We start from the raw sequence: 72,089 nt of genomic DNA on the forward strand, positions 1-72,089 counted from the left end.
CTTTTCAACGCCGGTATCACCTTTTTGAACAATTAATATATACAGGGTGAAAGAATTGAAAAAGAACTTTTTACATAAAAAAAAACAGTAAAAACACAAATTTTGGTAAACCGATTCTTCCGGTTCAAGACCTCGATATTATTCATCAAAAAAAGAACCTATATACCAAATTTGGTTGAAATCTGACATCTTGTTCAAAAGTTATCGTGCTATTAATCACATAGTCGCCATTTTGAATGCCCGCCATTTTTGTAAAAGGAACAAAAACTGAGATGGCCTCGTATCTAAATTTGAACCTTTATATGTGTAGTATATGTGGTCCAAATTATATGCTTCTACCATTAAATGCACAATAATTCTTATAATATTTGCATGAATCTGCCGCATATAGGTACATGTGAAGATACGTTTTGCGCTTAATAGATGGTAATTAACATAACTAAAAAGTTAAAAATATTCGCTAAAAAATATTTTTACGCTCTTTTTAATGGCCGTATTAACTATTTGAAAAATTAATACATACAGGGTGAAATAATTGAAAAAAAAAACAACATATTTTTATATAAAAACCAGGGATAACACAACTTCTGGTAAACCGATTCTTCCGGTTCAAGACCTCGATCTTATACATCAAAAAAGAACCTAGATACCAAATTTGGTTGAAATCGGACTTTTCGTTCAAAAGTTATCGTGCTATTAGTCACATATGTATTGTCGCCATTTTGAATGCCCGCCATTTTTGTAAAAGGAACAAAAACTGAGATATCTAAATTTGAACCTTTATATGTGTAGTATATGTGGTCCAAATTATATGCTTCTATCATTAAATGCACAATTCTTATAATATTTGCACGAATCTGCCGCACTAGATGATACTGCTTTCCTGGCCTCTCATGGTAATCCAATAACAGCATCAGAGAGACTGCAACTACATCTGAACAAAACAAATGAATGGCTTATACTCTGGAGAATTAGAGTAAACCCCTCAAACTCCATACCCATTACATTCACTCTAAGCAGAGGTACATTTCCACAATTTAACCTTGATGGACATCCTTTACCTCAAAAGGATGACGTAAAATATCTACAGTATTTCTCATGATCATTTTTCAGTGCGTAACAAATGATAGGAAAAATGGTAAGTCCGTGATAATACACATTTATGACATTTATTCTAACATGACATTTTAGTTAAATCTGACAGTTGTCACATTTTATTTTCAATTTGGAATAAAAACAAATCAAAAGTGTTTCTTGCATTTATAAAATGGTATTTTCTTTGATTTGTATAGTCTTATAAATTATACAGATTATATTTGTAATATTATTATCTAATTAAAAAAAATATTTTTTTATTATGGCGCCATCTATCGACAACTAGAATAACTAGAATAAATGTTATAAAAATGTCACCGACGAAATGTAATCACCGACATGCCTTTTTTTCTGTCACATACAATTTAATGCGTTAGAAAGAAATCGAAAAACTGTGACGCACTGAAAGATGATCATGAGAAATACTGTAGGTATTCACCTTGACAAAAGACTAACTTGGACCAAACATATATGCACGAAAAGACTTCAACTGGGAATTTTATACAGAAAATTTTACTGGATGTTGGGAAAAAACTCTCACCTATATCTCTCGATAACAAGCTGCTGATGTGTTTAATATTTTAAATTGTACCTAAATCCGCCACTGACTACAACCTGCATTAAACTCAACAAATTCCCAAAATATTATTTGATGAAATGCAGAAACACAATTGACTCCGAACAAAATGCTTCTGCATATATTTCTATTAACAATAATAATTAACCTTATTGAAAGTGATGGTGATACCAAACAAGCTATTGCATTTACCTCGAGGTTTTTGATACGCCGAAACGATTCCAATTTTTTGGAGTATGGGGGAAGCCGATATCATTTTAATACCGATTTTGAGGTAAAGTAGATACTTTTTATTTAGTACATTATTTGACGGTTTTTGCTGTAAATCTTAAAGAACCGTTTGGATTGACATGAAATTTGGCATACGCATAGCAAACATGTCAAAGAAAAAAAGTGATATTGTGTCGATGTATGCTTCTGCCCTGGGGGTGAGTTTCACCCCTTCTCGCAGGTGAAAATCATACGTTCAAAATAAGTCCGGAATTCGATAAACTGACTAATTCCAATCAACTTTTATTCTATACAATTTTTTCACTAAGCCAATACTTTTCGAGTTATTTGCGAGTGAATTATGTTCATTTTTCAACAAAACAAACACGTTTTTATACAATTTTTCGCAAATAACTCAAAAAGTAAGTATTTTATCGAAAAAACTATTCCTAGCAAAAATATAGCCAGTGAAAAAGTGAAAAAAATGGTGAACACATCAAGTATCTAGACCTAGTAGAAGCAGAGTTATAGCTAAAGAAAAATAGGTTCATATTTGCCAAATTTCAAATAAATATAATTCAACGTGAAATAACCAAAAAATGTAACACTTTTTGGAAAAAACTCATTACAACTTTTTTAAAGAGTTTAAAAAGTTTTATTTCTATTTTTATAAATAAAGATTCTAGCATCAAACGTAAGCAAGTTACGCCCAAAATACAGCTGGTCCCTTTTGATTTGGCAAAAAAATCGGGAAAATCACCCCGTAATTAACAACTTAAATAAAATTAATCGTTACCGCTTCATAAGTTGCTTTATTTATGTTGTGTTTACATGATCTGTAAGTTTCATCGATTCAACGTGCTTATTTTTGAAAAAAATTGGTATTAAAATAACATTTTTAAAATTTTTAATTTTGAAAACAATGTTTTCTTCAAAATAACTTAAAAATTATTAGAAATACCAAAAATCTTAAGGAGTAATAAAATGTACGTTTTACTTTTCTTGATATTTTGGATGTATTGTTTTCCTGTTAGACAAAAATTGGTTATGCTATGGCTGTTCAAAATTTGCATACACTCGGGATTAGTGACTCGTTCAAGCCATTTTAACTACAGCCTTTTCAAAAATAAGCACTTTGAACCGATGAAACTTAGAGATCGTATAAATAATAAATAAACAAAGTAACTTGTGAAGCTATAACGATTAATTTTATTTGGGATGCTAATTAGGGGGCGCTTTTCGCGATTCTTTTTACCAAAAAATAAAAGGGACCAACAATATTTTGATCGTAACTCACTTACTTTTAATGATATAAGTTTTTTTTAAAAACAAAAAGAAACCTTTTTTTAAACACTTCAAAAAATCTGTATAGAGTGTTTCCGAAAAGTGTTCCGTTTTTTGATTATTTCTCGAAGAAATATTCGATTTGGAATTTGACGAATAAGAACCTAGTTTTCATTAGCTACAACTTTGCTTCTACTAGGTCTATAGACTTCTTATATGCATCATTATTAGCTACAACTTTGCTTCTACTAGGTCTATAGACTTCTTATATGCATCATTATTAGCTACAACTTTGCTTCTACTAGGTCTATAGACTTCTTATATGCATCATTTTGTTCATGATTTTATAGGTTACAGTGGCGGCTCGTCAGGGTCGGCAGGGTCGGCAGTGCCGACCCACACATTTATGGACACATTATAGATTTTTTAAATATTTAATTTAATCGGAGTTGATTATATTCGTTTCTGTGAAATAAAAAATATATCTGTGAGATAATACAGACTAAATTTTATTCACTGTTTTTAAAAGACTTCGATCCCGATACGTTAGTTAAGTGATCCCTGCGCGCTGTGCGTAAGAGACTTTTCAAATGAATGATCCTATAGCCATGCACCCGCACCCGATTGCGATTGTGTGAATTCTTATTATAAAGCCCGGCACGGCATGCCGTCCCCAGATCGAGAATTTGCTATATAATAAGAAACTATGGAATATTAGCCGATAGACAACCAATTATACATTCTCCGTACTTATTTGAATGGCAAGTACGGCAGCGGGTACCTCTGCCGAGGCCGAGCGGTGATCTGCAAACGGCAGAAAGGCACGTACGTAGCCACGTATTGCCTTGCTAGCGCGCCCCGATAATTATGAAATAGGTAAGTAGTTTTACGTCGTTTAATTATTAATATTATTATTGATATTGTAATTCTTTTAATTTGTTAGGAATTACCATTTAGGGGACAGGATGTATCGAAGCATTCGTTAAATCAAGTTAATTATAGAGAACAAATAAAATTGTTTAACAAATACGATCTGGAATTTTCTAATTTATTTTCTGACTCGAAGAATATACCGGCGTACCTAAAACAGCACAGAATGAAATAATCAATTAGTAGTTACATTTTGATCCTTTTCGGTAGAAGTAGACGAAACTACTGATAGAGGTAACATGTCATTCACAAGTATCAATAATTGTTCTTCGATACGCGTTACGTCTAAATTTATGAGAGGTTGTTAGGTTTTCAGACGTGAATAGAAGCCATAAGACAGAATATATTTTTGGTGTTTTAATTTAAAGGATAGATTAAATTTTTTGATATCAAAAATAAATTGGCAAGGCAAATTTATGAAGGGGCTGTCTTGATGTCCAGTGAATTGTATGGTCTCCGGACAAAAGTTAAAACAATTGGGCCAGGCAAAACTATTATTTACTCACTGGTATAAGTCATTAACCTCTTTGACTATTCAACATTTAAAAGTTACGCCAAAGAATTTTCAAAATATCTATTAGACAAACAAGTTCATTAAAAATTATCCATCATTTTTTAATCAAATAAAATAAGAAAATGAATTAACAGTTTTATATTCTGATCCAAATATTTTCGGAAGGTGGGATAAGTTACAGACTATGTATAATTTTATATACCTACTGCAATTCATTAGGTACAACAAACTCTTCCCAAAATTAATAAATTATTGTGCTCAAATGTGGGCAAATTCTGTCTCAAATGAACGGGATTTCTCTTGTCTCAAAAGAGTCAAAACGTATTGTCGAAACACCATGAAACAGGAGAGAATATCAAACTTGTCTCAAATGTCGATAGAAAAAAACTTTTAAAATCTCTCCAAAACAATAATAAATTTTACAATTACATACAATATAACCCATTTTGCTACTTCGAAACAACATAGACTAGAGTTAATTTATAAACAGGTATAGTTTCTAAATTTATAGGAGAAAAAACAAAAAAAAAAGCAAAAAAAATAAAAAAAAAAAACAAAACCTAAAGATCTCCTATGAAATTGAAGCCTTTGGAGACAAAACCTTGCCGACCCTGTCCCTAAAGCCAAGAGCCGCCACTGATAGGTTATATTTTTATTAAGAATTTTTTTTTGACAAAATACTTGATTTTTGAGTTATTTGCGAAAAACCGTCTAAAAACGTGGTTATTTTGTTGAAAAATGAACATATTCACTCGCAAATAACTCGAAAAGTGTTGACTTGGTGAAGAAACTCTATAGAAGAAAAGTCGCTTAGAATTTCAATTCTGATCCAATATCCAATTCCGAACTTATTTTGGACATATATTTTTCACCCCCGAGAAGGGGTGAAACTCACCCTCGAGAAGGGGTGAAACTCACCCCCAGGGACATATCACACATCGGCACAATATCACTTTTTTTCTTTGACTTATTAGCTATGTGTATGCCAAATTTCATGTCAATTCAATTGGTTCTTTAAAATATAGAGGTTTTGCAATATTTTACCGTTAAAGTACGTAATTAGCTTTGTCCAGTACCAGTATTCTATTCCATTATTTTATGTTACTTTGTCCGTTTGTCTAAGATTTTGCTTCAAAGAAGGCTGAAACGAACTGTAGTACAATGACATCTTCTTTTCTCAGTTTCACTAGTATCGATTATTAAATCTATACCAACTAACCACAGACTTCCTCGCTAACCAGCGGATACAATTACCTTTAGACGATTGATAATTATTACCGACATGCATGCAAATGATTTAATTGCACACATATGCATAACATCTATAACTACTCAATAAAACTTGTCGAAATTATGCCACTGGCGTTTAGTTTCAATCAGAGATCCATGTGAACAGCCTGAGGCTACTCTTTTGCTTATCATATAACTGATAGGCATCTTGTTTTGAGTAGATAATGTCGAAACGTCTGGAAATTATCGGTGTTATTCATCAATCTTTCGGTTAATCATCTTGATTGGAGTATTATAAATCTAAATTATGTAGAGACATTTAAAACATACTAATAGTGGTAATTATAAGAACGTACTTTAATACTTTGTAGAAGGTATTTGCCATCTTTTTGTATGCAGTTTTTCTTCATCCACTGTGCTTGATTTTTTAACTTTCTTTATTTATTGCAATCAGTTATTATTATAACAATATAAACAATATGTTAGCATGACAGAGATAGAAAAAATGAATTACATCCATTGGTGAGCACTAGAGAGCGGAATATATGCAACACAACATTACCAAATAATGCGCATATATATGCATTACTTTTACTACAAATATGCAGGTATTTTTTCTAAATTTGTCTAAATATGCAAATGCATATTAAAAATACTCAAAAATAAAACAATATATTAAGTCGTAAGATCTTCAGAAAATGTTGTTCTGAAGCTATTTCCTTGTGGCATTTTTATAATTACGTATTTTTTATGGGAAATAAGCCACAATTTTACTAAAAAATGAATTTATTAACGTTTCGAAGCCCAAATCGGGTTTCGTTGTCAAAATACAAAATACTATTAAAATAAAACAAACATGTTGCTAAGTAAAAAAATTCTTCTAATAATTTATTTAATCTGACTCATTTATATTGGCAATTCAGACGTATATTATACATTTTAAAGTAGAAGACTTTAAAATGATATCGCCAATATTTATGAGTTGCGTTCCTGGGACGACTTTACTAAAAGATAGTTCATTCGATTACATGAAATCAATTGATTCTTGAGTTGGGATTCCCACCACAGAATCTCTCGAGGAACTCTATCATATGCTTTCTCAAGAACAATGAATACCATATGAGCGTTGGTTTCTTTATCCCTGTATTTTTCCATCAGTTGCCTTACAATGAAAATTGCATTTGTTGTTGATCTGCCCTGCATAAAGCCAAATTGATTATCGGATATTTCGGTTTCTTCACGTATCCGTCTATCAATTACTCTCTCCCATATTTTCATGGTGTGGCTAAGTAGTTTTATAGCCCTGTAGTTTGTGCATTGTTGTATATCTCCCTTGTTTTTGTAGAGAGGTACTAATATACTGCTTCTCCATTCGTCTGGCATTTGTCCAACTTCCATAATTCTATTAAATAGACCTGCTAGCTAAGTTATTCCTGTCTCTCCCAATGCTCTCCACACTTCCCCAGTAATATCATCTGGTCCGACTGCTTTTCCTTTCTTTATTTTTTGAAGCGCTTGAGCCACTTCCGCGTTTGTTATTCTGGTAACCATTGCTGTTACTGTCTCCGTTAACTCCACAGGCAGTCTGTCAAATTTTTCATTTAATAAACTGTCAAAATACTTTCTCCATCTCTTTTTGACATCCTTTTCGTGAATTAGTATTTTATTATTTTCATCTCGGATACATCTAATCTGATTAAAATCTCTTGCTTTCTTTGCTCTCTGTTTGGCTATTTTATATACAGGGTGTTTGGTAAAGAATGGGCCATAGCTTAACCTCAGGTTCCTGAGGTTAAAATAGGCCGATTAAGGCTAACTTACCTTAGTACAAAGTTTATAATAACCGAGATACAGGGTGTCAAAGTTAAACTTTTTTTTTATTTATTATTGAATATTTCCTGACAGGTATGAGATAACAACATGAAATTTGGTATGTGAAAGTTTTTTGGGTCGAGAAAACTAAATTCCCTACCAAAAATTATGTATTGCCCAAAGGGCTCCACATACGCCTTTCAGCACTCATTTATTACGTTCAATTTTTTTTATCCCTCATTCTGTATAATTTTGACATTAAAATTTTTATTCTCCTGTTAGTTTTACTTCTTAAAAGGTATACTTCTTTCATCTCCCTAAACTCAACCGTTTTCGAGATAAACGCATTTTAAATCTGTGATACACCATTCTTTTTAGCATAATATCATTGTAGTTACACCCGAAAAATAACTTAAAACCATAATAATTGTGCCAGTTCTCAAATTTATGTCATTGCATCGCAAATTCCATTTGAAGAAATTTGCGATACATTTTTGGATAATTTTTTGGTTTTAAGTTATTTTTCGGGTGTAACTACAATGACATTATACTAAAAATGACGGTGTATCGCAGATTTAAAATGCGTTTATCTCGAAAACGGTTGAGGTTAGGGAGATGAAAGAAGTATACCTTTTTTAAGTAAAACTAATAGGAGAATAAAAATTTTAATGTCAAAATTATACAGAGTGAGGAATAAAAAAATTGAACGTAATAAATGAGTGCTGAAAGGCGTATGTGGCACCCTCTGGGTAATACATAATATTTGGTAGGGAATTTAGTTTTCAGTTTTCTCGACCCAAAAAACCCCCACATACCAAATTTCATGTTGTTATCTCATACTTGTCAGGAAATATTCAATAATAAATAAAAAAAAAAGTTTACATTTGACACCCTGTATCTCGGTTATTATAAACTTTGTACTAAGGTAAGCTAGCTTAAATCGGCCTATTTTAACGTCAGGAAACTGAGGTTAAGCTATGGCCCATTTTTTACTTAACACCCTGTGTATTTGCTTCGCCTTCCCTGGTATCAAGTTGATCGTATAGGTTTGAATACGCTTCTGCTTTAGCTTTTGCTACTGCTACTTTCGCTTCCTTTTTGGCGACCATATAGTTTTGAAGATCTATATCCGATCTGGTCTCTTGCCACTTTTTATATAATTTTCCCTTCTCTTTTATTTTTTCTTGTACTTCATTTCACCACCACCAAGTCTCTGTACCTCAAACTTCTTTCCTGACGTTTTCCCAAGTATTTCAATAGCCGTCTCTCTAATAATATTGGCCATTTTTCTCCAAATTGTGTTAGGGCTTCCTTTCATGTTCCAACATATTTTTTCTACTATTCTTTCCCTGAACAGACCTTCCTTCTCATCTTTTAGCATCCACCACTTGATTTTTTGTGGTCCTCTCCGATATTTTTGTTTAGTTTCGCTTTTTACTTCGATGTCCAGAACAAGCAGCTTATGTTGTTGACTTACTGTCTCGCTAACTATTACCTTGCAGTCCTTGCATTTACGTATGTCTTCTTTCCTTATCATGAAGTAGTCTATTTGGGATTGATGTTGTCCACTTTTGTATGTAATAAGTTGAGTTTCTCTCTTTTTAAAGAATGTGTTAACAATCGCCATATCCAATGCTCCATAGTTCCAAAGCCTACTCCCCCATGTATTGTTTCATATCCTGTCTTGGCTTGGCCCACATGTGCATTGAAATCACGTCCTATTATAACTTTCTCCTCTGCTAGAATATCACTCAGTACGTCCCCTAATTGGTCACAGAAAGCTCTTCTTTCATTCTCACCCAGACCTGTTTGAGGAGCATACACACACACAACATTCAATACCTCTTTATCAATTACAAATTTCACTGACATCATTCTATCACTCGTTCTTACAACTTCTACTACGTTACCTTTCATTTCACTATCAGCAATTATACCAACTCCATTTCTAGTGTTACTACTCCCTACATACCACAATTTATATCCATCACCTAGTTCTTTCGCCCCTTGCCCTTTCCACCTAGTTTCTTGAATACAAGCAATTTGAACTCTTCTTCGTTTGAGCGCATCCACTAACTCCAGACTCTTACCTGTAAGACTACCAAGATTCCAAGATCCTACCCTGATTTTTCTAACCTGCAATGGTGTTCCCCCTGAGATAGTCCTCACCCGGAGATCCGAACGGAGGCTCATTTTACTTCCGGAACATTTTACCTCAGGAGATGCCATCACATTCTCGCATTCTCTATACCACATTTCGCTCGTATTTCCTCACTTCATACTCTGTCTCTTAGCGTTTGTTTTGTTATTTTTCGTAATTTCGTATTTCTGATGTTTCCAGCAGTCTTTGTGTTTTCGCCGTATCTGCTCTTGTATCCGCTGTATACGTCATTATCTGTCTTATTGTTGATTTATATATCCTGGTTTTCGTTTCCGTTGTGAGGTATTTGTTTCTCCAGATTGTGTTGTTGAGACATCCTACTGCTCTGTTCGCCATGTTCACTTGTGTTTGTACTTCTTCTTCCACTTTTCCGTAGCTTGACAGTTTTATTACCAAGTATTTTATTTCCATCACTTCTATTATTTTGTTATTTACGACCAATTTACATCGTCTCGGTTCCACTGATAAAACTATCGATTTAATTTTCTCTGTTGAAATCACCATGTTGTATATGAGAGCCGTGTCTTCGAATTCTTTAATTAATCTTTGTAGGTCATCTTCATTTTCGGCTGTTATTATGGCGTCGTCCGCGTAGCAGATTATCTTTATTTCCTTTTTTCCCATTCTATATCCTCTCCTTTTTTAACTTTCTTTATGATTTCATCCATTATCAGATTCAATATTAATGGGCTCAGCGAATCTCCTTGTCTAATGCCAGTTTCATACTTGATAGGTTGCGATAGTTTTAATTTTCGGTTAAGCAGTAATTTTCGGTTTATAAATCCCAGAGGGCAGTTCCCTCCTATTATCTACTTTTATGGCAGGTTTAAGTTGATTGACTCAGAGACCAATCCATTGAATATATTCCAGTTTGTCATTCTGCTGCTTAATATTAGCGGTCTGTTGATATAGTATACCTATGTGTTCATACTTATGTACATATGTGTCGTATATTTAGGTAACTAGAAGCGATGCCTTTTATGACACAGAAGTCAATGAGATCCGATATTTTACGTCTGTCAGTAAGCCAGTAAGTAGGTTGTCCTGTAGGTAGTGCTAAGCCTCTTTGAGGCGCCCCTCAAAGAGGCTTAGCACCTCTTTAATGTTGTCCACCTTGCAGCTTCGTCGTATATCTTCACTTCTAGCTCTCTCTATCGATTTTCTGAAAAGTTTTTCATCTCTGCTGTTTCTAGCATTCTTTTTGTCCACTCTATATCAGACCGTGATTCTGCCGCGTATGTCATTATTGGTCTGATGACTGTTTGGTAACTTCTGCCTTTCATTTCTTTCCAATATTTTTATTTTTCCAAATTGTTTCATTCAGATAACCTGCGGCTCTGTGTGCTTTATTCACTTGATCTTCCACTTCTGTTTTGATCTTTCCATTGCTAGAGAGTTTAATGCCTAGATATTTAAACTTCATGACTTGTTCTATTGTCTCACCCTCCAGCTCTAACTTACATCTTAGTAGATTTGCTGTTATAAGCATGGATTTGGTCTTTTTGGGGGAAATTAACATATTAAATTAACATGTTAAATTTTCCGGCGGTTATATTAAATTGGTGCAGTATACATTGTAAATCAACTTCACTTTGAGAAATGAGTGTTACATCGTGTGAATAGCAGATTTATAAAATTATTTTAAGTTGTTTTTCTCCTATTTGGTATCCTTCTTTAGTTCTTACTTTTTTATTATTTCATCCATGATCAGGTTGAACAATAGAAGACTCAGGAAATTGCCAGCTTTAATTGTGTTAGTTAGTCCTCCTACTTTTATTGTGTAATTCTCGTAGATATTTTCGATCTTTTTAATTATCCCTAGAGGTACCCCTCTTGCGTACAATAAATGGATAACGTCGTTTAATTTTACTGTGTGAAGTGCCTTTTTAATGTCCACGAAACATAAATATGCCGGTTTGTTGTATTCTAATGACTTCTCTTGAACCTGCCTCATTATATTCTATAGCGTCGGTGCATGATCTTCCCGACCTAAAACCTTGTTGCTCTTCTGCGGTTATAATTTTATTGAGTTTGGCATTACTTTGGTTGTTAATTTTAATGTTTTGTTTAATAAATTAGTTCCTCTGTAATTCTCCGAATTCGATTTGCCTCCCTTTTTGAAAAGAGGTATTAGGATTTAGGATGCTTGATCTCCATTCTTGTGGTATTCTGTTTTGTTCTATTATTTTTGGGATTAGTTTTAATAGTCGTCTAGTCAGATCTTGTCCCCCGTACTTTAGGAGTTCATTCTATATCCTGGTGATTTTTTATTTTTTAATTTCCAATGCTTCCTTTACCTCTGCTTCTTCAATGTTTAATAATTGAAGGGCTCGGGGCAATAAAGGACCTAAGCCACATTTTTTGAAATTTGAAGATTTTAGTAAAACGGGCCCTGTAACAATGGTCTCAAGCCACCAGCGAAGTTTTACGGCTATTGGGCAATAAATGTGTCTACCAGGCTATAATGACCTTGTTGCCGACTTGCAAAATCATGGAAAAATTTTAAGCAAGAACGTCATAAGCCACAGTAAAATCAACATGGCGACACATGATCGGAGAGTGTTGAAAGAAAAACAATTATTTTATAAGGAAAAATACAGTAGTTCTGGTTCGGATTTTGACTCAGACGATTCTGTAAAGGATCGAGAATATTCTCCGCATAAGAGTTCCAGTGAAAGTTATGAATCTTCTCCGAAAAAGGTAAGTAAACATTTTAGTGGCTTGAGACCTTCTTGCTGTAGGATATGTGGCTTGTGTCTTAATAAGTTATAATAGCATTAAATTTACTTTTTCAGTAAAACGTAGCCCCAAATAACCTGTTTTAATTTTTTTTATTGATAAAGAGCCAATAACACTAATATTCTATTTAAATTCGTTTGTCAATAACACGTTTTAAGACCAAAAAAGTATTTTATTTAGTAGGTGTCTTGGTCCCTTCTTGGTTCGATAGCGAACACCCAAAATTCATATTCATTAAACACGCCCTAAATGGAGCGTTTGATGAAGTAAATGTTGGTAAGAGGGTTGTAAAGTTTGGTGACAACAAAAAGCTTAAAAAATATACATATGGAGGACCAATAATACTGAACATCAAAAAAATTCGGGATATAAAGAAACTTTTACAATATATTCCTCTCACAAACCAGCAGTTTTATCTCAGTATTATTGGAATCAGTACAAGTAACATTGAACACGACTATAACCAAGTTGATGAAACAGAGGAAGTAGACAGGGATGATGAAACCGATTTTTTTTAATAAAAAATAATATTGTAGGTATATTCTTGATTTTAGAATGGTTCATTTTGTTATTTTCAAAAAGGTCATAAGCCACATTTATTTGTTTAATAAATTTTTTCTTAAAAGATGCAGTGTCATTTTGTATCTGTCTTTGAAAAAATATATTTAAGAATTTATTATGCATGTAAGGAATTAAGGTAAACATTATAAAATATAAAAATGTGATTTTAGGATTTTGTCAAAAACTTTAAACGTGATTTACTCACAACTTTTCAAATGAGGCTTAGGTCCCTTATTTCCCCGACCCCTTCAATTCTTCGTTTGTCGTCACTTCAGCTGTATACTATGTACTATTAAGTAAATTATGTTCTTTCTCAAATATTGTGTTCAAAATTTTTATTAAATTAAATGATTTTTAAGTGGATTATTATTATTATTATGTAAATATCCTTATTATTTATTATGATATATTCCTAATAAAGCTTTATAGTTATTTTAAAAAATCTAAAAATAACGTTATTAATTTTTTTAAAAGGTGGTTATGAATTGCAACTGCAAGGTCAACATGAAGCGGGGGCACGACTGTAAACAACGACAAAGGGGTGGGAGGGTATTCGAAAGTCCAAATTTTTTACGATGACAACTGCCCATAAACCCCGAATAGAATTTTTGATTCTTATATTTACATAATTTGATTATTAATTTACTTTTAATTAATTTACAATGCTTTTTAAATGCATTCATTTTTTTTTCGAATCCTGAGCTAATAAAGATTTTTGAAAAATGTAAACTCAGAATGAAAGACTACTACAAGGGTGAAAATAAACGAGAAAATTTAGTGTGCTTTTTAATTTCAAATAGCTCATTCAAAAGAAACTTTTTGTTTATTCTACGGTTTATTTTTCGGCCCTCGATAATAATGTAATCTTTCTTTCTGCGTTTAAATTTTTCAAAAATATTTATTAGTTTTCTTTTCTTCATCTTCTAGTGCTGACTCTACTATTGAAGGTTGGCTATACCCATTGCAAATTCGTCTCTATCTCCCGGCTTCTTCTTCTGAAAGGCGTCGGTGTGTTTAACCCGGTCCAGTCACGAATATTATTCAGCCAAGATATTTGTAGTGTACCACGACCCTTTTTCCTTTCGATTTTAATTAGTTTTCTCAGGATTCGAAACAAATGAATGCCTTTAAAAAGCATTGGAGCCAAAATTTTGCGCCTACTCCCTTAAAAAAACTAACCGTATGGGTAATAAAAAAATATGAAAAAAATATTTTTAAGAAACGCATTTCTTTAGTTACGAGTGACTAAAATTAAACATATAAAAAAATCAACTAAAAAGCAAAAAATAAAAAAAATTTAAAAATCTAACACATTCGTCAAAGAAAAGCGTGGCGCGTCTTCATCGAATAAACGGTTTTCGCACTACGCGTTTCTTTGACGAATGTGTTAGATTTTTTCAATTTTTTTATTTTTTGCTTTTTGGTTGATTTTTTTAAAAGCGTTTCTTTAAAATATTTTTTTCATATTTTTTATTTTTACTTTTTAGTCTTTAATACATTTTTCAAACATTAAAATATATCGTCAGGTTTATTAAAATATGTATAAAACATACGATGTACAAACATGAAAAGTAGTCGGAATCGGCAAAAAATTTGAAAATTTATTGTTTATTTATGAAGCATAACGTAAACAATTAACGTAAAAAGTAAAATTATGTATAGTTCATATAATTAGCTACAATCTGTAAAAGTTTCAAGTTTCTTCATTGTAAAAAACAAGAGAATTTAAGCATTTTCCGTTAAAATCGTTTTTTTATTTAAACAATTCATAAACAAAAAAAATTTTTATTGACTATTCGTGTATTGTTCCCGCGAATGCATATGTCTGCAATTTTTAGTCATTTGCATTGAAGAAAAGGCAGTCACATTAACGTCCAAAAATTTGATTCAAACGATTGAACTAAAGAAAAGCGTTTAATTAATTAATACGACTAAACGAATTCCAAATTGTAGCACAAAACGTCTCTACCGGTGGTTTTTCTAAGACTACGATAAAAACACGAATTTTTTGAATTCGAGTTATGGTTGAAATTTTGTTTCATATCGTAAAAAAGTCAGTCAAATTAACGTCTAAAAATTTGATGCAAACTATTGAAGTAAAGAAAAGCGGTTATAAAAACTAATTTTTTAGGGAAACTTTTTTGCTGCATATCAGTTTTGTAAATCACGCAACATGGATCTGGTAAGCATCGAAACGGAAGCAGAAAACGACAGGATTCAACAATATTTAATAGAAAAGGGTAAGTTGAATTATTAGTTGTAAATAATGTGTTAACAGCAATTAGTCGAGGAAATGTAGCATTTTGGCTCGCAATTTTTTCGTCCAGCATGGATTTACTTAAAATTTTCACAGAAGGTAGGGAATAGTCCAAGGATCATTTTCTATATCATGCCGCTGTACGCTAAAACCTTGGGGGTGGTTGCCACCCCATCTCGGGGGCGGGAATTTTTTATTACATTTTAACTATGTAAATCGATGTAAAAAGTGATTATAAGAAAAAAATGTTTGTTACATTTTCTTCGTGAAACTAATATTTTTCGAGTTATTCACGCTTGAAAGTAACATTTTTTCGATGAAAAAATCGACTTTTTTAAAGGGTTTTTTGAGAATACCTCGAAAAATATGCATTTAATCAAAAAAACTGTAGATATCAAAATTGTATCTTTTAGTAACACAAACCAAATTATTTTTCTGTAATATCGCTAAGATCAATACAAACCGAGATACGGCATGTTAAAATTAGCTTTTTTCGTCAAATGCGTAATTTGAAATATTCAAAGTAAAATAACGGAAAAACTTTGCATTTTTCGAGGAAAACTTAAATAATCTGTTTTCAAGTATGCAGTTAGGCTTTCCAAAAAAAAAATAATAAAAAGTTTCTAGTCTGAAAAGTAAGCGACTTATGATCAAAAAAAGGTCGGTACCTGCTTTTCTCTATGAAAAAATCAGTGAAAACAACCCCCTAACTACCCTCCTGATTAAAAATTGTTCTTCACCTTTCTGTAATTCCTTTTATATTTGTATTATCAATACACCCAAGAAGTTTGACCTATTTAAAAGGCCTAATTTTAGAAAAATTGGAGTTTGAAGGAAAATTAATTTTTTAATTTTTTGGAATTTCCCATTTTTCACCTTTTACTTCAAAATATCTCCGAAAATACTGGAGATACGAAAAAAATGATAGTTTACTAAATTGTAGCTTCTTTAATAACTAAAATTTCCTTGTACATAGATTCTCATTACAGTGAACAGTTAGCGAGATATATCTGTTTAAAACCTCTATTTACGAGCAAACACCCCCTTATTCGAGCCCTTTAAACCCACCCTAATTAAAAACTAAGGGATCTTACGGAATTTAGTTTACACAGTCTTATGACTCTTCAAAAACCCTACCAAGTCATTTTTGAAAAATCTTTTCACCGCCAAAAATGAAGGAGCTATGTTTATAAAACGATTTTTTTTTCGAAAAATTCGGATAGTCCGCTTATTAATAATTTTCAATGTATGTATAATACCACAAAACCGGTTCGTATACTGGAAAATGACTAAAAAACTTATTGTATTTGTATTTGTGCATATTTGTAAATTCGTATTTTTGTGTAAATAAATGTTTTTGTAATTCTTTAATTCTTTTTTTTCTGTATAGTCCTATTAAAATATCTACTTATAAAAACTGTAATGTTATTAAGGGTGGTTTTTAAGGGTTGAAATATTATATTATATCCTAAAGTATAAAACAATCATTATTTAACCAATCAAAACCAAATTTTACCCATATTAAAGTATACAATGTTTTTATATAATTTTTGACAATAAGGGGTTGTTTACACCCCTAAAGATAATCAACGCCCTTAAGCATGATATAGAATATGAAGTACAGGGTGAGATGATCCTAATCCCAAATTTTTATGTAAATCGATGCAAGCCGAAATTATTCTTTTAGGATAAGTAGATTTTTTATATATAGCTCCAACAAGGGTGGTTTTAAGGGTTGAAATATTATGATAGTATATCTTAAAGCATAAAACATTCATTATGTAACTAGTAAGAACCAAATGTTGACAATATTAAAGTTTAAAATGTTGTTTTATAATTTTTTACAACTAGGGGTAGTTTTCACCCTTACAAAACCAAAAGCGTACAACTGCTCAATATAGAAAATGAACTAGAGGGCGTAATGAGCCTAATCTCAAATTTTTGTACAAATCGATGATGGACGAAAAAATTGCGAGGTTTTGCCATTTTTCCAGCTTCATTTCCTCGACTAAATATGAATTTTAAAAAATCAAAGCAAAAAAGACGCGTGGTACTTAGGGAATGCCGACAGAGCTGACTACTTATGAGTTAACCAAACTTTATGTCTGCTTATTCGTGAATTATTGTTAATTCTTTTTATAACAACACCACACAAGTTCTTTAAAATTTAAAAAATGCTTCGATTTTTGAATATATGGCCCTTTCTATTTCTTTAAATAGATATGAAATATTTGTTTTTTCTTCCTTCCATGAGTTCCCAAAGGTCTTCTAAAATCCACGTTTTTCATTTTTTACTTTTCACATTCTTAAGTTCTTCTCATAGTACTCCAACAATAGTAGTTTCTGTAGTTTACCATGTATTTTCTATTTCTACATCTCCTGTTATGTTTGCTACTCTTTCTTTAATAGCTTCTTTTCACAAAGTATTTTAATGTCGACTGAATTGTAGTCTGACCCTTTATCCATGACTGGGTAGATTGGCACTCTGGATATTTGATTTAAATCTATGATTATTCAAAGATAGAACCAGAAGCTCTCTCTCTCTTCAATCCTGACCCCCCCTCCCGGAGGGAGTGTAGGGGTCGATGTGATATCGTGTATTGTCCGTCTCCAAAGATCTCTGTCTCTGGTCATTTCTTTTAACTCATGCATAGGTCTTTGGCATATTCCTGTAATTTTATCGATCCATCTTGTTGGGGATCTTCCTCGTTATCTTCGGCCTTCCACTTTTGTTTGTATAATGAGTCTTTCCATGTTTTCTGTGTTTGCTCTCATAACATGTCCAAAGTATTTTAATTGTTGGAGATGGACTTCACTGGAGAGTTGTTGGCTAACTTTTAGCTCTCTTAAAATTTAATTATTTGTCCTATGGTCGGTCCAAGGAATTCGTAGCATTCGTCTCCAACAGAACATTTTCAGTGGCGTCTATCTTTCTTCTTTTCGAATTTCTCAGGGTCCAAGATTCACATCCGTAGGTCAGTATTGGGAATATTAAGCAGTTTATCAACCTCATCTTTAACGCTCTTGAAATTTGACAGTCCTTCCATATTGTGGTCTTTTTTGCTGCGGCGACTTTTGCAAGATCACATCTACGTTTTATTTCTTCCTGTAGTGACCCTGTGTTTGTGATTAATGATCTCAGATATAAGTATGAGCTCACAATCTCAAAACGATCAATTGTGGTTATATGTGGATGATTGTTATGTTGTCTATCCACTATCATGATCTTTGTCTTTGATATGTTTAATTGCAGACCAAATATTTGACTTTCGTTTTCAACCAGTCGTATAAGATCAATCAGCTCTGCTTGAATATTTGCAAGAATGGCTGTGTCATCTGCGAAACGTAGGTTGTTTATTTTATGACCATTTATTGAGATGCCTTTTTCCCATCCTTCAAGTGCTCTTCTTATAATATGCTCCCCATATACATATACTGAATAATTGTGGAGATAGTAGACATCCCTACCTGACACCCCGTTCTGGATGACATTTGTTTGAAAGTGCGTCAAGCACTTTAACTGATCCAGTAGTGTGTTCGTACAGTTCAGTTATAAGCGAAATAAGGTGTTGGGGTACGCCTACTTCTTTTAGTATTCGCCATAAGTGTCTTCACTTGACCCTGTCGAACGCCTTACGATAATCTATAAAGCATATGTACAGTGGAATATTGAATTCCCTAGATTTTTCGATTATCTGTCTTATATTCAACAGGTGTTCTCGAGTACCTATACCTTTGGTAAATCCAGTTTGCTCTTGTGGAATTTCTCTTTGAAGAAATGTTTTTAGTCTCTTACTGATTATATGTAGCATTATTTTACTGACATGTGATATAAGAGAAATAGTTCTACAAGGTGCAACAAAAATACAGGTCGTAAATTAAATCACATATTCTGGGATCAAAAATAGTTCGATTGAACCTAATTTACCCAGGGCCGCGTTTAGGTCAAATGATGCCCTAAGCAATTCCCCTAGTAGCCGCCCTTCAAACATGTACCATTTTTGCGAAAAAAAAAATGCAAGCAGAATTTTTTATTTAAATAAGAATGTTAGGTTCTTCAAATAATGTTTGGAAATGTGTTAAAAATATTTTTTATTTTACATCGGGCGTAATGTTACATATTACTATTATAAGTGCACTTAGTATGTTTAAGGGTTTTGACCTGTGTCCAGTGCATGCGTTTTAAGGCATGATACGTAGAAATTGCCTGTTTGTGGGCGCGCCTACTCGTTCGATTTTAAATTAGAGATGCATTGAAAACATTACTCAAGTACTATGTGTTTATAGCTTTGTTTAACAATAAAAAAAAATTTTAGCAATGCAAATAATCAAAACAGGTATAATTTGATATGAACTTTCAAATGCGGTAAGCAGAATTGCTATTTTATTTTTTAATCAAAAGTTATTCGGGTTCAAAAATTGCAATTGTTCTATATTTTGAAAGTTCAACCGCATTTATCTCAAAAACTATGGATCATACGAAAAAACTTGTATTCATTGAAAAAACATTTTTTGCTTACAATGACCCAAAAAAATAGAAAAAAAGTTTGTTTTGCTAAGAATCGCTGTTATGTAATTCCTCAAGTTCTTTATTTATAACAATCTTATCGACATCCGGATCAACTGTTAACCAAAAAATTCGTGTTCTACGGGACAAAATACATAAAAAAAAACTTGGGTAAGTCCATCTGAATAAAGTACGCCGTTGTACCCGGGCCGAAAAAAAATTATTTTTTCAAAAATTGTTTAAAAAAATTAGACTGTTTATTATCTAATTAATAAATGTCTAGACAAATAGCATATTTGTAATGTACACAAAAGTACATAAAAATAAAAGAAGAAAGATCAAAATCCATTGAGTATATCCCAAGATATAGAAAATGATAGTAGTTTTAAGTTGCTTTTTTAGTTTTTAAACTCATGCATTTGTCGGCTCCCGCCAGGTAGCTGACAACTTTTTTAGTTATTGTTGACCTATAGGATGAAAACCTACATGTTTCCTGCCTAGAGTTCGCGTCCGTTTTTTAATTAAGAATTTAGTGCAATCAAAGCAGTAGCTCCTCCCCCTTCACTTACCATTACTAGTCACTAACTACATTTTTAAAAATTCGAGTAAAATATCACATTTTCGAATATGTAAAAAGATGTTTTCTACGGACAATATTTTTAAAGTTATTCTAAATGTTTTTAAACTAGGATTTTTTACTATATTAGATAAGTTTTTATTTTTTATTAATACATTTTGATAGTATCACTTTTCTACTTTCATTTGGCATACGCAGAATTGTCCTATCTTCATTATTCTCTGTCATTTATTATTGCAAAACAAAGGTCCCTGGGAAAAACAAATAGAATAACTTTTAAACTAATTAATGAATCGGTCTCAAATTTTGAGGGTTTGTTATGTACCCCAATACCCAACTTTGAGTGAAACACTACAGTTCTAAGTTAGTTTTAGTAAAAGTTATTAATAAATAACGATTTTCAGTTACTTTACAGTTTACGTCTTGATTTTCAAAAATTGTCATTTTGAAGGTTCTTCAATGTTCTAAAAAAATAAATTTTGTAATTTTATGTCAACTATTTAACTTTTTAATTGAGTATAAAAAATGGAAAAAATCGCATTGATTGCACTAAATTGTTAATAATTAAAAACGGACGCGAACTCTAGGCAGGAAACAGGTAGGTTTTTATCTTATAGGTCAACAGTCAACAATAAATAAAAAAGTAGTCAGCTACCTCGATATTTCAGTGTCCCGAACATGGTCTATTTGTTGCTTATTTCCCTGTAGTATATCTGTGGCGACGACACAAACCTTATCTACTTGTAATAATACAGTTTGAAAATAACAACTCTAACTCGATGTCCTACTGTAGAAAAGTCAAATCTTTAGTTTATGCAAAATGTGCAATATTGAAGTGTTCAATGGCCCACCGCCTTTGCCCAGCTGCCGGCGGCCTAATAATCCCTAAATGTACTACTTCCGTCCTTTTTGTTTGTTTTATTTTTGTTATGAATGCAATTTGTTTTATTCTATTTAGAAATGAATACCCACTTCTATTTCATTGATGGATGAACATACATACTTGTTATTCGATTTTAATTTTTATATACAAATATTTTTTTGTACAGTATTTTTGCCGCCCTCTCAGAATTTGCCGCCCTAGGCAACTGCCTATATTGCCTAATGGATAAAGCAGCTCTGAACTTACCTTAGTACAAATATGCACACAAAAAAAGTTACGGCCCTTTGAAGTTACAAAATGAAAATCGATTTTTCCGATATATCGAAAACTACCAGAGATTTTTTAATGAAAATGGTCATGTGGTATTATTATGGCAGGAACATCTTAAAAAAATTATAGTGAAATTTGTGCACCCCATAAAAATTTTATGGGGGTTTTGTTCCCTTCAACCCCCCCCCCCCCCCAAACTTTTAGAAACGTTCCAATAAAATTATTATTGTGGTACCATTAGTTAAACATAATATTTTTAAAACTTTTTTGCCTGTCTATGCCTGTACTTTTTCGATAAACCAGTTTTAATCGAGATGCGGCTTCTTTTTAATATGTTTATATACAATTTTTATGGGGGTTTTGTGCCTTTAAACCCCGCAAATGTTTGTGTACGTTCCAATTAAACTATTATTACGGTACCATTAGTTAAACACAGTGTTTTTAAAACTTTTCTGCCTCTTATTATTTTTCCGATAAGGTACCTTTTATCAAGATGTGGCTTTATTTCTAATATGGTTCAAAATATACCTTAAACTGTAATTTATAAAAAAAAATTCATATTATTACAAATACATCGGTATACAAATATGTGGTGGATTTGAAAAATATTCAAAATATCTCGATAAAAACTAGCTTTTCGAAAAAATACTAAGAGGTAAAAAAGTTTTAAAAACATTGTGTTTAACTAACGGTGCCACAATGATAATTTAATTGGAACGTACAAAAAAGTTTGGGGGGTTTAACCTTCGGATGACCAAGCGGGGGAAATTTTGACCCCAGCGTATGTTTTTCTTTAATAAATTCAAAAGTATTTTCAATTTTTAACTCATTATTTTTTTATTTGACTTTAATATCATTCTAGATATCCTCATATTTTGAAATAAAAAAAAATCCCTATATTTTACGAATAAAAAATATATTCTGAAGTTGATGTTTAGTAAAATACCGTCTATTATGTGTAATTCCAAGTAATTTTACGCTAATGACGTCGACTTTGCAAAGTAACAAGACACTTACTCAACATACACACTACACATGACACTAATACTCATGTTGTGACTGGCTGAATGACATAAAGTCCATGCCATAAAAATAAAAAAAACTTCATTTTTTTGTTAATTGTCGTTTTAGACATTTTTGACCTGGGGTCATTTTCCCCTCCTTGGTCATCCGTTTAACAAAAAAAGGTTGGTCATCGGAAGGTTAAGGGAACAAAAAATAAAAATTTTTGAGCATTTCTGCTGTTATTATATCTGGACCTGGTGCTTTATTATATTTGAGCTTACTGTAACCAGAAGCTAGTTATAGTCCAGGAACCGAAGCTTTTCACCTCGCAACTTTTACAGAATGGATCAATTTGCTTGAGAATTTGAGAATAAGTAGTGGATAGTCCAAGGATCAAAATCTATATGATGCCGAAAAGGCGCTTTTACCATGGGGGTGGTTGCCACCCCATTTCGGGGGTGGAAATTTTTTATTATACTTTGACCACAAAAGTTGGTAAAAACATTCATTCTAAGCAAAAACGTTCTATACATTTTTTTGATAAAATTAATAGTTTTCGATTTATTCGCTATCGAAAGTGTTAGTTTTATATCGAAAAAATCAATGTTTTTAATTATTTATTCTGCTAATAACTCCAAAAGTTTTCGTTTTATCAAAACAACTTTACTTAACAAAAATTTACCATTTGAAAAATAAACAAAACCGTTTGTCTTCATTTTCTTTAAGACCAATAGTAATAGAGCTATAATTTATTATATGTTAGCTCTTCTTCGTCAAATGCTAAATATTGGAGTTTCAAAGTCAAAAGACTTGAAAACTATGCATTTTTCGACGATAACTTGTTCAAACTAATTTAAAGTATTTAAAAATCTCTATCTTCAGAAATAAAACAAAGGTCTCTAGCTCAAAAATTAAGTGACTTATAATGAAAAGAATGTCAGTCCCTATTTTTTTTCAGCGAAAAAGTGATAGGGAGCAACTCCCTAATCACCACTCTAATTAAAATTCCTCATTGACCTTATTTGGTCTTCTTTATTTACGTATTATTAATAGGCTCTAGAAGTTTGACCGGCTTACAGTGATTAGTTTTTAAAAAAAATGGAGTTAAAAGCGAATAACGAAGTTTTGTAGTTTGGAAAAATAATGGCATTTTCTTCAGAATAGAAAGATTACAATCAGAGATACAAAAAAATGTTTAAATAAAAAATTATAGCTTATTCATTTCCCGAGAAAATGATTTGCAAAAATTATTTCTGTAGCAAAAATTGAGTGAGCTATTGACAATTAAAACTTGTAACAACATGCAAAAACCACCTTTACCAACCCTTTCAAAGTCACCTCTTTTTGCGACTGATTATTTTAAAAAGATTTAATATTAACAGGCTTAAAGAACATTCAAAAACCTACAAAATTCTTTTTTAGAAAACTTTCTAAGATAAAAAATAAAAAAGTTACGGTTAAAAAATCAATATATTTTTTTGAAAAAAAAAAAAGGAGAAATCCGTTTGGAAGCATAATAATGTAGTTAGCGGTGTTTTTAGTCATTGACCATATTTATTCTTCTTTGTTTATGTATTATTAATAGATTCTAGAAGTTTGACTGGCTTAGAATGGTTAGTTTTTATAAAACTGGAGTTAAAGCGAATACAAATGAGCCTACATAGAAAAACATTGATTTTTTTTATATAAAACTAACACTTTCGATAGCGAATAAATCGAAAACTATTAATTTTATCAAAAAAATGTATAGAACATTTTTTGCTTAGAATGAATGTTTTTATCAACTTTTGCAGTCAAAATATAATATAAAATTTCCACCCCCAAGGTGGGGTGACAACCAACCCCATAGTAAAAGCGCCTTTCGGCATCATAATATAGATTTTGATCCTTGGACTATCCACTACTTACTCTCAAATTTTCAAGCAAATCGATCCATTCTGTAAAAATTGCGAGGTTTTGTCCTATATTAAGCTTCATTACTTGGACTATTACGAAAAATTTAAAATATTTATATTTTTACGTTTAGAAAACTTTAAACACTTGCATATCATATACTTCATATATTATCTCTATCTTTGTTTTAGGACTTCCTTCGCCGTATTCTATACAATTCTGGACCTCAGCGGCAAACACACTCCAAGGAGGCAAATGGATGTGGTTGGCTACAGGCAAAGAAGTCAAATATTTTAATTGGGGTTTCGGTGAGCCTTTATTTGTGCCGAACTTCGAAAACTGCATTGTTGTGAGATTAGGTAAAGAACATGGAGTAACATGGCATGATCTTAATTGTTTGTTACCCGGCTACGCTATATGTGAATATCCCCTGTCTTGTACTTGTTCTTTGTCGAAGGTGTATTAAGCAATATTACTGGATTACACAGGATACATGGATTTTTTTAATAGTAAATTTAATAATTTTCATTTACGTTAAATATTTGTTTCATTTGTTAAATAAAGGAGAGAAAATTAAAATTATTCATAACACAGTAGTTTTATAGCTTCCATAATATTTCGTAACGCAACAGTTCGTAACAAAATTCAATTTTGACGTTACGAATAGTTATAGTTACGAACTGTCGATGTCACGAAGTGTCGCGACGTTACGAATTGACGACGTTACGAATTGTCCTTTACCATTTGTGCAGTTACTAAGTCGTGTTACGAGATGTCTTGTCACGAGTTTTGTACTAGATTTATAAGATTGATTTATACTCAGAAAGTTACTAAATATCTCTTCTTATTCTTAACGTGCCTTATCAAGTGCTCTTGGCCTTGGCGATTAGCACGGAAGAGTCTTGAGGTAGTCTGAACAGTTGTTCTACTATACGTATACTGGTCTATTCTTCGAAATCCCTCAAGCATAAGGCTCGTTTTCTAATAACTCCCTTGCGTCCAACAATTTTAGCCATCACAATCAATCGAAAAACATTATATTGTTTCCCCTGCATTATTATTATGTAGCCGTAAATGAACGGGAAATACGGCGATACCGTGTAATTTTCAGGGGCAACTCCGAATTGCATGAAAATTTGGATTTAGGTTCTACTTACCCTCCACTTCAAAGATGAAATTGTACAATTGGTAGCTTTTACTTGGGGGGTTACAGTCACCCCTTCTCGGGGGTGAAAAAACATACGTTTAAGTCCGGAAATGGATAGAATGACAGATTATAAGCAGCTTTCGTTCTATAGAGTTTTTTCAGTCAATACTTTTCGATTTATTTCCGATTGAAAATGTTTATTTTTTGACAAAAAAACTAATTTTTCAGACGGTTTTTCGCAAATAACTCAAAAAGTAAATATTTTATCAAAAAAAAATAGTTTTAGCAAAAATGTAGTTTAGAAAAAAATGAAAAGAGTTGTGTATTCGTGAAGTCTATAGATCCAGCAGAAACAAATTTGTAGCTCACGAAAAATACGTTTTTATATATCCAATTCCAAATCGAATATTTCATCGTGAAATAACCAAAAATAGAGCACTTTTCGGGAAAAACCCATTTAAACTTTTTTAAAGTGTTTCAAAAAAGCTTTATTTTAGTTGTTTATAAAAGTTTCTATCATTTAAAATAAGCGGGTTACGCTCAAAATAAAGCTGGCCAACTTTTTTTGATAAAAAAATTCCTGAAAATCTCCCCGTCTTTAGCACCCCAAATGAAATTAATCGTTACCGCTTTATAAACAATTTACTTTACTTATCTATTTTTCATACGATCCTGTCAGTTTCACCGGTTTAAAGTGCTTATTTTTGAAATAGTGCAGTCACTGAAGGTGGATATGAGCTATTACCTCCGATTTCGTTGAACCTCCATCGATTTGCATGAAAATTGGTGAGTGGTTAGAGAATATCTCAAGGAACAAAGGTGACATGGTGCCAACTTGCGCTTTTACCCTGTGGGTGGATGCCACCCCTACTCGGGGGGTGAAAATTATTTTATTAAAAATAACCCCACAATTCGATAGAGGGACAAATTATAAGCACAATTTGTTATATAAATTTATTAAAATAAATCAAAACTTTTTGAGTTATTAAAGATCAAACGTTTTAATTTTTTTGCGTGAGAAAAATGTATGTTTTTAACAGATTTTTCATAAATAACTCAAAAACTATAAGTTGTTGCAAAAAAGTTAGTATTATCAAAATTGAGGCTAATAAAAAATCAAATAAACTCCTTACTAGAAAAACCTTTCAATGTTAACTAAAAGTGAGTTATAGGTAATTGAGTGTATATTTCTTTCGTCGAGTACCCAAATCTAAGTATTCAAGTTTAAATACCGAGAAAATGGTGCATTTTAGAACATAAACTTATTAAATATTTGTCAGAGTTCACAGAAATATCTATCAAATAAGCCCTCGAACAAATTGATAGCATTAACATTTATGCACCAAAAATGTTTCAAAATGTATCTTTTAAATATTTTTCCAAAAAATGTTATTGTTTTTTTGTAAATAACTCCGTTAATTTTTAAGATATAAGGGTCACCTAAAAACTAATTAAAATTTGATTCCAAGAACTATTACAGAAACGTCAAAATTAGTCTTGTAAACCTCTTACTTCTTTAAAAATAAAAGGTTAAATGGCCCCGGTTACATGGTTCTCGCAGCAAAATTGAAATATTAAACGTTTATATCTCGGATATTTTTTACTGTACGGAAATAGTAAAATCGATAAAGTATTTGGAACAGAAAAAACTAAAATTTAGTTGTATATGATTTTTTACGAATATTGAGTATTTTTGGCGTTATTATCAAAAGAAGATGAAAAGTACGATCATTTTAAAAATTCTGATTTTTTAAATTATATCTTTTTTTTTTCAAAAATATGCATTCTAAACCGGTCAAAATTGTTGAAATCATTAACTATGTTAATCTAAAGAATTTTTTTTGAGGATTACTACAAATTTTAATTTTTGTGGAAATGGCGTATGTTTTATTTTCACTTTTTCCTAAAAAAATCGAAAGGGTTCTCTTATTTTCATCATAACTTGCTTAATTTTGATGCTATTAACTTCTACTGGAGCTCACAATTTACGACTTTTCCTATTACATATTACCATTATCTTTTGTAATAATTTGTAATACGCCGATGGAGCTTTGGTGACTGGTATCGAAGGAATGTCATATCGACATCCCAGAAGCACTATATTTAAATAATGATTAAAAGCAACTACGTGATATTGGTTTTAATGAACAATGAAAACAATAGCAAAACATAAAAAACAACAAGCATGTCCCAAACGTGCTCTATTGGGTTCAGATCTGGCGAAAAAGCTGACCAGTTCATTTTATTAATACCAACTTCCTCTAAATATTGCGTGACACACATTGCAGAGTGGGGTCGCGCATTATCTTGCATTAATAGAAAATTATCGCCGATATATTGAGAAAAGGGTACTACGTGATTCACTAAAATTTCCTCAATATACCGGTGTGCAGTCAACAAACCCACAATAAATACCAATTCAGTGTGCGATTCTAGGGATATTCCTGCCCATACCATCACCGAACCTCCTCCATGGCTAACGCGGGGACTGAAAGCGCACTCCGCAAATCTCTCCAGTTCGACGCCATACTCGTTCTCTCCCATCTGATGATTGAAGGCGGTATCTCGACTCATCCGTAAAAAGAACATTACTCCATTGTCCTAAATTCCAATGTAAATGTTCCCTGGCAAATTGTAGTCTAGCGACTCTGTGCCGTGGAAGTAATTTGGGTCCAATTGCTAGTCTGCAAACCTTGCAAACCAAATTCATGTAATCTTCGACAAACTTTAAATACACTTATATTATTATCTCGAATCTGTTGAAGCTGATTTCTTGTTTGCACCGCTGTTAAATGACGATCCCACAAAGCGTTGATTCGTATAAAACAATCATCTAAAGCGACAGTTTTGCGCTCCCTGCCACTTCCCTCTTTACGCTTGTTTGTTCCAGTTCGTATAAAACGTTCCACTACCCTTTCGATGGTAGAGCGATGAGTGCGTAGTACTCTAGCCACATATTCATAATTTCGCCCATCTTCAACCAGAGCAACGGCTTTCGCACAATTTTCGACACTAAGAACCATGATCAATCAAAGGTAAACAAAATGTAAGTGTCAATATGACATAATGATAGCAGTCACCAAAGCCACCTCGTCGTATTAAAAAATAACTCCAAAATAATCATAATTAAAAAAGTACTAAATTGTGGATGGCAAATTTATTTGGCTCTAAAAAATGAAACAAAGCATATTTTGACATGAAACAAAAACACAATGCTTAGGAGACATGGTTGCAACCGAAAAATAAGGTTTTAAGAAAATTCGCAAACGAAATTATTCCACGGGATGTTTCAAAATTAGGATAAAAAACCACCTGTCGATTACCCCCGTATAATATGTCAAATACAAAATTTTATTAAAAACTCACTATAACAAATTAAAATTTATAAATTTCTACACAGTGTGCTAAAAAATCATCAAAATAAGGCTAAAAATAAAAAAAAAACTGAAATACTTTGAATTTGACCAAAATTTTCTCCGTTGCGTTTTTTTTGCATCTGAGTGTATTTAAAAGAGCGTAAGTATTACCCTCTAGTATAAATCCATGTAATAGAAATAAAATATTTAATTATATACATAGCTATAGGTAGGTATAAACCTTGCTGTCATATAACTTCGTATTTCTGTTTTTTTTTTGTGTTTTGTTCTGTAGCATCCACTGCGAATGAATTATGTCTGAACGATGGCGGTCTCGTCTGCGTTTTTTCAACCGCACGATAACAATATATCATATATCGGTTTCGCAAGCCGACGCGACTCGGATTGGATACACTTTTTCGGTATATTATCAACGTTAAAAAAATTTATGGGCGACCTGAAGGGGTTTATTCGTGTTAGTCTGGCAGGCCGCTCGCTCAAGTGCTTCGTAATAAGACTCGATTCTGCGGGGTGCAATTAGAAAATGTGATTTATAAAAAGCTTTTTGGCTGTAGACTTTTTAATCTCTGCTTGTGGGCTATATTTTTTATGATTATGGTTTCTAACGTACCATTATCAAAAGAAGTTCGTGATAAATTTTAGGAAAAATTCTATCGATTTATTATTTACTATCAGGCATTTTAGGGTGTGTGGGTACAGTTACTATAATGTTTTCATTTATATTCTGCAATATGTATTATTGAAATACACTATTTGCCAAATAGTCCAGGCAGGGCCGGATTTAGGGTTTGAGCGCCCCGGGCAAAATAAAATTTGGCGCCCCTTCATACAAGAATATACAAATTTACTGCAAATATAAAAAAATAGCAAAAAAGGCAAAAAATCGAAATTTTACCATAAAGAACTATGTAAAAATATATTTATTTAAAAAATAGCACAATCGTTATTATTTATAACTTATCCAACATAGGGCATAGTATAACGAGCACATTTGAAGTTCAAGCGACGAAGGAGCGAGGTAAAGATAAATGCACATTGTCAACAAGCAGAAAAAAATGTGTACAAACCTTCTATCTACAATACCAAAAACCATGTTGATTGTGCGCAAGATATAGCTGCATCCCCAATAACTAAATTGAGGGAGTGGCATCCACTTAGCATAAAAGAGCACGAGGATATTCTTTGCAAACGCGAGCTTGTACACCTTTATTTTTTCTGTTCATGTTAGAGCCGTTGTCATATCCTTGGCCTTACAATCATCTATGTAAATTCAAATAAAATCATTCATTATTTTTTTTTATTATCTCATGGGTAAGTATATGACTCGATACCTAGAACGAAGCTATGGTTTTAGGTATCGAGTGACTAGGACAAACAATAGACTGCATACTAAAATCGGTACTGTGGGATAAGAACATCAGTATAAAAACAAAAAGAAGAATATATAACACCATGACAAGAAGTATTCTGACTAATGGGTGTGAAAATTGAAAAAAAAAATACGAAAACCAAATGCAAAATAAGAGCAACAGAAGCAACGAAGGAATGCCTAAGGAGAAGCTGTATAAGAGATAGAATAAATAACATAGAGATTAAGAAAAGAATGGTAATGAATTCAAGAGATAATAGACTAATAAGTAACAGATTGGAGCCCGATAGGAAAAAGGAAGAGAGGCAGACCCCGAAGATCTTTCAGAGATAAAATGGATGAAGCAATAGAAAAGAAATCTGCAGGAAGGGGACGGGCAAAACAGAAAGAACTGAAGAGAACGGTTGAGTGAAAGAATACAGTGAAAACTGTGGAAATCCTTATATACAGGGTGTTTCTAAATAAATGCGACAAACTTTAAGGGGTAATTCTATATGAAAAAATAATGACAGTTTGCTCTATAACAGTGGCGGATCCAGGGGAAGGCGATGGGGGCGATCGCCCCCCTCTCAACCCAAGTGATTTATTTTTTTTTTAATTATAATATAAAGATTGTTAATCAAGTGGATAAATATACATGTTTTAAAATTACAATATTATATTATATGAATTATGAATTACGTATAAATATATTTTATTAGTATGGGACTTGGCTAAAACGGGCCAGTGACGCCAGTGTATTTTATTGGAAATGAGTAATTTATAATCCTTATAAATTAAGAATTAAAAATGATCACAATAAGCATATTTAAAAAAATATGTAATCGTATATACTGTGAACGCATACTTAAGCATCTCCACGTATAATTATAAAATCGTTTGCAGATAACAGATTCGCCGAAAATCTCTCGAAAATTGCACGCCTAGCAAAAACTATATTAAGTCGCCGAAAATATAAATATGTTCACACGCCGATAGCTGACCACCGAAAAAGAATACCCTTATTAATTATTAGTAATTAGTGTATTTTGGGTATCGATGCAAGTAACATCTTTAATACTGATTCTTACAGATCTTAGTTTGTAAATTGTTAGCGTTGATTAATAGTATTTTGAGTTTCTTCTTCTTTTTTTATATTAATATAGTTTGTGATTTACGAAGAGTTTAAGATGTCAAATAAACGAAAGGAATCAGAAGCTTCTACCGAGAACTTAAAAAGTAAAATATTCAAATGTCGCAATATTACTGATTATTTCATTTATAGGAGATTCTGACCAATAGAAAGCTACAGAAAAAAAAATATTAAACTGATAATTTTTGGATAATTTCCCGTCGGCGTCGTCAAGTATATTACGTCAGATGCCCTTCGTTGCTATGAAAAAATACATTCAGTGACATTAATGACAATTAATGTTTTAAAAATTATAAAAGTGATGACTTTCAATCGTCAAATATTTATAACAACTGTGTGTTTAATTGAACTAATTTGTACTTACATAAATAAATTACAATAAAATTTTGGTTTTGAACAGTTTTATTCATGAAATAATCGCAAAAAATTGCACTCGATCTCTAAAATTAATATATAATTTTAGAGCTCTTGTGCAATTACTACTGATTATTTTTTAAAAAATCAACGTAATTTGGGTGATAATATTAATAGTAATTATGATAATAAATATGTACAAGGTACATCTTATCAGATAGATCATACTATGAGACCTACTGATCTTGGATCAAATTTAAGTTCTGAGAGCATTCAAAACAAGTCATGCGATTTTTCAGTGTGTCCGATGCAAATCAACGATGATGCAGTAAATACCAATTGTACTTTCGAAAGTTTTAGGAAAAAAGGTATGTCTGATATGCATGAAATATATGTCTTATATATTATATAAGTTATTTTATATCACGTTTGACAGAAGTGAGTATTTCTCCACGACTACGATGATAGATAGTCATTTATGTCGCGGGATGCAATCATCCACCTATAAAATTATGGTAATAAATTAAATTTTAAACTTCATAATATGGGAAAGTACATCATGTAACACCTCATTTAAAAGCTTTTGAGATACTGATTACAAAAATGTATAGGCAATACTTGTGCAAAATGTCGGTCCAATGCTTTTTAAATGAATTAATTTTTTATTATCCTGAGAAAACTAATAAGTATTTTTAAAAAATTTAAACGCAAAATGCAAGATTACACTATTACCGAGGGTTGAAAGTCCCTGAAAACTTCTATAATGGTTATTATAATAAGGTACAGGTGTGAAAAAAGAGAAAATTGAGTATGATTTTTAACACGTTGACGGACAGTGCGTCAAATGTATAAGCAAGTGTTGTGACACTATATGTGTTTTGCAAAGTAAAATAGGGGAAATGCAACGTTTATAGACGTTGTGTTACATTACATCAATGGAAATTAGACGTCTATAGACGTTCTGTCCGTCAGCGTATTAATTTCAAATATATCATTCAAAAGAAACTTTTTGTTTATTTTAATGGACTTTCGACCCTCGGTAATAATGTAATACTTTATTCTGCGTTTAAATTTTTTAAAGATACTCGTATTATTTTCTCAGGATTCGAAAAAAAAAATGAATGCGTTTAAAAAGCATTTGACCAAAATTTGGCGCATGTACGTATATACATTTTTGTGATCAGTACTTCAAACGATTTTAAATGAGGTATTACATGATGTACTTCCCCATTACGAAATAAAATTAAAACTATTTCGACATGAATTTTTTTGCCTTGAAAAAAGTAAAGTATTTTGATTTTTTGAAAATTACATTCGGTTAATTCATTATTACATTTTCGAAACTACTGTAAGTTGTAGTTGTACTTATAAAGTCTCATTTTGTAGGTTTTTTAAATTTTAATGATAATTCTCTACATATATTTATTTTTATTTCATCAACTTTATATATAGGGTGTCCCAACCCAAAAGTAGCGGAACCGTTGAATATTTCGCGAAATGAACATCGGATCGAAAAAATGAAAAATGTATGTTCAATAATTTTTAAAAATCTATCAAATGATACCAAACACGACCCCCTACTCGACCCCCTGGAAGTGGGATAGGGGTAACTTTAAAATTTTAATGGAGACGCCCAGTTTTAATTGCAGATTGGAATTCCTTACGTAAAAGCAAGCAACTTTTATTCGAGACATTTTTTCGAATTCTGGATAGATGGCGCTATAATCTGAAAAAACGATTTATCGTGATACCATAGATAAATAACTTATAGAAATTGTTTAATATCTATAGAAACACACTCTCAAATGAAAAATCAAAATACACAAGTTAAATATTTTTAAAAATCCTATTGAATCGAATGCCACCAAACACGACACGTCTCGAATAAAAGTTGCTTACTTTTACGTAAGGAATCCAAATCTTCAATAAAAACTGGGGGTTTCCATTTACGATTTTAAATTGAGTCCCACCCCACCTCCAGGGGTTGGAGTATGGGGTCGTATTTGGTGTCATACGATAGATTTTTAAAAATTACTGAACAGGTATTTTTCAGTTCTTCGATCCGATTTTCATTTTAGCCAATCGGTCCGCAAATGCTTCGTTTCCGAGATATGGGGTGAAGGAAGAATTTTGGTTTACCTGCCGCGATTAATCAAATTAACTGAGATTGAATGTAAGCGGTCGATGACAGTAACCGATTATTTATTTGAGTGAACTTAAAATTTATTTACGTTAATTATTAAAAATATTGCACAAAATTTACGTTATTATTAATTAAATTTATGTCAGAAAGTGAAATTCTGTAGTATTTTGCAATTATATTCATAAAACATAAATCGAAACTTTACAGATTTAGTAATTAGGTACCTACTTATTCAATATTGATTACTTGAACAACTATCGATTAAACATCGAAATCGGCCATCATGCAAAAGCATTCTGTCATCGGTCATCGTCATTACTGTCATACGAATTTTTTTTATTTAGAAATTCGCATCAACCCGAAGGTTATTAGCGAGAATCAATTTACAATATTAAAAATTATATATTTACAAAATTAATAGCTTTTAAATAGTTTAACATATTTATGAACGAACAATTTGCACCAAGTGCTTCCTCTAAGTTTGTTGGGAGACTGTAAATTCTTCTTGCTGTGGAGAAAATTGGACAGTCTACAATTATATGTTTCACCGAGAGTTTAACGTTACACTAATCACATTTCGGTTCGGGTTCTTTTGTTATTAAGAACTTGTGTGTGGCACTGGTATGACCTAACCTAAGACGGGTTATTGTCACTTGATCCCTTCTTTTGGTGGGGAAACATCTCCATGGTTTAATGTTCGGTTTAATATTCCAAAGATTGGACACTGAAAATTGCCACCGCTTTTGCCACTTACTTACACGCGATTTACACGGATACGCGATTTGATAACACTTGAAACATCACTAGTTGTCACATATTTCACGATAGTAGAGTCAGTTGAGTTGACGGCTTCACGCGCACACTTTTCTGCTTCTTCGTTACCTGTAATACCAATATGTGATGGGATCCAAATGAAGATTAGCTCCTTATTTCGATTTTGTATCTCAATCAGATTTTGTTTTATTTTTCCCAGAATGTGATTTTCTGGGTATATTTTTCCTATGGATTGTAATGAACTTAGTGAATCAGTCAAAATGATGTATTTCTGATCTGGTGAGGATATAATATATGCCAATGCCCCATATATGGCATATAATTCTGCATTGAAAATACTATAGTGTATTGGCAACTTATGTTTTTGGTACATATTAGAGGATATAACTGCTGCTCCCACGCCATCTGTTGATTTTGAAGCATCTGTATATATTTGAGAGAAATTTGTGTACTTTGATAATAAGTTTTGCAGATTTTGATGTATCTATGTATCTATCTATGGTTACTAGTATGTTTGTCCAATGAAGTTAAGGTAGTAATTATTTTAGGTACTCCCAAAGTCCATGGCGCAGCAGGTTCAAAACTAACGGGAAAGCAAGGAGGTAAGGTGATGTTAAAATATGAGAGATCAATTTTAATGCGGTGGTAGAAAGGTTTGTGTAAACGTGGTTTATTGGAGAAAAATGTTGATAATCGGTTAAGGTAATCATATTTGAAGGTGTGGTTGTTTGGATTTGCATTTGATTTAATTGCATAGGTTAACTTTAAGTACATTCTTCTGTAATAGAGTGATGGTTCAGCTGCTTCACAATACAGGCAGATCTGATTAGAATTCTGTAGAGAGATAGCATAGTTTGTCTATCTGCTCCCCAGTCTTTTTTGGCAATGATTTAATGATATTAAATAAGTCTTCCTTGGCATTCGATTGCCAGTTTCTTAATATGTTCTTTCCAATTTAGATGTTGGTCGAATGTTATTCCCAAAAATTTTACATTATTATTTCGAACTAGAGGATTGTTATATAGTGAGAGTGAAAGGTTATTAAGGTAGCTTTTCTTTGAGAATAATATAAGTTGTGTTTTTTTTTCTGTAGAAAATTGAAATCCACAAATTTGCGACCATTTCTCTAGTTGATGTAAAAACGTTTATAGCATATTAGTGATGTTTTCCATATTTTGACTTCTCGCATAGATAACAAGGTCGTCTGCATATAAGAGACCTTTCAGTGGTGAGTTCATATTGACTAGGCCATTTACATTCCACTGTATTAATTTATTAAACTCCATTTTAATTAGTTAAATTTATTTATTGATTCGTTTGTGAGGAGTCACCTTCTGTATCAGATACTAGGTCCTGTGGGATTTGCATCTGTAAGTGTTTTAAAAGCATTTTCCTTAATTTGGTATTTCGGTCTTTGTAGATCTGTCTTGAGTATAGGGATATATTTTGTTTAACATATCGATGAGAGCTGTAAAGTTGTGTGTATAATTTTCAACGATAATAAATGGATCGGGTGAATTCTTTATGTTTTCGAATAGGTCTGTTATCTGAACATAGCTTAGAATAAATGGTGGTGACTGCTGGTTTATGAATGCTTCTAGAGATTTTGTTTTATTTTGTTTTTTCTTTTTCTTAGGATTAAGTGATATCTCTGCTGGATTGGTAAACTCCGGTTAATTAGTGGTATCATTAGGAGGCGAGGAAGGACTTAAGGTATCGTCAATCGTTCTTTTTGAACTGTTTTGTAAAGATTCAATATTCATATATAAGATAGTTGATTCGCTCTCAGTTTGTTTAGTGTTCAGTTGATTTTTTGTAGTTGGGATATCTGTTGGAATTGAAGTAGATGCTGGAGTGATGGTTGATATTTCTGGAGGAGTAGGTATTGATATTTTTTCTGCTGTGGTTGGATCAATAGGATTTGGGTTTGGATTGATAGGTGCTGGAGTGTTGGTTGATATTTCTGGAGCAGTAAATGTTGGGATTTTTTTTGCTGTGGTTGGAGCGATAGGATTTGGATTCGAATTGATAGGATTTTTGCATTTAGTTACCGTATGCCCATTTTGTTTACAGTTGTAACATGTTAGGCTGCCATTTAATAAGAAGATTCTGTGTGAAGTATTATCGTAGTTGATTACAAAGGATTCTGGAATTGTGAGATCTGTTGGACTAATAAAGACTTGCCTTCTAAAGCTGAGTATATGACTAAATTCAGGTAACGGTGCACCAATTTTTAGAAAGGACATTCTAGATAGAACATATCTCTCGCTCGCTAACGCTCGCTCTGCTCATAATATCAGACTCATTCGATAAAGAGTAACTTTACTGACTTGGTACATAAATAACCATTATCTCGGGTTCTAGTTGATTGATTTTGCTCTTTTTAATTCATTTGTAATTTTTGCGCATATTAGAAAGGTGTAATGTTTTAATAATATTAAATAAAAAAAACAATGTGATTAGTTTAAACAGTTAAACAATATATTTTTCCCAAAAAAATTCTAATTTTAGATTCAGTTCTAATTAAACGTCTACTATATGATAAACCTTTAAGTCTTTATTTTTAAAATGAAACTAGTCTTTTTTTAATGATTGTAAACAAATTAGTGGGAATTGATAAATAATTCCCACTTTTTACCTAATGGTCCCAGACTAACTATCAATTTCTTTCAAATTTGTAGAAATATAGTCCACAGTACATCGTCATTTTTGGAAGATGATTACAAAAGTCTTAAAAATGGTCTTAACTGCTACCACTGCCACCACTTTCAGAAAAATTTCAAAATGCAGGTTGGACGCGTTTCCGCGTCCCGCATCGTTAAGATATTTACGTTGTCGGACTAACGAAACGCGGCTGTAAATTTGTCGGACAAGAGATCGACAATCTTTATTAATTAAATATAAGTACTTTAAATTGAAAATTAAGAGTTTTGTAATAACAAAATCGTAGAGTCCGACACTCGCAAGATATCACTCTAGCGGGGTAGTTCTGTTATTACAAAACTATTAACTTTCAATTTAAAGTACTTATATTTAATTAATAAAGGTTGTCGATCTCTTATCCGACAAATTTACAGCCGCGTTTCGTTAGTCTGACAACGTAAATATGTCAATGACGCGGGACGCGGAAACGAGTCCAACCTGCACTCTAAATTTTTTCAGAAAGTGGTAGACTCACTCAAACGAAGCAGTTAAGACCATTTTTAAGACTTTTGTAATCATCTTCCAAAAAGGACGATGTACTGTGGACTATTATCAGTTTTTCAAATATGTAAAAAGATTTTTTTTGTACGGCCGTGCTAAAAGAGCCACTTTCACGCACGCATTTCGTTTCCGAAAGTTACTCCTTTCCTCACGGCGTGCGTGAAAGTAAATTTTCCCGCACGGCGTGCGGGAAAGTAAAATACCTTGTAATATGGCATTATAATATATTATAATACATGCAATAAACTAATATTTAGATATTATTTACTAATTTATTTCAAATTTATCTTATTGTGTTCATGTTTTAATGAAATTAGCGCGATTATTTCATTCATAGGAGAATCTGACCAATAGAAAGCTACAGAAATCTAAACTAAACTGATAATTTTTGATAATTTCCCATCGTCAAGTATATTATGTCATATTATGCCCTTCGTTGCTATGAAAAAATACATTCAGTGATATTAATGACAATTAATGTTTTAAAAATTATAAAAGTGATGACTTTCAACTGTAAAATTTTTATAACAACTGTGTGTTTAATTGTACTAATTTGTACTTACATAAATAAATTACAATAAAATTTTGGTTTTGAAAAGTTTTATTCATGAAATAATCGCAACAAATTGCACTCGATCTTTAAAATTAATATAGAATTTTTGCCCTCGTGACAATTTGACATAATTTCACTCGCCTTAAAGTGTCACTTGGGAAAAATTCAATAATTTTAGAGCGCTTGTGCAATTACTACTGATAATTCGATGAAATAAAATTATGTTGACATAATATTTAAAAGTCAGATCAGTAGACAATTACAATGGTTTGGAATCGTCGTCATGGAAACTAATATCGTCGTCGTGGTAACCCATTATATTGAAAGTTTGGTTTTGACAACCTTGTCAAATAATTAATTTGTGTATTTTCACTTCTAAATAAAAATTGATATAACTTTATTTTTTGTGGCTTTTTTCCAAACGTATGGCCCTAGAAAAAATATTGTTCCTAACTCACGCGGAAAGTGTCTTCCCCGCACTCGACTGCTTGCCCAAACTCCGCTATCGCGTCGTTCGGGTCAACGGCAGTCTCGTGCGTGAAAGTATCACTTTCCGCACTAGTTAGGAAATAGTATATTGTGCAACAAGTGCAGAAAGGTGCTAATTTCTCACGAGTTTGAAAAGTTGCGGTACGAACGCAAGCGAGTGCCGCAATTCAAACGAGTGAGAAATTACCTTTCTGCACGTGTTTCACACTATACTTTTTCTACAAGCACAGTTTTTCCTAAAAATAAAAATCACAATTTCCAAACGACGATTAATTATAATAGGTACCTATGTGATAAATTTTAAACTGTATTTAATTAATACCTACTAATCAATTTAAATTCCTTATACCTAAATAAATTGCACAGAAATCAGTTAAAAAATTAATGCACTGCCTTAATTTGTTTAAATTTAAACAATTATTACACATTATTGACATTATATTTATGCAGTCACGGATTTACACAAAACCTACTTCATTCGACGTCTCTTGCACAGGTTGCTAAATCCTTATTGGTTATTTGATAATTATAAAATGTTTAATAAGAATAAAATTGTAAAATAAAACAGTTGTAACATCCATAATTTAGTTTCTATGCTATAGTTAAATATAATAATTGTCTTATAGGTTATATATTTGTCTAAAGTTTAACCACGGATGTAAACAGAATATAACGTTACTCAGAATGCGGTAGTCCACGGATGTAAACAGAATATAACGTTACTCAGAATGAGGTAGTCAACTGTGCAGAAAAGAACTTTGCGGCACAGAAACGTCACTTTGCGGCACAGAAACGTCACTTTTCTGCACACTAATGTCAAATATCTTATACTGTGAGAAAATATCAAGTTTGCTAACATAAAACTGTGCAGAAAAGTGTACTTTGAATAGTGGTTGTAGAAAAATAACTATTTCTACGGACAATACTTTAAAGCTATTCTAAATGTTTATAAATTAAAAATGTCAATAATTTTGCATTATGATTTTCGACTAATAAACAATTTATTTTATATTCTTTTAATATCTATTGATATAGCCCGATCAAAGAACAATCGGACTAAAAAAATAATGGATGGATAAAATATTGGGAATTGGTAGTTGAAATTGTCTATTATTATATTAGAAAAAGTTTACAATTCTACATCCCCTCAATTTCACAAAAATTGTGAAATACCCCCTTCTCGGGGTGGAAAAATATACATTCAATATAAGTCCGGAATTGGATAAAATGACTAGTTCCACTCAACTTTTGTTCTATAGAGTTTTTCACTAAGTCAATACTTTTCGAGTTTTTGCGAGGGAATATGTCCATTTTTAACAAAAAAAAACTGTAAAAATAGGTTTATTTTTGTTTTAAAAAAAAAAATCCTAGTATTAAAAGTAAGTGGGTTACGCTCAAAATATTGTTGGTTCCTTTTATTTTTTGGTAAAAAGAATCGCGAAACTCACCCGTAATTAGCATCCTAAAAAAATAATCGTTACCGCTTCACAAGTTACTTTGCTTATGTATTCTTTATATGATCTGTATATTTGCGAAGCAACAATTGACTAGGTAGTATCTATTAGCAAAATAAATCATTTTTATGAATTTTGACAATCATTTAAAACCTGTGGCTACATCAGGTCATTGTGGTAGGGGAGAAAAGTATGCTAAATATGCAGTCACTCGAGCGTTATGGGGACCTATGGGGTTGTGAAGAGTAGGTCCTAAAACCAAAAAAAGTTAAGTAAAGTTTTCCATTTTAGTGGTCGCTTGTCATTTTTTAATTTAATTTTCTGTTTCCAACAATCGGTTTTTCCGATTATATCGCCATCTATCGATAATTCGAAAAAATGTTTTGAATAAAAGTTACTTATTTTTACGTAAGGAATTCAAATCTGCAATAAAAAATGGGGGCTTCTATTTAAGATTTTAAAGTAACCCCCCACCCCATCTCCGTAGGGGGTCGCGTTTGATGCCATTCGATAGAGTTTTCAAAAATATTTAAAAAGTGTATTTTATATTTTTTGATCTGATGTTCATTTCGCGAAATATCGCGGAATTCGTATTTAAAATATTAAATTTACCCCCCACCCCTCTCCGTGGGAAGTCGTTTTTGGTATCATTCGAAAGATTTTTAAAAAATATTGAGCACATATTTTTTAGTTTTTGGATCTGTCATTCATTTCGCGAAATATTCGCTTTTTTCTAATGAAATTTTGGGACTCGCCCATTTCCTTACGCCCGGCTCAAATCGTTAGATTTTTGAAATATACACTCTTTTGCACGTACTTAACTTACCTTATCTTAATCTGACAATTTCGAGCTTTTTTAATGATAGATTTTTTTTTCGGGCCTCCCTTACCGAACTCCCCTGTGTTAAGAGCCCATATATGGTAGAGGTACATCTGCAGGGTACCAGGTTTCTCCCCATATGATAATCTGACGCGCTCGAGTAACTGCAAAAATCCCCGCTTGGGCTCCCCTACCATTGCTTTTGTTTGCTTTTTCAATGTATAACACAAAACAACTTTGTATTCTTGTAATGAGGAATTGAATTGAATATTTGCGAAGCAACAATTGACTAGGTAGTTAACCTATTAGCCAAATAAATCATTTTTATGAATTTTGACAATCATTTAAAACCTGTGGCTACATCAGGTCATTGCTTTTGTTTACTTTTTCAATGTATAACACAAAACAACTTTGTAGTCTTGTAATGAGGAATTGAAGCGGATTTTAAGTTAAAATAAAATGCAGGATATTTTGTGTGTGTTATAAATTTGAAATGTGGAGCTTACAACTTCACCTTTTAAAATTATTATTATTATTCCTATTTTTATGAATAACTTTTGTTGGTGTCTCCTACATCAGATAAAGCAAACTTTATCAAAAAATGTACCCCGTATATTTCGTTTCCCTAAAATAAAAAAAGTTTGTCTCTTTTAAGAGTCTAAAAAATTTTACTACCTTTAAAACTCAACTTCCATATTCTTTTCAGGAGTTTTATTATGATGTTAAGATCAACTTCGAAACCTTGGGTGATTTAAATCCGATTTACCCAATAAATCAACCCTTGTCTTTTAGCTGGCAAGAATATACTCTATTTATGCCTTTTTGAAAAATGGTTTTTCATAAATTATTACCAAAGCGGAAGGTATATTCTGGATACAGATTCGATATCTTCGCCTGAATGCTAATTTATTCATGCACTCAACGCTAAAGGGCCAAAAACGCGGAGGAGTAATAAAACTTCCGGCTTAAATATTTAGAGGTGTGGGGAATGTTTGATCCCATTACAGAGGTTGTTTTATTTATCGGCTCTAAACACCAGCGCCGCTAAAAATACCACAGAGAATTGCAGTTAGAGCAAAACAACAGGGATAACATTTTATGAAAACTGTAAAATATACAGAGAGGGAAATAAAAAAAATTAAGAAACGCTTTTCTTTAGTTGCGAGTGACTAAAATTAAAAATATTATAAAAAAATCAACTAAAAAGCAAAAAATAAAAAAATTCAAACATGAAAGATTATTCGATAAAAACTGTTAGACAGATTAAATATAAAAAAACCTCACACATTCGTTAAAAAATTGAAAAAATCTAACACATTCGTTAAAGAAAAGCGTGGGGCGCGTTTTATCTCACACATTCGTTAAAAAGTTGAAAAAATCTGACACATTCGTTAAAGAAAAACGTGGGGCGAAAACCGTTTATTCGATGAAGACCCGCCCCACGATTTTCTTTAACGAATGTGTTAGATTTTTTCAGTTTTTTAACGAATGTGCGAGGTTTTTGTATATTTAATCTGTCGTAACAGTTTTTTCGAATAATCTTTCAAATTTGAATTTTTTTAATTTTTGGTTTTTAGTAGATTGTTTTATAATATTTTAATTTTAGTCACTCATAACTAAAGAAAAGCGTTTCTTAAATTTTTTTTTCTATATTTTTCTATTTTTTACTTTTTAGTCTTACACTTTTGAAACATTAAAATATATCGTCATGTTGATTAACCTTCGGAGTACGGAGATTATTTGACTTACTTAGATTACGATGATGGGTCAAGCGTGACCCATTTTCATTTTATTTATAAGAATGTTTTAAATAGCCAGTATTATTAAACAGTATCTTTAATTCAACAAAAAACAAACAAAATCCTAAATTATTGTATTTAATTTTTTTAAGATGGTTACCCATGGGCATATACTAGTTCGCTCCGGCGGCCAGATTTTCCTTACAGAAAACGGGCATAGGTAAATTTGCTCCGGCCATATATTTGAATACAGTGGAACCTCGATAAGTTGGATTAATCGAGACTGCGGCCGATCCGAGTTATCGAAAATCCGAGTTAGCCGGAGAATATGGTAAAAATTAATAAAACACGGTATACTTACAGATAAACTCCATTATAATTGCAAAAACATGAAATACGTAAAATATGCACAATACATCTAAATTACGTACAGTTGTATACAGTATTGTTTATTTCTTGGTAAAAAACTTGGTCAAAGTGAAAAAATGTTTGTTTTGTCTGAAGAAAATCGGTTCGGGTTAGCCAGACTTCCGGGTTATCGGAGGCCGACTTATCGGGGTTCCACTGTACATATACCCGTAAACAGAGACGGCTGCGATTTACGTGTACCTACAAACATATTGAAAATATTCTTCGAAATCCGAAGACCGGGTCAGGACTGACCCGGCATCATAGATGTTACGTAGAGGAAAAACTGTAATTTGCATGTTCACGAATTATATACGAAAAAATAGATTGAAACAAATAAGGAGAACTTACGATCAATCGGATTTGTAAAAAAAATATTTCATAAAGTATTAAGAAATAACTGAATTTCGGGTCACGCTTGACCCAGTCTTCGTACTCCGAAGGTTAAAATATATGTATAAAACATATGATGTACAAACATGAAAATTAGTCGGCATCGACAAAAAATTTGAAACTTTATTGTTTATTTATGAAGCATAACGTAAACAATTAACGTAAAAAGTGAAATTATGTATAGTTCATATAATTAGCTACAATCTGTAAACGTTTCAAGTTTCTACATGTAAAAACCAAGAGAATTTAAGCTTTTTCCATTAAAATCTTTTTTTTTTATTTAAACAATTAATAAACATAAAATATGTTTTATTGACTATTTGTGTATTGTTCCCGCGAATGCATATATCTGAAAATTTTCATTCATTTGCATTACAGTCAAATTATCGTCTAAAGAATGGACCCAAACGACTGAACTAAAAAAAAGCGTTTAAAAAAGCATTTAAAAAGATTTTTATTAATTAAAAATTAAAAATAAAAGCTTAATTACATAATATATCTAATAGAAGGGGAGCCCAAGTGGGAATTTTTGCAGTTACTTGAGCGCGTCAGAAAATCACGTGGGGCGAAACCTTGTACCGTGTACATGTACTTCTACCATATATTGGCTCTTAATACAGGGGAGTTCGTTAAGGGGAATCCGAAAAAAATATATCCTAAGAAAAACTCTAAATTGTCAGATTAAGATCAGGGACGTTAAGTACATGCTCAACACTCAATATAACACTGATGAACAAGTTAGAAACCTTTGAACTCTGGCATTATAGAAGAATCTTGAAAATACCTCTGACAACCCACACCACCAACGAAAATGTTCTAAGGAGAATAGGTATAGATAGGGAAAGGCTAAAAATCATTAAAGTCAGAAAAGTTAGCTACCTGGGACACATAATGAGAAACGAAAATTACCGCCTCGCGCAACTGATAATCCAGGCTACGATTAAAGGAAAACGGGGTCTCGGTAGGCGCCAGATTTCATCACTTATTATCAGAATTATCAGAGACTGGACCGGCCTTGATTCAACATCTTTGTTTAGAGCCGCATTGGACAGAGACAGATTTGCCAATGTAGTCGCTAACCTCCACTAAAGGAGAAATCACCACAAGGAGAAGTACATGCAGAACAGTGTATATTTCAAAAATATGACGATTTGAGCGGAGCGTAAGGAAATGGGCGAGTCATAAAATTTCACAAAAAAAGCGAATATTTCGCGACATAAACATCAGATCGAAAAACTAAAAAAATCGTGTTTAATATTTTCAAAAATCTATCAAATGATACCAAACACTACCTCCACAGAGAGGTATGGGGGGTAAATTTAATATTTTAAATAGGAACCCCGCTATATTTCGCGAAATGAACATCACATCGAAAAACTCAGAAATACAAGTATTCAATATTTTTGAAAATTCTATCGAATGACACCAATGTAGGGTGGGGGGTCACTTTAAATCTTAAATAGGAACCCCCATTTTTATTGCAGATTTGGATTCCTTACGTAAAAATCAGTAACTTTTATTCGAGACATTTTTTCGAATTATACATGGATATACTATAATCGGGAAAAACGATTGTTGAAAATGAAAAATTAAATTAAAAAATGAAAAGTCCCCACTAAAATAAAAAACTAAAACTTTGGTTTTAGGACCTAATATTCACAACCCAATAGGTTCCCATAACTCTCGAGTAACTGCAAATTTAGCATACTCTCCTCCCCTACTATAATTTGCTGTTTTAGTTAGGAATAAGCCACAATTTTACTTGGAAATTAAGTTTATTTAGTTAAGCCATACGTTCATTTATTGGTTTAAATTGCATAATGTAATTTTGTATTTTTCCCATAATTATGAAGGTATTACCTAACTTCTTCATATTGACCTTGTTTTCGATTTCCCGGGGATTGTAGTGTGAAGTTTTTTATGTTTCTTTGACCTACCCATCTAATTTCTAATTCCACGTACTTATTTTTAGTTTATCGCGTTTTTTCATTTGCTTATTAAGTTTTTTGCTGTTCATTTGTTTTATTTTTTCTAATCTATTCATGTCGTTTTTTTTTGCCACTTTCGACTCCGTTTTTTGTAGATTTTCCGATATTTGTTGTTTTATCAACAAATATCAAGTTTTTGACGTATCTTGGTTTGACTTTTCCAGTTCATTCTTCTCATTGTTCCATTTCCTTGTATTCCCGTCAATGCTTAATTTTTGAAATCCTAATCTGGCGTTCTTGCTTTTGGATTTTTCTTTTTTTTTTATTTTCCGTACTTCCTGTTGTATTTTCAGCTCTTCTTGCGTTAGATCGTTATGTTTTCTATATATTTCGCTTGTTGCCCTTAGTTTGTTTTTGTTCTTCATGACTTTTATTGTTCATTTCTGTCTTTTAGTTTTACAAGACATGTTTTGTCGTCTATTTCATATACTTCTTGTATTTCTACTTTAATATCCAATTGCTTTTCCATGAAATTAACCATAACCTCATTGACATATTTGGATTATTTGTATCCGCCGGTATACCTTAGACAATAACAGTGTTAGTCTTTTTTTCTTTTTCGAGCTGTTCTACCTTCACCTTCACTATCTTAGTTCCTGCTGAGTGTTTGTGTGATAACTTTGTTAGAGCTGTTATCATTCCATATTTGTCGTGATTAAAAACAAGATGGTGCCAATTTTTCGACTTTACTGTCTTATTTTGAGTTTTTCAAGAGGGTAAATCAGCATCTTTGGTTTCAAGATCAATTATTTAGTTAAATTTTATAAGCGAAAATATTTTTCCACCAATAAATTGGATATTTATATTACTTTGTCAAATAAATCACTCCTGTGTTATACCTGTAAAATTTTAAAATATTAAAATAAATACGGACTAAAACACGTCCTTTCAGCCTTAATACAAGAATTAAAATAAATATTTAATAAATGTTTATTTCATGTAAAAATACCAAAGCAATGGAAAATGGTATACTATAACTCCATAAATTAAAAGGAAAAAAAGACCCCAATAATTATAGGGGAATATGAGTTACACCTATTGTGAGTAGATTGAATTGGAAAACTATTAAAGAAAGAGTGGAGTAACAAGGTCGAACTTCAAAAAAACAACGTGGTTTTCGTCCCGAATGCTCAAATACCTACTTGATAATATACAGGGTGTAACGAAAATACAGGTCATAAATTAAATCACATATTCTGAGACCAAAAATAGTTCGAATGAACCTAATTTACCTTAATACAAATATGCACATAAAAAAAGTTACAGCCCTTTGAAGTTACAAAATGAAAATCGATTTTTTCGAATATATCGAAAACTATTGGAGATTTTTTATTGAAAATGGACATGTGGCATTCTTATGGCAAGAAAATCTTAAAAAAAAATATAGTAAAATTTCTGCACCCCATAAAAATTTTATGGAGGTTTTGTTCCCTTAAACCCCCCCCCAAACTTTTGTGTACGTTCCAATGAAATTATTATTGTGGTACCATTAGTTAAATTCAATATTTCTAAAACTTTTTTGCCCCTTAGTATTTTTTCGACAAGACAGTTTTTATCGAGTTGCGGCTTCTTTTTTAATATGTTTACATAAAAATTTTATGGGGGTTTTGTTCCTCTTAACCCCCCAAATGTTTGTGTATGTTCCAATTGACCTTTAACTGCGGTACCATTTGTTAAACACAGTGTTTTTAAAAAATTTTTGCCTCTTTGTATTTTTTCGAGAAGGCACTTTTTATCGAGATGTGACTTCTTTTTTAATATGGTTCAAAATATACCTAAAAAGGTAAATCATAAATAAATTTTCATATTATTACAAAGTCTCCATAATCGTACTTATAGATCTGGATCCCGCATATGAAAAAAAAGTTGATTAATAACAAGCTGGAAATTTGTTATTAGCTTAAGGGTGTCTAGTCGGATAAATTTTGATATATGGGAACACTAACAGGGGCAGTTTTAATTGTGGAACAGGTTAAAAATTTGGAACGGTCAGACCACGAAAACGGCACATTTATTTTGTCCGACAGAACAGACTTAAACTCTCCGAACAGAGATTAAACTCTCATGCAAATATCAGACTGCTATTTATCACCTGTCATAATTCCTGTCATTTGACATGTTCTACATGTTCCACTTATTAAAACGCCCATTTGGTGATAAATAGCAGTCTGATTTTTGCATGAGAGTTTAATCTCTGTTCGGAGAGTTTAAGTCTGTTCTGTCGGACAAAATACATGTACCGTTTTCGTGGTCTGACCGTTCCAAATTTTTAACCTGTTCCACAATTAAAACTTCCCCTGTTCCAGTGTTCCCATATATTAAAGTTTGTCCGACTAGACACCCTTAAGCTATTAACAAATTTTCAGCTTGCTATTAATCAACTTTTTTTTCATACGCGGGATCCAGACCTATTAGCCATATACAAGTATGTGGTGGATTTGACAAAATATTCAAAATATCTCGATAAAAACTGACTTATCGAAAAAGTACTAAGAGGCAAAAAAGTTTTTAAAATAGTGTTTTTAACTAATGGTACTACAATAATAATTAAATTGGAACGTACACAAAAGTTTGGGGGGGTTTAAAGAAACAAAACCCCCATAAAATTTTTATGGGGTGTCCAAACTTCACTATAATTTTTTCTTAAGATACTACTACCATAAGAATGCCACATGTGTATTTTCAATAAAAGATCTCTAATAGTTTTCGATATATTGGAAAAAATCGATTTTCATTTTGTAACTTCAAACGGCTGTAACTTTTTTTATGTGCACATTTGTACTAAGGTAAGTTACGTTCAATCGAACTATTTTTGGTCCCAGAATCTGCGATTAAATTTATGACCTGTATTTTTGTTACACCCTGTATATTTTCTATAAAACAGCTCATAAAAAAACAATTTCATTCAAAGCTGAATTGCACATTGTTTTCGTGGATCTCCGAAAGGCGTATGATAGTGTTTCAGTCAACATTCTGTGGAATTCAATGGAAAATCACGGAATAGACACAAAAATACATTTGCTAAGGCAATGCATGTAGAATTAAAACTACTCACAAAGTCGATCAAGGACTTCGACAAGGATGCTGCCTCTCACCAACCTTATTTAAACTGTATACATATAGGTAAAACGTAAAACATTAAAAACGTAAACAAGAAATGTAGTAATTGACGACAAATATATCCACAGCGTTTTGTTTGTCGATGATAAAAGAATTTTAGCAGAAGATAAAGACGACATCGTCTACATAGTAAATAATGTAATAAAAATAATAAAAATACAGTAAACTTCAGGTAAAGGACACTTTTCAATGTCATTCTGTGCTTAAAACCTAAAATGCAAATTCAGTGCCCATTTTCTTCTTCGACTCGTGCGTGTATATTAATATTTAAACGCTTAAACTATCAAGTTTCATATATTATGTCTTCAGGATGAACCACTTGTGCTTTATACAGCTAAATTTCAAACTTAATGTACATAATAAAATCATACATTAAATACACATTAAACCTTCTACCGCTATTTTACTGTAATTATAGCTTTTCGTGCTTGCAATCGGTATGTAATTTTATCATTAAAATTGCACCTGACACTTTTATTATTTTTAGTTAGTCTCTTCTAGACGACCTTGGTGATGATTTATTCGAAATTGTAGAGCTTCTGTAATGGTTATGTATTGCTCCCAATATATTTGCATTTTGATATTTGATAATTGTACATAATAAGGCAGTATTATTTCGGTGGTTTGGTTCTAAAAGGGCCAATGTCAGATTTTTGTTTTTTTGTACAGCTTTCTTTTGAATTTAATATTGACCAAACAAAATGTAAAAAATTGACACTGGCCCTTTTAGCATTAAGCCACATTATGTGACTTGGTGTTAAAATGGCCAATTTCAATTTTTTGCATTTTGTTTGGTCGATATTAATTTCAAAAGAAAGCTGTACAAAGAAAACAAAAATTTGACATTGGCCCTTTTAGAACCAAGCCTCAGATTTATTAGAGCAAATAACATAATGCTGAATTGTTCAGGTGTTTGTTTCTGTCGTTACAAAATCTTGATTAGTCTAGGGACAAAGGGAGGTTTCATGACCTTGAAGAATCTTCAATGAAGATCCATAAGACTTTACAACTTATTTTAATGTATTTTGACTCGCTGAATCCGAATCTTCAAGATCATAATCCGAATTTTTGGACAGGCATTTGTTATAGATATCTAATAAACTAATAAAGATATACCCTTTTTTAAAATCATGTTGTAGTATTTCTGTTAAAAAACACGCCACACAAACATGGGCGGTGGCAGCGGGGTGTAGGGGTCAATTGCACCCCCTATCGGGAAAGAAAGTGCATGACTATACGTGTATAGTTCTATATTTTTATATTGATTAATCATCATCATGGCATCCACACTCCTAGCGGAGTGATTGCCGCCCTCTTTGGGCTCTTTCGATTCGTTTGTCGCGGTGAATCAATCCGCATTAACATTTTGGTTTTACAATTGGTTGTATGACTTGGCATCTTCTACAATTTTTCTCCATTCGTTCCTGTTTTTGCTTATGGTTGCCCATTCTCTGACTCCCATCTTCTTAAGGTCCTCGACTATCTGGTTCTCCCATCTAGTTTTGGGTCTTCCTCGTGGTCTATCTGATGCAAGTCTCCATTTGGAAATTTTCTTGATGATGGCTTCTGGATTTCTCCTTTCTATATGTCCCATCCATCTGAGTCTCTGTGCCTTGATAAATCTGATGATGTCTTCTCCTTTCAGAAGTCCTCTTACTTCGTGGTTCATGAGTTTTCTAAATTCATTATTACCTAAATCTAGTGGGCCTGCTATCTTCCGAATTATTTTCCTCTCTAGGATCCTCAATATTTCTTCCTCTTTCTGGGTCAGACACATTACCTCAGCACCATATGTGATTACTGGTCTAATTGCTGCTTTGTAAATCTTCAGTTTAGTATTCTGAGTAAGCTTCTTATCTTTTAGGAAGTTATTGTATTTCCAGTAGGCTCTATTTCCTGCCTGGATTCTTTTACTGATTACGATGCTTCTATCATTAGTTTCATTAACTGAGACTCCAAGATATTTAAAGTGTTCTACCTTTTCAAACTTATATTCACCAATATTTAAACTTGTATCTGGATTTTTTCTTGAGCATATTAGGTATTTTGTTTTGTTTTGATTTATTTATAAACCCCTTTTGAATGCTTCCTTGCATAACTTCGTAAATTCTTCCTTTAAACGTTTAAACTGTTCAGGTTTCTGCTAATTAATGCTATGTCGTCAGCATACGCCAAAAGTTGCGACATCGATGTTATAATTGTACTTTTTATTTCTGTAGCTCTGATTGTTGCTTCTATTGCGACATTGAATAATGACGTTGATAGAGAGTCACCTTGTCGTACTCCACTTGCTATTTCTATATTTTTGGTGATACCGTTATCTGTAATTATTGCTGCAGTCGATCCTTCCATTGTCATTTTCGTAAGTTTTATAAGTTTCATTGGTATATCTAGGTTTTTCATGTCTTCTATTAGGTCGGATCTTGTTAAGCTGTCAAAGGCTTGCTTGAAATCTATGAAAAGGATGTGTAAGTCGATATCATGTTCGTAACATTTCTCAATTGACTGTGTGATTATGTGAACTGCGTCTATTGTTGACCTTCCCTCTTTAAATCCGTGCTGGTGGTCTTCTATTTTAGTTTCAATGTATTTTGAGAGTTTTGTCTGATTAATGCTGTCAATATCTTGTAGCAGCTGTTTAACAGTGTTACTCCTCTATAGTTGTTGCATTTTGTAGTGTCCCCTTTCTTTAGAATCGGAAATATCCATCTCGTTTTCCATTCTTCGGGCATTCTTTCTTCTTCCCCAATCCTTAGTATTAGCTCGTATATTTTCCGATTTAGTTCTTCTCCGCCTCGTTTTATTAGCTCGTTTGGGATTTCATCTTGGCCTGCTGCTTTCCTTTGTTTTAAGTTTCTTATCACACGTAAAAATTCCTCATATGACGGTTTTTCGATTTAGATTTCATTATCAAGGTCTGTATCCTCTGTATATTCGAGAGAACTTTCTCTCGTCTTAAATAACTCTTCGTAGTATTTCTCCCATACTTTGGCATCAATCTTAACTGTTGGTTTCTTCTTATTTTGTGATTTTATGTATTTGTAAAGCTTTACATTACTCTTGTTATTTACTTCCATCTCTTCTATAATTTCATCAATCCATATCTTTTTTTTGATTGTACAACATTTGTCTGAGCCTTTCTTTTTTCTCCTATACTCTTCCAAATCCTCTTCTCTACCTGTCTTTAGCCATTTCTTCCGCGCTAGATTTTTCCCTGGTTGCTGTTTCGCAGTCTTCATCACACCATTCTTTTTGCCCTTTCATTTCTTTGTATCCTATTACTTTTTCTGCTGCTATCGAAATGTGACCTTTTATTTCTTTCCACGTTTCTTCTGTTATTAGGGTTCGTAACTTTTAAATTTGCTTCAAACTCTTTAGAATAATCTTTCTGAACAGTATCCGAATCTAGTTTCCTTACGTTCCAATTTTTTCTTTTCGTGTATTTCTTTGTGTCTTTAATTATTTTCATTTCCATATTTCCTATTACTAGGATGTGGTCAGAATCTGCATTTGCACCACGGTACGACCTGACATCTTGAATTGTTCTCCTCCACTTTTTTGAAATCAAAATATAATTGATTTGATTACCCTCAGTTGATCCTGGTATTAGCCACGTTACCTTATGTTCTTTTTTGTGTGTGTCTGTTGCTGCTGCTAGGTTACAAAGCATTCTCCCATTAGTATTCGTAATTGTGTGGAGAGTTTCCTTACCAGCGACGTCCTTGTTTATATCTTCCTTTCCTATCATTGCGTTGAAATCACCTAGTAAAATTAATATGTCATTCTTGGGTATATTTTCATATATCTCTTCGAGTTTCTCGTAAAAATCGTTTTTGTCTTCTTCTTTCGCATTCTCAGTGGGAGCACATGCATTAATGAATGTTAAATTAGATTGCTTGTTCTTTATTCTGACATAAGATATTCTTCCACATATTGCTTTGAAATCTATCACCTTGTCCCTTAATTTACTGCTAATTAGGAAGACTGTACCATTATGTCCTTGTTTGGTATCTCCGGAATAAAAAATTGTGTATTTATTTTTTACTATTGATCCTTGATCTTTCCATCGAATTTCTTGTAACGCTAAGATTTCGATCTTGTACTTTTCCATCTCATTAGCGAGCTCTTCCATTTTCCCTGCTCTTAATAAAGTCCTAATGTTCCATGTTCCTATTTTTATTCTGTTAGTTTTTCTTTTACTTCTATTTTTTTGTTTTTTGTTTTTCATTATACTGTTTACAACCGTTTCCTTATCCATAGCCGATTTTCGTTCCTGATTTTTATCAGTGCTGAATTATTTCCTAGTTTTTTGGAGTATTGTTTAGCTTTGTTATTTTTGCTATATTATCTTCTGTGCTTGGGCTTCCCATGGGAGATCTTTTACTAAATTTCCTAGCATTATTTTTGTTTTTCTGTGCTCTACTGTCTTCTTCAATTGTTTTTCCCAGTGGACATGTTTCTTTTGCCGGTTCGTTTATGTCTTCGCTTTGAAGTTGGTCGAGAGAATACCTTTATCCGTTTATCCATAATGTATTGTATCTTAAATGTGCCAGGTATCCTTCCTCTCTTGCTTTTTTCATATGTTCCGTGAGTAGTTTTCTTTCGGCGATTACTTGCTTTGGGAAGTCTTCACTTATATATATTTTTGTTCCTTTAAGATACTTGGATCCTTTCAGTACATATGTTCTCTTAGTTTCGCTCCTCATTTCAATCAGTATAGGTCTGTTTTTTATTTTTTGGCCATATTGCTTTCCTATTCTTTTTATATCCGTTATTTCTTGTTCCGGGTCTATCTCAATTTTTAGTGTTTGCATTAATTTTTGTATTTTGCTTTTAAGTTCTGCATAATCTTCTCCTTGATCTTCTTCTATTCCGTGTACTACTACGTTCTTCCTTCTGATGTTTCTTTCTAGCATTTCTATTCTTTCTGTTTGGACTTTAATTGTCTCTTTCATTACCTTATTTTCCATTTTTAACTGTTCATTAATTGTTGATATGTTCCTTAGGTCCGACTGTATACTATCCAGCTTTCCTTCCACTAGTTTATTGTGTTCGTCTAGTCTTTCAAGTTTCTTCAGGATTTTATCTAATATCACGTTCTCCATTTTAGTCTCCGGTGATAGAGATATTTTATTTCTACTTACAGTTTTGTTATTTTTAAATTAAATATGCACTACACCCACTAAATTTAGTCAAATTTTCACTGTTAAATTCACAGTTGTTGTTACTTCTCAACACCACGTTGCCAAGTGGCAACGTGGTGTTGAGATTAATATTGATTAATTGCAATATTGATTAATAGTATTTAAAAATTCAGATGCACCTCCTGAAAATAATTCTAGCAGCGCCCATGCAAACAAATTTAAAAAAATTAAAATCGGTCCATTAGAAGCTGAGATATTGCAAATTTATTATTAAAAAATAACACATATCGACTTTATCAGACACTTTTCTTATTACTTTGTTTTTGCTTATGACTTTTTTCTTTTGCTTAAGCTGTGATTAAATTTTTAGATTTAATATAATTTTATATATTTTAATTTAATTTTAAATAAGCTTTAAAATAAATTTTAAAAAATTAAATTTTATAATTTTTGACGAAGTTATAGGTTTAAATTAAACGATTCAAGTGTATAAAAACAATCTAATTTGTTTATGAGGATTTTTCGGCAATCAAAAAATTTAGTATCACCGTATCACGTTAAAGATAGTACAGTACAATAAAAAAACGAACATTTTGAGCTTTACTAAACTCATTTTAATGCAGTTTTCGCTAAATTACAGTAATTTGAAAGTGGCCAAGCTGATGCACTTAATCTATTTATAGTTAAAGATCTAGATTTACTTATAGTTAAAATGTTTGTTTTTCCCAATTCTTTAATAACAACTAAATATAGTGCAGTCATTGAAGGTTTTCACCTGCGATTTCGTTGAACCTCCATCGATTTTCATGAAAATTGGTGAGTAATTAGAGGATACCTCAAGGAACAAAGGTGGCATGATACCAACTTGCGCTTTTACCTTGGGGTGGATGCCACCCCTTCTTGGGGGTGAAATTTATTTTATTAAAAATAATACCATAAGCCGATAGAGGGACAAATTTTAAGCAAAATTTGTTATATAAAGTTATTATAAAATAAATCAACACTTTTTGAGTTATTAAAGACCAAAGATTTTATTTTTTCGTAAAAAATGCATGTTTTAAATCGGTTTTTCACGTATAAATAAAAAACTATAAGCTTTTACAAAAAGTTATTATTACTGAAATTGAAGTTATTAAAAAGTTTAACACATTCCTTACATAAAGAACTAAACTAATGTTAGTTGAAAGTAGTTATTAGCAATTGAATGTGTATTTTTTTCAACGAGTACTCAAATCTAAGTATTCAAGCTTAAATAACGGGAAAACGATGCAATGTATAAAATATTCCTGCTAAACATTTGCCAAAGCACTTCGGAATACATATCAAATGAGCTTAAGTACAAGGTAATAGTGTCAAAATTAAGCAAGTTATAATGAAAATAAAAGAACCGTTTCGAATTTTTTAGGAAAAAGTGAAAAATAAAACATACGCCATTTCCACAAAAATTAAAATTTATAGTAATCCTTACAAGAACTTCTTTATATTAGCATAAGTAATGTTTTCGATAATTTTGACCGGTTTAGAATGCATATTTTTGAAGAAAAAGGTATAATTTAAAAAAATTATAATTTTTAAAATTATTGTAATTCTCATATTCTTTGGATAATAACTCCAAAAATACTCAATATACGTAAAAAATTATATTTTACCAAATTTTAGTTTTTTCTGTGCCATATATTTTCCCTGTTTTACTATTTCTAGAGGATACAAAATAACCGAGATAGAAACGTTTAAATCTTAAATTTTGCTGTGGGAACCGTGCAACCGGGGTCATTTACCCTTTTATTTTTAAAAAAAGTAAGGGGTTTAAAAGATTAGGTTTAACGTACTTAAATATCACTTTTAATTTACTTTCAAATAGTTTTTAGATGAATCTTATATCTTAAACACGAACGGAGTTATTAAAAAAAAAAACAATAACATTTTTTGGAAAAATTTTTAAAAGATAAATTTTGAAAAAATTTTGGGGCATAAATTTTCGTGCTATCAATATGTTCGGGGGCTCATTTAATAGACATTTTTAAGTACTTTGGCAAATGTTAAATATGTTTATGTTATAAAATGCATCAATTTCCCGTTATTTCAGCTTGAATACTTAGAGTTTTTTACTCGCCGAAAAAAATATACATTCAATTACCTATAACTCACTTTTAGTTAAAATTAAAAGGTTTTTGTAGTAAGGAGTTTATTTAATTAGTTATTAACTTCAATTTTCATAATAATAACTTTTTTGTAAAAACTTACACTTTTTGAGTTATTGATGAAAAATTGGTTAAAAACATGCATTTTTCTTAAGAAAAATTAAAATTTTTAATCTTTAATAACTCAAAAAGTTTTGATTTATTTTAATAACTTTATATAACAAATTGTGCTTGAAATTTGTCCCTCTATCGAATTATGGGGTAATTTTTAATAAAATAATTTTCACTCCCGAGAAGGGGTGGCATCCACCCCCAGGGTAAAAGCGCAAGTTGGCACCATGTCACCGTTGCTCCTTGAGATATCCTCTAACCACTCACCAATTTTCATTCAAATCGATGGAGGTTCAACGAAATCGGAGGTAATAGCTCATATCCACCTTCAGTGACTCCACTAATAAAGTTTTCGAGCAAAGTTTCTGTCAAAATTCCAATCATCAAATGAGCTAGATACCTGCAGCATGTATCTGTCATTTTTTCCACTATAATATACAAGAACTTTCCCTCTACCTGCTTAATTTTTGAAAAATATAAGCTTGTTCTATTGAAACATATCTTTGGTCAGAATAGCCTTGGACATAATAATTCTAATTACTGAACTGATGTTCTGAAATGTTATTTATATTTGTACACGTCACTTATCAGTTCCTATTATTTTTATTTGACTGCTATTTTAAGTATAGTACCTCCGGTACCATCGGTTGGTAAAACAGTGGACTATTTTTATGCCTTTTAATATAGTGGTAATTTTTTGTGGTTATGTTTACCGATAAATTTTTCTGGATCATAGATACGTTTAAATTGAACAAGCCTGGTACATACCTACATTACACATAGTGATTCAATAAAATTGTGTTTTGACTAGGAAAGTTTTAGGGTAGTCCTGATTTCTTTTATTATATATGGATTTTGGGCTGCTGAATCCGAATATGAGGTTTGCGGACAAAATTTCTTACCGGAACATTGGAAAAATCGCGAAAAAAGCAAAAAATTTCAGCTTTTTTCCGCTTTTTTGCTAAAATCTCGAAAACTTTTAACTTTTAATAAATGGTCTGTTAACAGAAATTAAAGTACTTAAAATTATCTACAAATGTCACTATTTACTTTTTTTTCAGATGAACCGTTCGGTCTAAAGTGCAAGTTGAAATTTGTCAAATTTTAACGGTTCCGGCAAAACCCACTTTTTTACATTCCAAAACTTTATTTTTTATTAGAATGCTGTCATTTGATAAATTTCTCCTAGTTTTCTGTACAAATAATAAATGTTAGTTCATAGGTATGGTATGTCTCTTGTGACAGCTTCCATGAGTCCATTCTGTCCTAAGAGGCCGGGAATGTCTCTGCTTTTCCCTTAGAGCCACAGAAGATCGCAAAGTCACAGTTTCAGTTGGTGTGAACATTTCCTTCGGATTTGTTATCTTAATTTCTGATAAACCTTGAGGTTTTGTCCTTTTAAAATGGATTACTTGAACAGCTTTCATAAACCTCAGGCGCGGGTTTCTTTTTTATCCGAGGAATGGATTGCTTAGGAGCTACTGCATGTTTTGGTGCAATACAAGAAATGCCACATATGACGTGAAAAGTGTGGTAGTTGTCGATTGTATGTATGCACGTTAAAATCGGCGTTATCGTACACCTGCTGTGTAAAGCACGGCAGGTCAATTTTCTGCGGATCACCTGCGAATGCTGACACTTCCAGGCGAACAGCTTCTGTATAGGATGAACAAAACCCCTAAGAGAAAACTACATCAATCTATTTTCTTGAGCCGTACTTTTTGTACAGAAAACGGCTAACCCTGCAAGGAATGGTGAGACCAACTATCTGGGCTTTACTGCCGCTTCAAGACTTTGAGCAAGCGCGTTGCTTATCTGGAAGTGTCAGCAATCGCAAGCAATCCGCAGAAAATTGACCAGCCGTGCTTTACACAACAGGTGTACGAAAACGCTGATTTTAACCCTTTCTATGCCAGGCCTTAATTTGCATGTTGGTCCCTCAATCCCAAAGGTTTTTTCATGCTTAGATTCCCATTGCCTTATATATACGTCGCATATACATAAACAAATAAATGCCCAAAACATGTTTTTAATGAGTTTTCTAACCAACTTAAAATTTTTGTTTTCAAATTACTCATCAGAGAACAAAACCAACTTGAAAAAATTTAACTAACTTAAAAAAACTTTTGTGTGGTACTCCTCAAAACATGACACTGCGCAAAGGCCGACTCTGCATCTTGTACACATGTATCTCGATTCGCTTCTTTTTTTTCTGGTCTTTTCTGCGGCTACAAACGCTTCACCTTCTAGCAGCTACCTATAAGCGTTGCCACCAGTGCTACAATATAGCCTATATCTAAAATATGTAAACAAATATATACGGTAATGGGTCCGCATGACCTGTCTTAGGTGCCAACATTTTGAGGCTTTGGGAACAATAATCTAACATTTTCGGACATATTTCTACGGCACTGGGACACCAATGAGTCTAAAATTTTATAAGCAACGCATATTTTCGGCTTTGTTAAATTGAGACCATAACACCATGAACGTATATATACGGCGGCTGGGAATACAGACCCACTTTTTCAAAAACATATATATGCAGCGACGGATACCACACTTTTAACGTCTTGGGTGGCATTTCTTGTATTGCACCAAAACATGCAATAGCTCCTAACCAATCCATTCCTCGGCTAAAAACTAAATCCGCACCAGAGGTTTATGGAAGTCAGAGAGCTGTTAAACTTATACATTTTGAAAGGACAAAACCTCAAGACTTATCAGAAATCAAGATCCGAAGGGAATGTTCACACCAACTGTGACTGTGACTCCATCTGTGCCTGATCTTCTGTGGCTCTAAGGGAAAAGCAGAGACATTCTCGGTATTTTAGGATGGAATGGATATTCATATTATGAACTAACATTTATTATTTGTACAGAAAACTAGGAGAAAATTATGAAATGACAGCATTCTAATAAAAACTAAAGTTTTGGAATGTAAAAAGTGGGTTTTTCCGAGACCGTTAAAAATTAACAATTTTTAACTTGTACCTTAGACCGAACGGTTCGTCTGAAAAAAAAAGTAAATAGTAATATTATTTGTAGATAATTTTAAATACTTTAATTTCTGTTAACAGACCATTTACTAAAAGTTAATAGTTTTCGAGATTTGAGCAAAAAAGCGGAAAAAAGCTGAAATTTTTCGATTTTCTCAATGTTCCGGCAAGAAATTTTGTCCGCAAACCTTATATTCGGATTCAGCAGCCCAAAATCCATATATAATGAAAGAAATCAGAACTACCCTAAAACTTTCCCACTAGGGATCTCGTAGAGTACAAATTCACTGAATCAATAGCATGTTTTCATAGTTTGGTTTCTCAATGTACCCTCCTCCAGCAAGGATTTGTTAAAATGTTTTTACTTCCTCCTCTTTTTTCTTTGAACGACTTAAAGAGATTTAATTTTTCCAAATTACGTTTATGAAGTGGCATTCCACAATGGTGAGCATTGCAAACAAAAAAGTACTTATACTACTTAAAATCTGGGAATTTAAAAAAATAACAATAATTGGAATTATAATACCACTTTCGAATTTAGTTAAGGAATGAGAAATAGGGGGGGAGGAGAACTTACCGATTTACCGCACGTTTTATAAAATGCTCTATATTCTTCTAGAGAAAGTCCCAAAGGTCCAATACATGTAAATAAATACTTTAAAGCCATCTTTATAAAAATAAGTCAAATTTTTTTTTTGTTCTTTGCTTTTCGGCATACGCAACAAAAGTAATATCTGATACAATAACCGACTGTAGAAATGATAATAATTGTTTATTAAACAAGAGAGAAAAAGGTTCCAAATAATAGTTAAGGGGAAAGGCGCAAAATGTCACACGTCAAAATTTTCAAATGTGTTTTAAATATGTATTCAGTTTTTTCGAATCTTGAGAAAACTAATAAATATTTTTGAAAAATTTTAACGCAGAATGAAAGATTGCGTTATTACCGAGGGCCGAAAGTCCCTTAGAATAAATAAAACTTTTCTTTTGAATGAAATATTTGCAATTAAAAATCACACTAAATTTTTTCTTTTATTTTCATCCCTGTAACTTATTAAAGTAAACATTATAGAAGTTTTCAGGGACTTTCGGCGCTCAGTAATGACGTAATCTTTCATTTTGTGTTTAAATTTTTTATATATATTTATTATTTTTCTCAGGATTCTAAAAAAATGAATACATTTAAAGCACATTGAAAATTTTGACAGACGACATTTTGCGCTTTTCCCCAGTCTCGATCAGGTACATTGATATTATTTCATTATTGACCCAAAATTTTAGTATAGAAATAAAACGTTTAGTAATTGTAGTATGAATATGTAATATCATGGATAGTAGCACACATTTTAATTAAACGCGCACATATAGGCGGAATTTACGAAAAAATGGAAAATGTACAAAAAACACCTAAATAGGCAAAATATGCAAAAACTGCATATAAACTATAAATAATCCAGGCTTTATTTATTAGACACAGAAAAAATAAATAGGTGGGCTAGCACAAACGAACAAAATAAAAACTACATAGTATGTGACTACTTATCTTAGGCAAGGCGCCCACTGAGGTGGAATGGCCGTGGCCCGTGGCGTGGTATTGAGTAGAGGTGGCCGACTCGCTATTTTGATACAGCAGTTGCTTTTTCAGCATTATTCAACGTATTCATGTTGATATAAGAAAAGCAAAATAATATTTGTTTGTTTTGTTTCAAAAAGCAGTTTTGTTGGCATTTAATGAGAACATATAAATAATATAAATAATTATAATTATTGTTAAAATAATACATCTAAGTACGGATATTTTTTGAACTGACAAAAACAATATAACAAAATACATGGTGGTTGTAACATTTATATGGTCGTACTGTTTATTTAAATTTACTTTTTTTTTCACCCAATTTTGAAAAAATGTGAAAACGTTGAATTGCCCACGTCCGTCTGTCTGTCTGTCCGTCTGTAATCACAACTACTCCGTCAATATACCAGCTAGAATGACAAATGAGGTGTCAAATGAAAGCTTATAATCCAAGGATGGTACTAAAGGTGAGATATTTGACGTATCCTGTCTGTCTGTCGGTCCGTCCGACCGCGAATATAACTCTTCAGTCATTATACCAGGTAGAATTACAAATGAGGTATCAAATGAAAGCTTATAATCCAAGGATTGTACTAAAGGTGAGGTATTTGACGTAGGCTGTCTGTCCGTCGGTCCGTTCGACCGCGAATATAACTCCTCCGTCATTATACCAGGTAGAATTACAAATGAGGTCTCAAATGAAAGCTTATAATCCAAGGATGGTACTAAAGGTGAGATATTTGACCGAGGCGGTCTGTCCGTCGGTCCGTCCGACCGCAAATATAACTCCTCCGCCATTATACCAGGTAGAATGACAAATGAGATGTCACATGAAAGTTTATAATACAAGGATGGTACTAAAGGTGAGAAATTTGACCTAGGCTGTCTATCCGTCTTTCCGTCCGACTGCGAATATAACTCATCCGTCACTATACCAGATAGAATAACAATTGAGGTGTCGAATGAAAGCTTATAATCCAAGGATGGTAATAAATGTGCGAAATTTTACCTAGGACTTCCGGTTTTAGAAATGCGACCAGAAGTACTGTTTTAAAGTCACCGGAATAGTACACGTGATATATTATTCGACGTTACTTTGCATGAAGAGAATAAATATATACTTTCGGTTCCATCACTGTCTGTTCATCTGTCTTTCCGTCCGCGAATACAACTCCTCCATTATTAATACAGATAGAATGACAAATGAAGTGCCGAATGAAGGCTTATAACCCAAGGATGGTATTAAAGATGAGACATTTGACATCGGACTTCCGGTTTTAGAGTTGCAACCGTATGAACTGTTCTAAAGTCACCGAAATAGTATAAGCGATATATCATTCGACGTGCCTTAGCAAAATGGGAAAAAATTTTGGTTTTGGTTTTTATATCATTTCCGCTTAAAAAGTTCTAACCAGAATTGCCGCTATAGTCGCAGAAATAGTATATGTAACACAACAATCGAAGCGTATTGAAAAGTTGTCTTTTAATCTTTAGTTCATGTTTTGAAGTCATTTCTGTTTAAATAATGATGACGCAAAGTTTAGTCAAAATGACTCAAAATTAGTAAAATCGTATATCGATCGACGCAAAGTTACACGAAGCGTTCAAATATCGACTTTCAGTTCTACTTTCGATTAGTTTGGGTGAAAACCTAGGACTTACGAAGTCATAGGCGTAACCAGGGGGGGGTTTTGGGGGTTATAACCCCCCCCATTGGGATGTACTTTGAGCTCTATACACTTAACACCATAGCCCTCAGAGACCTTCCAGTAGTTGTAACCCCCCCCTTTCAGGTAGTTGTAACCCCCCCCTTAGGATCATCCTGGTTACGCCTATGTACGAAGTCCAATTACTTGTTTTAACTGAGAATAAGTCACAATATTATTAGAAATTGATTTGGAAAGATTTGAATGTGGAGGTAAAATTATACTTCCACTTAGGAAATTGCTCCAAATGAAATATATAGCAATGCCCTGCACATTCCTAATTAAAAACATCAAGTAAAATAGTATTGAAAAGTACGTGAGTAGTGTAGAACATACAGTTTTCCAAAGTTTGTTTTCTCTTCAGGTGACAGCCACATCTTTGATTTTTTTTTAAATAGGAAAGTACATAATGTGACATTTCATTTAAAAGCCTTTGAAATACTGATTACAAAAATATATAATACTTTAATCCTTTTTGAGAGCGTAGGCGCAAAATTTGAGAATCCTGAGAAAACTAATAAGTGTTTTTGAAAAATTTAAACGCAGAATACAAGACTACAGTATTACCGAGGATCCAAAAGTCTCTGAGGAATTCTATCATGTTTATTTTAATAAAAAGTTACAGGGGCGAAAAAAAAAGAGAAAATTTAGTGTGATATTTAATTTTAAATATATCACTCTAAAGAAACTTTTTGTTTATTCTAAGGGACTTTTGTCCCTCAGTAATAATGTAATATTTCATTCTGTGTTTAAACTTTTCAAAAGTACTTGTTAGTTTTCTCAGGATTCGAAAATATGATTGCATTTAAAAAGAATTCAACCGAAATTTTCTGCCTACGCTCTCAAAAAGGATTAAAGTGTTATACATTATTGTAATCAGTGTTTTAAAGGCTTCTAAATGAGGTGTCACATAATGTACTCTCCCATTTAAAAAAATCAAAGTTATGGCTGTCACCTGAAGAGGGATCGCGCAATAATTCTTAAAGTCATTTTAAATCAAGTATATCACATAATTTTTGCGGAAGTGGATTATACAACAAAACAAATTCATACTCAATGTAAATAAATAAAAACTTTAGAAATAGAAAACAAGAATTAAGTTATAATCTTAAGTTAAAGTAAATAATATAAACAGTAAATATAATAAAACAAATATACTTATAATAAAGAATAAAAACAAATATGAAGTATCATCACCGCAACTGTCAAATAAATGTTACCAATTTATGCTAAAATGTCACATTCGTTCGATTACAGTTATAGTGTGTTCCGAACAAATGTGCAAAACGCTTTATAGTCCATTTAGGTATACAAATGAAATGAAACATATTATTGTGTATTTCTTTAAGTTAACATTAATAGAAATCTTCAAATATTATTTCTACGCGTATATAATAAAATATATCTAGTGGCTGTAATTCCCGTGTACTCGGAAAAATGATTCTAAAAAAGAACACACCTACCGCCAAAATATTTCGTGTTGGTATCATGTGACGTCACGGGCTATGACGCGGATCACGTGCAACGGTAAGTAGATTAGACGAAGTATAAGTAGGTGGGCACTGTATAGAAATTTGTAGAAAAGTAAAATAATTTTACCACCAGTAAATTTGTCGGTGAGTTTGTATGCATAACAGTTGTTATAAAGTATTTATTACCTGAGAAACCCTAATAATATAAAACAGCTATACAGGCCTTTGAGGCATTTGCAATAAAGCATAATAGCCGATATAATTTAAACTTTTAGGATATTGTAGGTAAAAATTTATTCGTTTAGTTAAAAAGTATTATAAACAGCGGTATTATTTTATTAAAAGATATTTCAACAAACGGATAAATTTATTAAGGGGGTAGGCGCAAAATCTTGGTCCAATGCTTTTAAATGCATTTTTTTCGAATTCTGAGAAAACTAATAAGTATTTTGAAAAATTTAAACTCATAACGAAAGATTACATTATTACCGAGGGCCGAAAGTCCCTGAAAACTTTTATAATGTTTATAATTATAATATACAGGCGTGAAAAAAAGAGAAAATTTATTGTGATTTTTAATTTCAAGTATTTAATTCAAACTAAACTTTTTGTATATTTTAAGACACTTTCGGAACTCGGTAATAATGTAGTCTTTCATTCTGCGTTTAAATTTTTCAAAAATATTTATTGGTTTTTTCAGGATTCGAAAAAATGAAAAAAAATGAATTTAAATAGCATTGGACCAAGATTTTGCGCCTACCCCCTTAAAAAGTAAATGGAAACGTTTCGGGACCTCTAATTTATATTCCATAAACAGGGATATTCCTATAACTGGTACTTACATTTTTACTTGTTGGATTTTTGAGATGCTAGATTCAATTCTTGATTTGACTCTCTGCCATAATGTGTCAATAGTCAAATAACAAAGCTAGCAATATATAATAATTATTAATTAAAGTGCTTATTAAAAAAGGCAAATAGCCGAAAAGATTTTTACTGAAAAATCCAGGAATTAAAAAGTTTCTATATAAATAAATATTTAATATATTTATGTTAAATTGTTGATCGTCTTGTATGATTTTAAAATTTTTAAATACGTCCTCGTATATTGCAACACAAACTCAATGTGGTCACCATTCGAGTACCACTCGAAAATTAAACCTGCTGTCGATTAGTGGCAAGAGGACTGGCGCTACGGCGCGGCACTTCCAAAATACCACCCCTTTAAGTTCAAATCCTTTTTATAAACGTTAAAAATTGCAAATTTTTATTTTTTTTTTGCCAGATAGGGTGCACCCAATAATGATGTTTTCTCTTCTTTGGATTTTTAGCATTGAGGTTGGCAAACTAAAGAAATAAAAGTTAATCGGTGCTACTATATAGTACTTAGTCTACCGTATTATAATATTACAATGCTGACAAAAAAAATCTTTACAAAGTGAATAAAACGCATAAATCATAAGAATTATTATTCTAATTTCACAAATTATGTATTAATTAATTACAAATAATTGAACTTTCTAAGTCCTAGGTTTTCACCCATGGGGATCGAAAGTAGAACCGGAAGTCGATATTTGAACTCTTCGTGTAACTTTGCGTTGATGGATAAAATATTTCGCTAATTTTTAGTCATTTTTACTAAACTTTCGGTCATAATTGTTTAAACGGAAATAATTTCAAAACCGGAACCAAAGATTTAAACTCGACTTTTCAATACAATTCAATTAATGTCACATGTACCATTTCTGCGAATCTGATATGGTACTTCGGTTAAGAACTTTTTAACGGGAAATGATATGAACCCAAAAACATCCGGTTCTTCTTCTTCTTGAAGTACCGTCTCCTATCGGAGGTTGGCTACCATCACAGCAATCTTAACTTTGTTGGCTGCAGCTGTGAACTATTGTATTTGTATAAATCCTCCTACGTCCCACATTTCTCTTTCTCGAGATATTTCCTTGGATTATGAGCCTTAGCGGGGAGTACTTTTCGCGTCTTATTATGTGGCCTAACTTCCGGTTAGAACTTTTTAACCGGAAATGATATAAAAACCAAATTTATACATTTGTTCTCATCTTGCTAATGCACGTCGAATAATATATCTTATACTATTTCCATTTGCCACCATTTCGGTGACTTTCCAACGGTATTTTCCTATTGCAGCTCTAAAGCCGCAACTCTGAGGTCAAATTTCAAATATATCACATGTACTATTTCTGTGTCTATAATATGGCACTTCCGGTTAGAACTTTTTAACCGGAAATGATTTAAAAACCAAAAGTGTATATTTGTTCCCATCTTGCTAAAGCACGTCGAATAATATATCGCTTATACTACTCCGGCTACTTTAAAAAAGCACTTCCGGTTTCATTTCTAAAACCGGAAATTCTAGGTCAGATTTTTCACCTTTAGTACCATCCTTGGATTATAAGCTTTCATTTGACACCTCATTTGTCATTCTACCTGGTATAATGACGGAGGAGTTATATTCTCGGTCGGATGGACCGACGTACAGCAGAATAGGTCAAATATCTCACCTTTAGTACCATCCTTGGATTATAAGCTTTCATTTGACACCTTATTTGTCATTCTACCTGGTATAATGACGGATAAGTTATATTCACGGACGGACAGACCGACGGACAGACAGCCTAGATCAAATTTATCACCTTAAGTACCATCCTTGGATTATAATCTTTCATTTGACACATTATTTGTCATTCTACCTGGTATAATGACGGTAGAGTTATATTCGCGGTCGGACGGACCGACGTACAGCAGCCTAGGTCAAATATCTCACCTTTAGTACCATCCTTGGATTATAAGCTTTCATTTGACACCTCCTTTGTCATTCTACCTGGTATAATGACAGAGAAGTTATATTCGCGGTCGGACAGACCGACGGACAAGCAGCCTAGATCAAATTTATCACCTTTAGTACTGTCCTTGGATTATAAGCTTTCATTTGACAACTCATTTGTCATTCTACCTGGTATAATGACGGAGGAGTTATATTCGCGGTCGGACGGACCGATAACCAGCCAGCCTAGGTCAAATATCCTACTTTTAGTACCATCCTTGGATTATAAGCTTTCATTTGACACCTCATTTGTCATTCCACCTGGTATAATGACAGAGAAGTTATATTCGCGGTCGGACAGACCGACGGACAAACAGCCTAGATCAAATTTATCACCTTTAGTACTATCCTTGGATCATAAGCTTTCATTTGACACCTCATTTGTCATTCTACCTGGTATAATGACGGAGAAGTTATATTCGCGGTCGGACAGACCGACGGACAAACAGCCTAGATCAAATTTATCACCTTTAGTACTATCCTTGGATTATAAGCTTTCATTTGACACCACATTTGTCATTCTAGCTGGTATATTGACGGAGGAGTTGTGATTACAGAGAGACAGACAGACAGACAGACGGACGTGGATAATTCAAAGTTTTCACATTTTTTCAAAATTGGGTGAAAACAACAGTAAATTTAAATAAATACTACGACCATATAAATATTACAACCACCGTGTATTTTGTTAAATTTTTTTGTCATTTCATAAAATGTTCGTACTTAGATGTATTATTGTAGTAACAATTATTATTTATATGTTCACATTAAATACCAACAACAATGCTTTTTCAAACAAAACAAACAAATATGATTTTGCTTTTCTCATATCATCTTGAAAATGTTGAATAATGAAAAATAAAAAAGCAACTGCTATATCAAAATAGCTGGCCGAACCATCTCTAATAGCCAATACCACGCCACGGGCCACGGCCATTCCACCTCAATGGGCGCCTCGCCTTAGAGAGCTGTTTAGGGTCAGCAAAGATCGCATCTCACCAGAAACTCCAAAAGGCGTAAGTAGTAGTGAAAGACTACTAAAGGCGAAAGTATGCAATCACGTATATATTACCATAGAAAATTACAATTATGCCAGAAAGATCAACGATTGAGATATAACAACAAATCACATTTACTTTCCATAAATTCTATAACTTTCAATATCGGCATTAAGGTCAAGAAATACCACAGAACAATAAATTACTTTAATAGATAACGTTTCAATCACAATATGTGGAATCTAAATGAGGACATTATCGGCCTAGGCCTAGATGATTTCAGAAATAAAATCATCAGCATATTATATAAATGCATCAACACAAGAACTTTTGTTCCATATATGCCATATATATTATGTTCCAATATGCGGTATCGTATTGGTGAAATTTAGACATAAAAAATAAGGTGCATGTCACAAATGAATAGGTGTTAACAATCAGCAGCCGAGTCAATTTTTTTAATTAATAAAAAAAAGTTATTAGTCAAAACAAAGTTAGATAGGGCACCCATTGTATTTTTATTATTATTAACATACTAAATGACATATCCAGAGAATGAAAGAAGAGCTTTCTATGACCAATTAGGAGACGACCTGAGTGATATTCCGTCAGAGGAGAAAGTTATAATAGGAGGTGACTTCAATGCACATGTGGGCCAAGCCAAGGCAGGATACGAAGCAATACATGGGGGATTAGGCTTTGGAACTAGAAATGAAGCTGGAGATGACATGCTTGAATTAGCAACAGCATTGGATATGGCGATTGTTAACACATTCTTTAAAAAGAAAGAAACTCAACTTATTACCTACAAAAGTGGACACCATCAATCCCAAATAGACTACTTCATGATAAGGAAAGAAGACATACGTGAATGCAAGGACTGCAAGATAATAGTTAGTGAGACAGTAAGCCAACAACATAAGCTGCCTGTTCTGGACATCGAAGTAAAAAGCGAAACTAAACAAAAATATCGGAGAGGATCACAAAAAATCAAGTGGTGGATGCTAAAAGCTGAGAAAGAAGGTCTATTCAGGAAAAGAATAGTAGAAAAAATATGAAATATGTTGGAACATGAAAGGAAGCCCTAATACAATTTGGAGAAAAATGGCCAGTAGTATTAAAGAGACTGCTATTGAAATACTTGGGAAAACGTCAGGTGGTGGTGGTCAAATGAAGTACAAGGAAAAATAAAAGAGAAGAGAAAATTATATAAAAAGTGGCAAGAAACCAGATCCGACACAGATCTTCAAAACCATATGGTGGCGAAAAAGGAAGCGAAAGTAGCAGTAGCAAAAGCCAAAGCAGAAGCGTATTCAAACCGATCAACCTAATACCTGGGAAGGCGAAACGAAGATATATAAAATAGCCAAACAGAGAGCAAAGAAAGCAAAAGATTTTAATCAGATTAGATGTATCCGAGATGAAAATAATAAAATACTATTTCACGAAAGGGATGTCAAAAAGAGATGGAGAAAGAAGTACTTTGACAGCTTGTTAAATGAAGAATTTGACAGACAGCCTGTAGAGCCAACGGAGACAGTAGCAGCAATGGTCACCAAAATAACAAACGAGGAAGTGGCTCAAGCGCTTCAAAAAATAAAGAAAGGACAAGCGGTAGGACCAGATGATATTCCTGGGGAAGTATGGAGAGCATTGGAAGAGACAAGAACAAGGTGGCTATCAGGCCTATTTAATCGAATTATAGAAGTTGGACAAATGCCCGACGCAGACGAATGGAGAAGCAGTATACTGGTACCTGTTTACAAAAACAAGGGAGATATACAACAATGTACAAACTACAGGGCTCTAAAACTGCTTATCCACACCATGAAAATATGGGAAAGAGTAATTGATAGACGGATACGTGAAGAGACCGAAATATCCGAGAATCAATTTGGCTTTATGCATGGCAGATCAACAACAGATGCAATTTTCATTATAGTTGATGGAAAAATAGAGCAGTAAAGAAACAAACGCTCATATGGTATTCATTGATCTTGAGAAAGCATATGATAGATTTCCTCGAGAGATTCTGTGGTGGTCACTCAATAAGAAAGGACTCGCTGGTGAATAATTAAAGATTGTGAGGGATATGTATGAGGGAGTAACGACTAGTGTTAGGACAGGTGTGGGAGAGACTGATAAATTTCATGTGAAAGTAGGATTGCACCAAGACTCTGTGCTTAATCCGTATTTATTCTCATTAGTTTTGGACCAGATAACGGCGAAACTACAGGGTAACATTCCATGGTGCTTAATATATGCTGATGATGTCGTGTTAGTACGAAATAGTGAAAGAGACTTAGAACAAAAATTGGAACAGTGGAGGCAAGCTCTGGAGGAAAAAGGTTTAAAACTTAGTAGGACAAAAACAGAGTAGGTATTTGGAATGTTCATTTAAAGATGGAGTTACTACAAATAAAATGGTATCTTTGGATGGTGAACTGATTGTAAAAAGCAATAGTTTTAAGTACCTGGGATCGGTATTACAGAGTAATGGAGAAATAGATGGAGATGCATGCAGTAGAATTAGGGCTGGATCGATGAAGTGGAAAGAAGCGAGTGGTGTGTTGTGTGACAGAAAAATTCCAATGAAGCTCAAGGGAAAAATCTATAAAACAGCCATAAGACCGGCTATGATGTACGGAACTGAATGTTGGGCAGTGAAAAAGAAAGAGGAACAACGAATGCATGTGGCGGAAATGAGAATGCTTAGATGGATGAGTGGAGTGACAAAGAAGGATAAAATTAAAAAATAAGTATATTAGGGGAAGTCTAGGTGTGGCACCAACTGATGCCAAAATGAGAGAGCATAGGTTAAGATGGTTTTCTCATGTTCAACGTCGAGACGTTAGTCACCCAATACGAAGAATAGCTGAAGTGCAGATTATTGGAAGGAGTAGGAGAGGAAGACCAAAGAAGACGTGGGGGGAGACGATAAGGCAGGACATGTTGGTAAAGGGGATTAACATTGATATGACCCAAGATAGAATTGTGTGGAGAAATGCAATTAGGGAAGCCAACCCCGCATAGGGATAACGCAAAGAGAATGATGATGACTAAATTACATATCCACTAATTTTTATCCATTAAACAGGTTGGTGCAGATCGATATTATATCGGATCCTCTACTATTAGTTAAAAATAACAAAATACAGTAGTCTTTACAAAATACTTTTTATTTTTATCTTTTTTTTTATTATTATACACATACACATTATCAGTGCTTGGTTATTAGCGAAACTGTTTTCTTTTACAATATTTTTATAATTCCTGTTTACAATATATCTATAGGCCTGGATCCCGCGTACCAAAAAACAGTTTATTAATAGCAGTCTGAAAATTTGTTAATAGCTTAACGGTGTCTAGTCGGACAAACCTTGATTTATAGGAACACTGGAATTTTTAATTGTGGAACATGATTTTAATTGTGGAACGTGTTATCCTGACAAGTTTATTATTGTGAAAACTAGCAGGTTGTTTTTAAGTTTATTAAATAGCAAACTTTATATTATAATATATGAAAAAAATGTTTGTCTGACAAATATGTTGGGCATTTTAATAAATCCGACACGTAGAACATGTCAAATTCCAGGAATTATATTGGTAGTAAATAGCAGTCTGATTTTTGCATGAGAGTTTAATGAAAGGGTAACAAATCAATTGGAAGTTCTGTCCGAAAAAATACATGTGACGTTTTCGTACTCTGACGTTCCAAATTTTTAATCTGTTCCACAATTAAAACTTCCCCTGTTCCAGTGTTCCCGTACATCAAAGTTTGTCCGACTAGAGACCGTTAAGCTATTAACAAATTTTCAGCTTGCTTTTAACAAACTTTTTCTTTGGCACGCGGGTTCCAGGCCTACTATAACATAAATTATTACAATATTATATCGCTAATTCGTACGTGTCAAATAGGATTGATATTCTTTACCCAATCAAAAAAGCCATCTGAACACGTTTCACTAAATTTCATTTTGCTTAAGAATAATGCAGTACCCTTTGTAATGATATTTTATTCAGCTCGTGTGTTTCTATTATGTATTTTATGAACAAGCTAAAGCATTTTTCTTTATACGACAATGTGTGCAGTGCAATAATACCTCCTAAGACCTT

The 72,089-nt window shown here is 32.5% G+C and overlaps 1 protein-coding gene across 1 annotated transcript; it reads left to right on the plus strand.

The window, feature by feature from the left end:
• Positions 1-1,778: 1,778 nt before the first annotated feature.
• On the plus strand, positions 1,779-25,096 carry LOC114330049 (L-selectin-like). Its single transcript, XM_028279348.2, has 3 exons — positions 1,779-1,946; positions 15,245-15,353; positions 24,697-25,096. The coding sequence occupies exons 1-3, from the start codon at positions 1,782-1,784 to the stop codon at positions 24,969-24,971; spliced, it is 549 nt and encodes a 182-aa protein (XP_028135149.2). The 5' UTR covers positions 1,779-1,781; the 3' UTR covers positions 24,972-25,096.
• The last annotated feature ends 46,993 nt before the right edge of the window (positions 25,097-72,089 follow it).

Source organism: Diabrotica virgifera, chromosome 3 (genome assembly GCF_917563875.1).
Source record: "Diabrotica virgifera virgifera chromosome 3, PGI_DIABVI_V3a".
NCBI lineage: Eukaryota > Metazoa > Arthropoda > Insecta > Coleoptera > Chrysomelidae > Diabrotica > Diabrotica virgifera.

Coding starts and splice junctions, on each gene's coding strand:
- LOC114330049 (XM_028279348.2), top strand. CDS start 1,782: ATGCTTCTGCATATATTTCTATTAACAATAATAATTAACCTTATTGAA. Junction 1,947..15,244: donor ATTTTAATACCGATTTTGAG/GTAAAGTAGATA, acceptor CTAATTTTTTAG/GGAAACTTTTTTGCTGCATA. Junction 15,354..24,696: donor ACAATATTTAATAGAAAAGG/GTAAGTTGAATT, acceptor TCTTTGTTTTAG/GACTTCCTTCGCCGTATTCT.